This window comes from Pseudoliparis swirei, chromosome 6, assembly GCF_029220125.1.
Source record: "Pseudoliparis swirei isolate HS2019 ecotype Mariana Trench chromosome 6, NWPU_hadal_v1, whole genome shotgun sequence".
Classification (NCBI taxonomy): Eukaryota; Metazoa; Chordata; class Actinopteri; order Perciformes; family Liparidae; genus Pseudoliparis; species Pseudoliparis swirei.
In genome coordinates this window covers 21,118,826-21,182,136 of record NC_079393.1, presented here as the reverse complement: position 1 = coordinate 21,182,136, position 63,311 = coordinate 21,118,826, and the positions used below count along the sequence as shown (strand labels likewise).

The 63,311-nt window shown below is 44.1% G+C and overlaps 1 protein-coding gene across 1 annotated transcript; it reads left to right on the top strand.

Annotated features, from left to right (window-relative positions):
• The first annotated feature begins 33,086 nt into the window (after positions 1–33,086).
• On the top strand, positions 33,087–54,351 carry kcng4a (potassium voltage-gated channel, subfamily G, member 4a). Its single transcript, XM_056417618.1, is given in 5 exon segments — positions 33,087–33,317; positions 35,800–36,560; positions 36,655–36,788; positions 36,790–37,294; positions 52,696–54,351. Coding segments are annotated over 4 exon segments (1,623 nt in total). The 5' UTR covers positions 33,087–33,317; positions 35,800–36,452; the 3' UTR covers positions 53,572–54,351.
• Positions 54,352–63,311: the final 8,960 nt, after the last annotated feature.

Here is a 63,311-nt window from a genome sequence, read left to right as displayed (position 1 = left end):
CCCTGCCTTCGCCCAATGTCAGCTGGGGTCGGCTACAGCGCCCCGTGACCCTAATGAGGATAAGCGGTATAGAATAGAATATTAAATTTCCAATTTTTATTTTGAGTTGGAAAAATACAAATTAATTTAATTTAATGAATATCGTAAATTTATTTTAGATGTATTTGATACAAATGTGTTGGACTAACTTAATTACATTTTATTGCACTGATGTGCTAAATTTGAGTTGGAGTTGCATATAATTATTGGATGGAAAACCTGCCAACACTTTAATTGAGTTCATCCAATGAGTCATTTCTTTGAGTGTAGCTGAAAGGATTTAGGGAGGAATAGAGGTATTGAGTTAGAGTTGTTTAAAGGCCATGATTACCTTTTTCTCTCTATATATGCTTCCTTCTCTGAGTGCTACATTGACGCAAAATGTTTTGCCAAAAATTTAACAGGGTTATATAGTTGTTTTTGTCTGTGTTGATCTCACTGGTTTGGTTGAGGATTCAAATGGATTTGGGGCCATGTTGAAGTGTAAAACATCTTTTGGGGTGCATTGATAAATCACATATTAATTTAAACTTTTTCTTTTCTTATCTTAAAGCAGTTTACCAAAAGAAAGAAAACAAATATGTTGTATATTTTTTATCACTGATTAATATCTTTAAAATATCTTTAAAATGCAGTTTCCCACAGCAGTGCAGTTGAGCATCTTGTAGTGTAAAAGAAACTTTAAAAAATGTTTTAAAAAAAGAAAAGAATAGTCATTTGAAAAGAAGAAAAAAAAGTAGTCGAAGTATAGTAAATGGACTGTCCTCACTCAGACCACTTTAACACAACTTGTCATCATTCAGCCATTATCACACTTTCAGACGCTGATGGGCAGGTGGCAGCATGCAAGCTGCCACCTGCCCATCACGACTTCTTACATAGGAACAGCCGGCCGAAGCAACTTTGGCTTAAATCGTCAAAACGTAATTGTGTCGGATGTTAAAAGTCAATTGTCAAAAGTCATACTACATTTAAATATAGTTATACAATATAGTTATACAAAAGAGATATATATAAGGTGATCATAAAAAAATATATAATATTATTATGTCAAATGTATTCAAAGATTTGTTGAAAAAAAGCCACGAAAAAGTATTTATTGCCTAGAATGCCCTAAAAAAGTCATATAAAAGCGTGTTGGAAAATAAATTCAGGAAAAAGTATACTAACTAACTCGGGATAAGTAAACATTCTTATCAGATTTTTTTCTTACATATTTCATAACCAATTTCTTTGAAAAAAGTCATGGTATGGTTTTGTCGTATACATATAAAAATATTTTTTCCAATAAAAGTCTGATTACTGTATGTCAAAAAAATTGTGAATAATGTAAAATATATTGTAAATATGTCATAAACATTATTAAAAGTCTTGAAAGTATTATAGAAAGGTCATAGTATTGTATGGAAGCAGCCGAACCACCTCATGTGGAGTCGTCCCTCGGAGATGACCACATGGTGGTGGACATCGTGCATAGCAGGAAGCGCTGTGCCAACGGCTGCTTGTTTCAGTAGTGGCGTTTTGCTTTTATTTTATTGTCTTTTTTTGCACTTTTCCTCTCTTTTTCTTTTTCTTTTCTTTCACGTTTGTCTTAGTTACGGTCGGACACTGGACCATAACTACTTTTTTCGATAATTCTACTGTGGCTTTTGTTCACTTTGTCGTGAGTATCGGTGAGCCACAGCAAAACAATGACGGGGACCGTCGTCTACTCGCGTGCTCAGTTGATCGCGCTGTGCAGGCCGAAGCTTCTGCCTGGAGACAGACCTGTGATCCCGCTGGAGCTACGGAGAAGGGCTCATGGTTGCAGATCGGGTGTCAGCGGAGGGCTAAAACGAGGAGATACAAACCCTCGGTACCGTCGATCATAACGGGGAACGTGAGGTCTTTGGCGAATAAGACGGATGAGCTCGGCGCTGGTAATGACCGAGAGGATCTTCCGTGAGAGCAGTCTCTTGTGCTTCACTGAGACGTGGCTGCACGCGGACTATCCGGATCACAGCGTCTTTGCCCGGCTTCAGGACTGTTCGGCTGACAGAGACGCTACACAGTGCGGTAAGATGTGGGGCGGATCGCTGTTTATGTGAATGAGCGGTGGTGCCATCCGGACCATGTGTGCGTGAAGGAGCGCTTCTGTAGCCCGAACATTGAACTGTTGGCCGTGGGGATGCGCCCGTACTATTTGCCGAGAGAGTTCACGTCCGCCATTGTGGTTGTCGTGTACGTGCCGCCATCAGCTGACGCTGAGGAAGCTGTGGACACCATCCACTCCACTGTGTCTGCTCTGCTGAATCATCAGCCTGGAGCATTCATGGCTATCACTGGTGACTTTAACCACACCACATTGGAAAAAGCTCTGCCAACCTTCCATCAATACATAGACTGCCCAACCACCCAGGTATGTTCCTCTGGTGAAGAGGCTGCCGGTGACCACCAGGACTGTGAGGAGGTGGTCTCTGGAGGCTAACGACGCTCTACAGGACTGCTTCGAGTCAACGGACTGGGATGTGTTGTGTGGACCAGACGGGAGGACATCAACAGTATGACCGACTGCATCACGGAATACATCAAGTTCTGTGAACACACCACCATCCCATCACGGACTGTGCGCTGCTTCCCCAACAACAAGCCCTGGATCACCAGGGACCTGAAGGCGCTTCTTAACATGAAGAAAGCTGCTTTCAGGTCTGGAGACAGGGTTGAGCTGAGGAAAGCCCAGCGCAACCTAAAGGTGAAGCTCAGGGAGGCAAGGACTCCTACAGGAGGAAGCTGGAGGCCAAACTCCAGCTGAACAACACAAGGGAGGTGTGGTCTGGCATGAAGCAGATAACTGGCTTCAAGGTGGGAGGAGACAGCCAGGGGCTCCTGGAGAGGGCCAACGAGCTGAACTGTTTTTCAATAGGTTCAGTTCACAGCCTCCCCGTCTCCTCCACACATCACACCTCCCAAACACCTCCTCCCCTCTGTCCCCTGCTGAGCTGCACATCCACCGAGCCCTCAATAACAATGGGCTCCTCCACCTCCCCTCTCTCTGTGACGACTGACCAGGTGAGAAGACAGCTGGGCTACACCAGCGCAGAGCTGAAGGTCCTGATGGCATCAGCCCCAGGGTCCTAAAGACCTCGCCACCCAGCTGTCTGGTGTCCTGCAGCGCCTCTTCAACCTCAGCCTGAGGCTGGGGAAGTCCCGTGCTGTGGAAGGCGTCGTGCCTGGTCCCTGTCCCAAAGAAGTCAGCACCATCTGGCCTCAACGACTACCGACCAGTGCCTCACCTCCCAGATCTAATCAACTGGTCCCCGGATAATAACCAATCATCCCACCAAATTGCATGCGATTCAAGCAGATGTTGACCTTTTCATGACCTTGACCTTTGACCCGATCGATCCCAAAATCTAATCAAATGGTCCCGGATAACAACCAATCATCCCAACAAATTTCATGCGATTCGGTTTAAAACTTTTTTGTTATCGAGGAACAATACAAATAAATAAATAAATACACGGCGATCAAAACATAACCTTCCGCATTGTCAATGCGAAGGTAATGAAGCTCTGTGTCGTATGCACCGACCTCTATAGGAGTTATTGGTCAGGGATGATGCCTGATTGTCTTTTTGCAATAGAAAGTGTGTGTTTGAGGTTCCTGCAGCCATTTTAACTGACAAGCTGAGTTGCCCTCATTTCACCAACTGTTCCCCAGTGGAGTACATATTGTACTTTGCTTCTGCTGACATCTTACATCTAAAGTCCACAGATGGCCAAATAGCTTTTCACATAATCTTCTCCCTCAGGTTTATTTTGGAATGATCAGTTCTGTGAAGGGGGGCCGCTTCTGTTATCTGTGAAGTGTTGCCAGTTTTTATTTTTGTTTGGAGTTTGTGCAACTGTGAGCCACCGATTGTGTGTTTGTGTTTGTGTGTGTGTGTGTGTGTACATGCCGTCTATCATGACGGAGAATGCAGCACGGTTACGTGGCAAGACGACATGAGTTGCTGTTGTTACAGTGGAGCAAGACAACATGCCAGTAAAGGATGAGCAGCAAGAGAGACTCAACTGCAGGAAAGGGAAGATGAAAGGAACATCAGCTCAGTGGGGTTTACTGCTTTAAAGCAATGCAGATAACAACATTGTCCTTCACAGAGAAAGTGACTTAAATATACTTTTCCTCCAAGTGCTCTTTTGTTTTACTGGACTTTACTTTATAAAGCCCTCAAAACAGAGATTCAGCCTCCAACAAATGTGTAATGTGGCTTCTTCTTAGTACTTGAACCTGTATGGTACTATTGCACAGGTGCATGCTGGGTCTAGCTAACATTGCTTTCCTGCTTTCTTTAACGATAAGCGAATGCTCGGGTGGTATGCTGCAAGGATCTTCCGTGTAGATTATCTGTGATTCACTGAGACGTGGCTGCCGCTGGTACTAGGCTTACTTTTTGTCCCGGCTTCAGGACTGTTCGGTGAGCCACGCTACACAGGCGGTAAGAAGAGCGGATCGCTGTTTATGTGAATGAACGGTGGTGCCATCCGGACCATGTGTCGTGAAGGGCGCTTCTTAGCCCGAACATTGAACTGTTGGCCGTGGGGATGCGCCCTAATATTTGCCGAGAGAGTTCACGTCCGCCATTGTGGTTGTCTAACGTGCGCCATCAGCTGACGCTGAGGAAGCTGTGGACACCATCCACTCCACTGTGTCTGCTCTGCTGAATCATCAGCCTGGAGCATTCATGGCTATCACTGGTGACTTTAACCACACCACATTGGAAGCACTCTGCACTTCTCATACGACTCCCACAGGACATAAACCTGGACTTCTTATGCTATTAAGGCGTACAGGCATGCCTCCCCATGGCAGGTCTGATCATGACCTGTCCGCTGACACCAGGTATGTTCCTCTGGTGAAGAGGCTGCGGTGACCACCAGGACTGTGAGGAGGTGGTCTCTGGAGGCTAGACGCCTACAGGACTGCTTGAGTCAACGGACTGGGATGTGTTTGTGGACCTGCATTGGAGGACATCAACAGTATGACCGACTGCATCACGGAATACATCAAGTTCTGTGAACACACCACCATCCCATCACGGACTGTCGCTGCTTCCCCAACAACAAGCCCTGGGTCACCAGGGACCTGAAGGCGCTTAACATGAAAAAGCTGCTTTCAGGTCTGGAGACAGGATGAGCTAGGAAAGCCCAGCGCAACCTAAAGGTGAAGCTCAGGAGGCAAGGACTCTAGGAGGAAGCTGGAGGCCAAACTCCAGCTGAACAACACAAGGAGGTGTGGTCTGGCATGAAGCAGATAACTGGCTTCAAGGTGGAGGAGACAGCCAGGGGCTCCCTGGAGAGGGCCAACGAGCTGAACTGTTTTTCAATAGGTTCAGTTCACAGCCCTCCCTCCTCTCCTCCCCACATCACACCTCCCAAACACCTCCTCCCCTCTGTCCCCCTGCTGAGCTGCACATCCACCGAGCCCTCAATAACAATGGGCTCCTCCACCTCCCCTCTCTCTGTGACGACTGACCAGGTGAGAAGACAGCTGGAGAAACTACACCAGCGCAGAGCTGAAGGTCCTGATGGCATCAGCCCCAGGGTCCTAAAGACCTGCGCCACCCAGCTGTCTGGTGTCCTGCAGCGCCTCTTCAACCTCAGCCTGAGGCTGGGGAAGTCCCGTGCTGTGGAAGACGTCGTGCCTGGTCCCTGTCCCAAAGAAGTCAGCACCATCTGGCCTCAACGACTACCGACCGTCGCCTCACCTCCCATGTGATGAAGGTGCTGGAGAGGCTGGTCTTGGCCCACCTCCGCCGCAGGTGAAATCATCGTTGGACCCTCTGCAATTTGCTTACCAGCCTCATGTGGGAGTGGACGACGCCATCATCTACCTGCTGCAACGAGCTCAGTCGCACCTGGATGGAACCGGGGTCTCTGTGAGAGTCACTTTCTTTGACTTCTCCAGTGCATTTAACACCATCCAGCCACTGCTGCTGAGTGAGAAGCCGTAATCTCAGGTGCTGCCTGGCTAATGTTTTATTCTGATGTTGATTATCTGAGAAGTGGCAGGAGATGCACCTGCCGCTGTGTACGTAGTCTTTTTTTTAATTATTGTCAGACATTTTTGTTCCATCTGGTGAGGCTCCACTGAGGAAGTCGTGTATCGCATACGACTGCAAAGTTCTTTCTATTGAAATTAATTTTTTTGTTGACTTGGACATAAGTGCTCATGTTGCTGATGTTGTTACACCTGTGTGACCTTCCCTCTTAACTTACCTATTTTTTAACTTAAATTAAAGTGCTTTTACTTTTACTCGAGTCAGATTTCCTTACTTCAACAACACTTTTTCTTGAGCACACTATTCTAATAACCTGCACTTATAATATAATCGTTGGTTGTAGCTGTCGTTCTAAATGACTTGATTCCTCATATGGCCTCTAAATGGTCAGTCACCCAACACATTATTACTGCCTCTTGTTTCACTTCTTTTCCCCGACGCCTTTCCTCTCTCGCTGCCTTTTCCCCCTGCAGACCCACCTTAAATGACTCCTTAAGGTCGTTTAATAGAAAGTGAGACCGCATGTCCCTGTGTCACAGCTGGCCCCAATTTGAAGCAGAATTGCCTCTGGCTCAAGAGGAACATAAACTTGTGTTGTGTTGTGATGTGGTGTGTTTGGCTGCTGTGCCTGGTGTGTGTGTGTGCAAGTGGTTTTCAGTCCTCTTGCCTTTCAGCATTCTGCTGCTTTCTACATTCACTAGTTATCATGGTCACGCGTAAGCACTCGAAACTCATCGACCACACACACACACACACACGACGACCAGCTGTTTTGTCTGCACGAAAAACAAAGTGCCTCAGCAAAAGCAGAAGACAGGGACAGCTTCACTGAAAACCTCATGGGCAAATTTAACATGAATGCCTCTACCCTTGCACAGCCATCCTCTAGTCAGGTGTTAGATCAAGACTGACAACATATATTTTGTTCAACAATCCTTCTCTTGCCCAATTCTTCCATTCCCTCAGCAATTAATTCAGGATGAAATTGAGGTCATATACCCTTAACGCAAGTGTTTCCATATTTTAAAATCGGCTGATTCCTTTACCTCTAAACAAATTTATGTATCACCTTCCTGCTTCAATTTAAAACAAACCCCGTGGCAGTAACTGAACAACTGGGCTCGGTATGAATCTTATGGAAAGGCTGCTCTCAGGGGCCATTATGAATCTTTGTGGAATGAAGTATGTGCATTCAGTGCGCGCGTGTACCACGAAACCATCCCAATCCCAGCTATCTCTGAGTGATGAAAGCAGGTGGGGCTAATTGATGAGGAGGAGGATCACAAAAACACAACCTGATGAGATGAAGGTGAGGATAAGGTTGAACCTTATTGTCGGCGACAAACCGATTTCCTCCCACTTACCTCACAAGAGTCAGTCCACAAGTTCAGGCCTATGGCTACACTGGTTGAACCAGGGTCATTTCATGTTTGGTGTGCTTAGCTTGATTTCGGGCTAGCACACATCTTGAGCTGTGCGATGGGGATGAATCAACGTCCTCTATAAGGTGCTGGCAGCTCATGACTCCAAAGCTCTGTAATTCAAAGTTAACTTCAGTTTAACGCTCTTGTAAGTTGACTCCAAATGATAGCTGTTAAAGTATCGGTGCACTTTGAAAATGTAAATGTGGAGCTTCTAACGGTTAATCAATGATTTAACATCCGCAAGATGCAGTGGAAAGCCTTTATCCTGGGAGGTCAATCGTATTCTTCCTTTCCCACCTCGACCTCTTTGGAAAGACAACTATAAACATGTTTGATGTGTAGTAATGTGACCACAGAAAAAAAGTATCGTACATCTTCCTGTACATAATGACAATCTCAGACAAATCACTCATTTGCAGAAGTACACAAATCAGTGGTGGTCCGTCCCATTAAGCTGACTTGCCCTGAAGGCAACACCTCGTAACATGAAAGTGGCGAAAGAACCCCGGCTAACGTGGCAAGACCCGTTTTCAAGTGAAATCAGAGAAGTAAACTCACAATAGTCTCTGAGTGGATTGACAGGTGAGATGGATAGTATGGGGCTCAGAGCATTAAATAAATCTTCCATTTATTGACTGTAAAAGAAGGGATTAGTCAGCTATACCTAAAAACCTCTACCTATGTTAGATGCAGGAGATGGGAGTATTACAGCGTTGCCATTCACCTTTGCCTTGTTGGAGAAATAGCGTACACCAGCCGCTTAACAAACTGGTTAGGAAGGCTGGCTCCATCATCGGCTGCCAGCTGGAGCACCTGGAACAGGTGGTGGAGAGGAGGCGTTGAAGAAACTGGTGTCCATATTGGACAACCCGGACCACTCTCCACCACCTCCTACAGGGACGAGGAGTACTTTCTCCAGCGTCTCCTCAGCGTCCGTGCCACAAGGAGAGATACAGGAGAACATTCCTGCCGACGGCTATGAGGCTCTACAACAGTTCACCTCTTGCCAGATCACCCTAACCCTTCTTATACTTTGTGTTTTGTTTTTTAATTCTTGTGTGTTGCTGCTACAGACTCGACAAATTTCCCCTTGGGGATTAATAAAGTATATATCTATCTATGCAATAACTCAAAGTGGGAATGAACTGTTGCATTTTCTAACTGAGGGGGAAAGTGGTATGAAAAGGGAACCTTTATGTTTCTGCTGTCCACCTGGAACCTCATGCGTTATTCCATCACTGCCACTGAAGCCTGGTAGGACCAGCCCGCGCTATTACTGCCCCTGAGTGGCACGCTGTGCGACGGCGAGTGAAGTGAGCTTAAAGCTGCTCCCGAGGAGATGGCGATGTGGCTTTACATCTGCTGAAGTGGCCTTCAGGGGCAGGAGGGAGGCCAGGCTTTGTTCTATCAGCAGAACGTTTTGGAAACCCTCTTTCAGTTTTCTTTTGGACTTTGGTGAAAGTCGCGCTGCGAGGTATCCGCGTTTGTTGTTTTCTGGGGTTTGTATAAGCCGACACCCACGAAGGGCCGGAGCTCTGGTGACCGAGTGCATTGTGTATAATAGATAAGATCTGAACAAAACAGAAAAGCCATATCGTATATGCTTCTTCACTTATTAATAACAAATCTGCTGACAGAATTCACTATATTAAGATGCCGCTCAACTAAAGCAGTGTGTTGTCTCCGTCCCCATTAATGCTCTGTTTGCCCTTGAAGGCAACACCTCAGCAACCACAATCGAATGGTGAAAAAGACTTATTAGAGGTATAAGTTGCACACGGTCTTTCCAAAGAGAAAAACATTAACAATCTTTAAAAATATGACATGAAATTCGCCTCTGTACAGTGAGATATTTCACAGTGAAATGGAATAGTTGATGGGGCTACAAGAGGGATTTAAATCAAATCCTTCCCATTTGATTGGACTGCTCAAAAGGGGGCGGGCTTAGGATTCAGCAAAACACAACAAACACCTCCCTTACCTGTTGTTTAGATGCAGGTGGATGAGGGAGAGATAAAAAGGAGGCGTTGCCAATTTTCAACCGGCTGTGTTGAAAAAATTAAATATGCATAATAAGCATAATCAATGTATTAAAACAGCTCAACTTGTATCCGTCGATCAGAAGCACGGTAAAAATCATAGTATGGTAATGCATGATCTTTTCACATTGCAGGCAGTTTGCTGTGTGTGTGTGTGTGTGTGTGTGTGTGTGTGTGTGTGTGTGTGTGTGTGTGTGTGTGTGTGTGTGTGTGTGTGTGTGTGTGTGTGTGTGTGTGTGTGTGTGTGTGTGTAACTGTCCTCTACAGGAAAATAAAAACCCAGATTCAGATGTTGAGAGTGCTCTTGAGATCCAAGGTCAGCGGTGCCCTCCCCGGCTTCACCCTGAGGGAGATCACCGATGGCTGGAGGGTGAAAGGACAGAAGAGTAGATGAGTAGAGAGGAGAAGGAGGAGGAGGAGAGGCGAGGTGATGATAAGTGAATCTGACTGTGAACACTTGCAACGTGAGGCTATGTGACAGGCATGGGAGGACATATAAGATGGAAAAGGTGATGAAAAGAAAGAGGGTTTAAAGGCTGCAGAAAGGAGTGTGAGGATATTTAATATGCACGCTTCAGCTGCCTCCTCCACCTGCAGTTATGCCTCCTCATCATTCCTCAGAGTGTGCTCGGATGTAAAAGAAAATAGAAATAGGTGATGAAAATCTGTAGGTGATAATAGCTTTGCATCACAGTAAATGTTTCTTTCTAATAATATATGATAGAATAAGGCTGTGAAGCCTTTGATAGTGAAGTTCAAGTCCCAGTCACACCGCTCTCTCCTAGCTGACTGTACATGAGCGTGTGAGCGGCTGCACTGTCTAAGCAGATGTGTCCCACTGTCACGGAAACATTTATGTTGGATTTACAGTATTTTAAATGAAGCGCATGTGGAAATGGTTTCTCTATTTTCACTTTCTATATTCATGCCGATTCATTTACGATTGCTGCATTATTTCTCCATCAGTGCTCTGTGTCAGGTTTGCTGAGAGCGGTTTTGTGTGATCCACGGACGACCCCGATGCTCGCTGACTGACCTTGAGAGTGCTGCAGAGGAGCAGATACACTCAAAAAACCCGATTCAAGGCATTCTTAGAGGGGACACATTTAAATATTGTTTGATACATTTAAATAAATAAATTACAAAAATAGATATTTATATTTAATGGGTGTAACACAAAATGTAGGAATACTTTCATTTATTAGATTTATTTAGGTTAGATGGTGTGCATATCAACTCAAAATAAATGTGTTTAATTGGGGACTACCCTTTGCGCATGCGCCAGCTGAAAATCAGTTGTTTACATGAGGTGAACACGCTTTCAGAGCTGCACGGTGGTGTAGTGGCTAGCACTGTCGCCTCACAGCAAGAGGGCCGTGGGTTCAATTCCCAGTTGGGGCGGTCCTTCTGTGTGGAGTTTGCATGTTCTCCCCGTGGCAGCGTGGGTTCCCTCTGGCTTCCTCCCACAGTCCAAAGACATGCAGTCAGGTTAATTGATGTCTAAATTGTCCATAGGTGTGAATGTGAGAGTGAATGGTTGTCTGTCTCTATGTGTGCCCTGGATGGACTGGTGGCCTGTCCAGGTGACCCCGCCTTCGCCCAATGTCAGCTGGGGTCGGCTACAGTGCCCCGTGACCCTAATGAGGATAAGCGGTATAGAATAGAATATTAAATTTCCAATTTTTATTTTGAGTTGGAAAAATACAAATTAATTTAATTTAATGAATATCGTTATTTTATTTTAGATGTATTTGATACAAATGTGTTGGACTAACTTAATTACATTTTATTGCACTGATGGGCTAAATTTGAGTTTGGAGTTGCATATAATTATTGGATGGAAAACCTGCCAACACTTTAATTGAGTTCATCCAATGAGTCATTTCTTTGAGTGTAGCTGAAAGGATTTAGGGAGGAATAGAGGTATTGAGTTAGAGTTGTTTAAAGGCCATGATTACCTTTTTCTCTCTATATATGCTTCCTTCTGAGCTACATTGACGCAAAATGTTTTGCCAAAATTTATTAACGAGGTTACAGGGTTATATAGTTGTTTTTGTCTGTGTTGATCTCACTGGTTTGGTTGAGGATTCAAATGGATTTGGGGGCATGTTGAAGTGTAAAACATCTTTCGGGGTGCATTGATAAATCACATATTAATTTAAACTTTTTCTTTTCTTATCTTAAAGCAGTTTACCAAAAGAAAGAAAACAAATATGTTGTATATTTTTTATCACTGATTAATATCTTTAAAATATCTTTAAAATGCAGTTTCCCACAGCAGTGCAGGTGAGCATCTTGTAGTGTAAAAGAAACTTTAAAAAATGTTTTAAAGAAAGAAAAGAATAGTCATGTGAAAAGAAGAAAAAAAAGTAGTCGAAGTATAGTAAATGGACTGTCCTCACTCAGACCACTTTAACACAACTTGTCATCATTCAGTAATTATCACACTTTCAGACGCTGATGGGCAGGTGGCAGCATGCAAGCTGCCACCTGCCCATCACGACTTCTTACAAAGGAACAGCCGGCCGAAGCAACTTTGGCTTAAATCGTCAAAACGTAATTGTGTCGGATGTTAAAAGTCAATTGTCAAAAGTCATACTACATTTAAATATAGTTATACAATATAGTTATACAAAAGAGATATATATAAGGTGATCATAAAAAAATATATAATATTATTATGTCAAATGTATTCAAAGATTTGTTGAAAAAAAGCCACGAAAAAGTATTTATTGCCTAGAATGCCCTAAAAAAGTCATATAAAAGCGTGTTGGAAAATAAATTCAGGAAAAAGTATACTAACTAACTCGGGATAAGTAAACATTCTTATCAGATTTTTTTCTTACATATTTCATAACCAATTTCTTTGAAAAAAGTCATGGTATGGTTTTGTCGTATACATATAAAAATATTTTTTCCAATAAAAGTCTGATTACTGTATGTCAAAAAAATTGTGAATAATGTAAAATATATTGTAAATATGTCATAAACATTATTAAAAGTCTTGAAAGTATTATAGAAAGGTCATAGTATTGTATGGAAGCAGCCGAACCACCTCATGTGGAGTCGTCCCTGGGAGATGACCACATGGTGGTGGACATCGTGCATAGCAGACGATAAGAAAACTCTTTTTTAGAGGAAAGTGGGGGGTCATGAAAAGGGCCTTTATGTTTCTGCTGTCCACCTGGAACCTCATGCGTTATTCCATCACTGCCACTGAAGCCTGGTAGGACCAGCCCGCCGGCTATTACTGCCCCCTGAGTGGCACGCTGGTGCGAACGGCGAGTGAAGTGAGCTTAAAGCTGCTCCCGAGGAGATGGCGATGTGGCTTTACATCTGCTGAAGTGGCCTTCAGGGGCAGGAGGGAGGCCAGGCTTTGTTCTATCAGCAGAACGTTTTGGAAACCCTCTTTCCGTTTTCTTTTGGACTTTGGTGAAAGTCGCGCTGCGAAGTATCCGCGTTTGTTGTTTTCTGGGGTTTGTATAAGCCGACACCCACGAAGGGCCGGAGCTCTGGTGACCGAGGCAACAACGGGGGGAAATCTTCCAGTCTTAGAGTCAACTCTGTGTCAGCAGGCAGGTAGCTGTCAGAAAGGTCCTCAACCGCGGTGTACGGGATGAGGCATGTGGAGATGTCCATGCAGGTCATTCCTCTGCAAAGTATCCTGAGAGTCTGCCCGGATGCCGTCCAGCCGCCTGCAACACCAAACGCTTGTTACTTAGGAAGTGCCGATGTCGGGGATCCCATACAGAACACAAGAGGGGGAAAAAACAACCTGAACACACGGCATCACACGGTGACGCTCACTGCTTCTCCTCTCTGCTGGTCAACAACTCCTTGACCTTTTCCCATACTCTCATCCTCTGGGTGATTCGTCTGCCCACATGGAAGAGCGGAGATGGTTGCATCACATGCTCACAAACACACACGTACACACACACAAATAAAAATACACTGTGCCTTTGTCATCTCTCACTCACTGTCTCATTGCTCACGGATACGTGGAACAGAGAGAGAGAAAGAGCCGGAGAGAGAAGACTTTTTTCCTCCCACACACCTCGCTTTCTAAAACAGGCGCATGTCCTCTACTTCGCTGTGTCACGGCGATCCTTTATAGACCTCTTGTTCCCACTGGGAATTATTAGCTTTCGCCCTGACAGGCTGGCGTAGAGAGAGAGAGAGAGAGAGAGAGCATCTCTCAAACACTCAGCTTGAAAGAAGAGAACTTTACTTTGGCCCTCTCACTCTCATCTGCAGTGTGTCCTTCCGCTCCATTACTGTCTATCTACGGGGTTAACATGTGCAGGACCACGTGTCATGCAGCTTCCTCTGCTTCGGGTGTTGCTAAAGAATGTTGTGGAATAAGAAACCTAATGCCAGTTCATAGAAGAGACATAAATATGTTAGAATTACACCAGCGTGTGCACTCGTGCATATGTGTGCACAGTAGGGATGATCCTGTTACTGGTGCATCGCATTAGAGTCTGATTTCATTAAGCTTCTCTCAGCATGTGCATAAGTGGATTGCATGAGTTTGTGATCTCCTTTTCTGCTTCCGTCATGTTGCTTTAGCTCCGACTTCCCAGCGCTAGATCGCAGCTCATTCCTCAATGTGACCACAGCAAATGGTGTGCGCCCCAAAGTGTCTTAAACATTACTCAGAATCCAGTTTCAGGCAAAGGAAAGGCAGCGGAACACGGGAATCTTCCTATACGTACTTATTTTACATATTTAATTACATCCTTGGAATGCAACACTGAGTCTGTCAGTCGAGCATTTGTAAGACAGGATTCGTTATGTCTGGTACAAACGTGGACCCAAAAGCAGAGCTCTCAGGACGGTTTCATTAAGAATCAAGAAAGGTTTATTTATTCCAAGCATAATCAGAGTCTGGCAACAGAACGATCTGTCAACACACGGCAGGAAGACCAGGGTTTAAATAGACAGGGAAGGTGCAGGTGATTGGACACAGGTGGAAGCAATCAGGGACAGGGCAGGTGGAAGTAATCAGGGACAGGGCAGACAATCACAGAGGCAGGAAGTGCAGGGAAACAGAGGACACGAGAGACATGGACTTCAAAATAAGAGACAAAACCTCCTCTGCCATGACAGGATTAGAGGACATGTACAGCTCCACCAGTCTCGATGTTGAACCACGTCAAGAGCCACCACCAGGGCCACAAAGTGCTGACGCTGCATTGTCTGCGGGCCTTTATGTCATGGAGAGGCTCTGATTCCTAGGGCGGAAATCATTTGATCATCAGATTATTATGGATTCCCAGCTCCTTTCTGCGTATCATTTCAAGTGTGTGATATAGGGCTCTGTGCCTGGTCAATGATAGCCCTGCATAATAAAAGAGAGGCCTGGATGTGGACATGACTAACGGAGATGAAGGGCTAAGTTGGCTCGTTCTGCTCATGAATTGTCACTTTAGTTTATTTGCCAAGGTGTAAAGTGAATTTCAAAATAGAAGAAACAGTCCCTCAGTATGGTGTGTGGATTATCCAGATAAACAGTTACATTGTTTCTGGAAACAGATGCTTCTAAATTTGTTTAATTGAATATTTTTAACATTTTTGAGTGCAATCATTTAAATAAATTAATCTAAATTAGTTTTGGTATACCAGCCGAAATCTCACGAAAACCTGGGCATGTAAAATCAAAAACGATCCAGACAGCTCTAATCTGTTTTCTGTTTCGGACAGCGCAAAATAAATACAAATTCTTCTTATTTTTTGTAATGCATTTTAAAATGTCAATGCAATTAAAATTCATTACAGATCAACTTCTGGATTGTTAGCCTTCAACTGAAATAGATTGACTGATTATTCTTTTAATATTGCTGAAACTAAAATATCAATATCCTAAAACTAAAATATATATCATGAATAAGTAATAAGTAGGGTATTAAACAAATCACTTGAATTGTCTAATTAACAAATTGTGGCTTTAAGGGTTCCCACAAACAGGTTCACAGCTTGTAATTTATAAATCTTTTTTATAGCTGAGGAAATTAAAATTTTTGGGAAATATTAAAATTTAGCTTTTTAGTATTTTACAGTTTTCTTGGCTTAAGATAAAATAATATAAAAGAATAAAGGCTTTTGATTTGTCGGTTGATTGTATGCATGACATTTTTTTTGACTTAATCATTTTCAATAAAAAACGAAAATAAAGAACCTCTGTAATTTTCTGAGACAGTCCTGTATATGAGCATGTTTCCTTTGTTTTGAAATAATATGAAAATAATGAAAACATATTAAATAATAAAAACTAACCAAGAAAGTAATCAATACAGGTAAATATAAGTATTATGAAAATGATTTCAGGCTCTGTGTCCCTTCCGATAACACTGCCACACTGCCATGGCTCACTGGGACACTTGAATAAAACAAAGACATTATTTATTTTATTAAACACTTGTTAAGGCAAAATGTCTGCTGCAGAAAAGACTGAAAACAAAAACTATATTGAGCTCCTAAGCACTCTGTACTCGGGTGGTACGCGAAGCATTTATTTTTCAAGTTGCAATATGACATTACAATAAACAGAAAATATAACGTATTAAAATATACAATACATATTTACGCTTTTCTATGCCTGCTTAAATCTTGTCTGACTGAAATTGTTTCTGTCATGATAATTGTGATGAATTTCATTTTATGTAGCCGCGGTTAAAGACAAGACCAGCTCAAAACTGCAATTACTCATTCCCTGTGTGTGTGTGTATGTGTGTGTGTGTGTGTGTTCATTTCATCTGTTGTTCTCGATGGATGCTGGTTACTTTGGCCTGAGGCGAGATGCTTATTCAAGGTAGACAGCTCATCATGATGAGTGACAAACGTGGGCGCAGGAACAGGACCATCTGAGGGGGAGGAGGGGCAGGACTAAATATACTTCCTCCCTCCAAAGGGAAAAGTTGCGAATCACACATCGATGGGAACTCCACTGGTTCCACAACACGGCATCTAGCCAGCTTGTGCATCATTTATGTAATACCCTCAAAACAGCTGAGAACACATGAAAACAGGAAGTCCATATACATTAAATCAGTGCATTCATCTTCATTCTCATCTTTTGATTGGCTCTGTGATTCCAGAGGGGGTGGCACGCCACACAAGCACAACGCACTGCAGATGGAAACCAGAGAGTCGCAAATGAGCCAATTACCGCGATGTGCAGGTTGTCCTCTGAGACGCTGCTGACCGCGTCTGTTTCGTGGAGGACCGAGTGATCATTTGTTTTGCGAGTAAGAATGACGGGATTTAAAATGAGAGAAAATGGATGACCAGAAAGCTGGTGAAATTCGATGACACGAGAAAAAAAACATTCTTTCTGGTCTTTCTCTCTCAACTCTTACAGTAAGTCTTCTCCCGCCTGCAGCCCCGTGCTCCCTTGTTCCAAGTCCTGCGTGACAATTAGAGAGAACAGTTGGCCTTTCCCTCTCAGAAGTGCTCTGCCCGCCCAGACAGATGTTAATGCTCTGTGCCGCTCAACAGTGAACAATGATTGTAGGTTAATGGCTCTCTAATACGCCCCTTGTCATTGTTGTGCGCACTATCATTTCAGTAAATGACAGCGAGAGGGGAGTGAGTGAAAGGTCGTTCAAGAGAGGAGAGATAACCTAGAAAGACAACTTGAATGAAGCTTAACTGATGTTAGTGATTATGATATGACAAGAGAGACGTGAGAAAAAGAATGACGAAAGGGTTGAGTGTGATCTAAGCTCTGTGAATTATTATGTAGACTTGCCGATGGCAACCTAAGGAATTCAAATCATGTGTCATCTCCTTCGCTCCCTCTTTCCTTCACACCGTTGTTTTCTGTCAAACAGCTCCGGCGAGCTTTGAACAGCTTCCAGTGCCTGAGGTCAAAAGAGCACACTTCAAGACAGTGCATGTCATGTAATGTGATGTTTTTCAATGTTGGTGACACACAGGGTGTCAGTGCAAATGACAATAAATTACACAAATGACAGCAGCAATACTATGTTACACATAGTGTGTGTGTGTGTGTGTGTGTGTGTGTGTGTGTGTGTGTGTGTGTGTGTGGTGTGTGTGTGGGTGTGTGTCCTGTTGTGGTGGCTGTTCACAGTCCTGATGGCCTGTGGAAAGAAAGTGCAGAGGTGTCTCTCTGTTCTCCCAGAAAACTCTGGAAGCTTCCTCTGCCCCAGTCTGAAACTTGCAGCGCCTGGGCGGAGGCGGATCCCTGAATGCAGCTTGTGCTCCTGTTCTACTGATCCTTGGTGCCGCAAGTGGTTCTGCCTGCCGGGTCTGGCTCTGCACCAGGGTGTACAAGTCCTGCAGAACGAACGCCAGCCTGGCGGAGCAGTTGCCCAACCAGGCTGTGTTCCTGTCCTGCTCCTGAGTTGAGCACGCCAGTTGCCAGAGGAGACTGAAGGATCCCCCTCAGCTCCAGAACGAGCCTACTGCTCCAGAGTAGATTTCTGGAAGGATCCTCTGGCGCCAGTGCCTTCCTCAGCCAGAGTGATGTGGTATCCCAGTCATGAGTTTCACCAGTGTGTCTGCATGCTGCCCCATGTCTCACCATCTCCCAGGTATTCCCCAGTGGCCATCTCCCAGAGTCCACAGTAACTCTGTAAGTGGTGAGTACGCCCTTCCAGTTGGTTGTCCCCTCCTGAAGTCACTGTCAGCCTGAGTTTTTGTGACATCATTCATGAGATCACCTTGCCCTGGCTCCTCCAGGACAGCATCAGGCCTCTGTCAGAGATCACCCTTCTGTCGTTGTCGAGATCAGAACCAACCTCACCACTCATCCATCAAACTTGATGATGGTGTTGGCTGAGGCCGCAAGCCACAGATGTGTACAGGAGTACAGTAGGGGCTGAGAGTGAACCCTGGGGGGGATCCCCCTGACCTGGCCAGACCTGAGGCTGCCCCCAGGGGAACCCTGTGACCTGGCTGGGGTCAGGAAGCAGTCCATCAGCACAGGGGTCAGGGGGGTTCAGTCCCAAGCTGCTCGGCCAGTCTGAGGGAAACAGGTGTTGAAAATAGACATACCCCCCAGAACAGTGTCAGTGTGGTGGTGTGCAGTGGAACAGCAGAGATCGTGTGTGTGTGCCTGGGAGACAGCATCATTGCTGAGGGGCCATGAGGAAGGGAGGGAGGCGCAGGCATAGGATCCTTTATCAGCCTCATATCAGCCTCTCAGCATTTCATGACCACCGAGGTGAGGGCCACATCACCGTCATTCATACATACTGGCATAGACATTATGAGAATCATGGACACAGCAGGGATCTTGGACTGCGGCAGCCAGGGGAGAGGTTGAATATTGTGGTGAACACTGAAGCTAGCTGTGGCTTTGGGTCTTCAGTACAGATAGCAGTTTGATGCAGCCTCTGGACCTGCAGCTTTCCTCGTTATTGTCCTCAACAGAGCCCTCCTCACACTGGTGTGCACCGTCACAGAGAGTCATCCAGCGGTGGGAACTCACCTCGGCTACGGCGCGCGGTGTGTGTGTTGTTAGGTCAGCTGAGCTGTTGTTGCTAGCCTCAAACCGTGCATAAAATGAGTTCAGGTCGTCCGCTAGGGATGCGTCGGCATCAAGCAGAAAGAGTAGATCGTGCCCTTCACTTAGACGAGCTGCCGTGATGCATCCAAAACACACAACATGGATACACGCTGAGGAAACCCCACAAGGCAACTGATCAATTCAGGACAACAAATGTCAAGACATTAAAAGGTGTTAGACTTTGCAAAATAGGTTTATGGAGATTGATACCACTCTTATGTACGTTGGATGTGATGCTACCGCCGGCAGCCAGTTAGCTTAGCACAAAGAGAGAGAACAAGGGAACACAACACTCACTTCACAGCCTCCTTTCCTGTTTCCTTGTTTGCAGTCTTTATTCTAAGGTAAGCGAAGCGGGTGGTAGCTTTGCATTCATAGTAATGCTGATATTTTGATCGGATGATGCTTCGGCAATGAAGCAAATCAACATCATTTCCAATATGTCAAAATAGTAGTCGTAGTAGTAGTAGCTTTATTGTCAATTTCTTCACATGTTCAGACATACAAAGGAATCGATAGGACGTTTCCCACTCTCCCACGGTGAAACATATAAAAGTGCACAGGCACAACAGATAAGACAAGACATTTCCTAATACTAAGTAAACATAAAGATTCACGTACAGTTGTTATAAATACTATATATATATATAAATACTATAAATTCTCTATATATATAAATACTATAAATACGAAATACAATTTTAAACAAGTGAATACAAGTGATTAAAGTGCAAAGTTTTAAGTGATTTTTTTAGGGGGGCGGGGGGATTTTCAGCTTCCTGTCAGACTGGAGGATATGGCTGGGGGGAGTGAGGGGAGAGAATTTAGCTTCCTGACAGCTTGGTGTATGAAGCCATTACTGAGAATACGACAGCCAGTCAATATTTTTAAATCCACACACAATAACACATACGTGTACCACAGTGAGCCATGCGGTGCAGGCGGTGAGGACCGTACCCGCTCCGGCTCAGGAAGTATCTACCGGGATCAAATGTTTCCGCTCCTCCCTCTCTGCTCACGGTTTTCTGTTGGCTCCATTAATGTGAATCAGTTGAGAAACATATGGATGCAAGGTATTCTACTTTACTGATAGCTTGTTCATGGAAGACTCCATAACATGCAGCTGTTTCCAAATGAAGCCGGCTGAATGAACGTCGCCTGTATCGCCGCCATCTCACGAAATTTCAATCAGGATTTAGAAAACACCGTTAATCACGGAGTTCCACAAGGTTCTGTGCTTGGACCAATTTGAAACACTCCATAAACTTTCATTGTTATGCAGATGACACTCAACTATATTTATTTCAAGCATGTCTTAAAGACATAAAAACATGGATGACCTGCAACTAGAGATCAATTATCTGGTGATGTGGATTCTGGCATCCAACACCACTGTAAAGAATCTTGGCGTTATCTTTGATCGACTTGTCCTTTAACTCGGACTGCATTCTTTCATCTACGTAATATTTCAAAATCAGGCACATCTTGTCTCAAAAGATGCAGAAAGAGACTGGATTACTGCAACTCCAGTTGATCCAGAATGCTGCAGCTCGTGTTCTCACTAAAACTAAGAAAAGAGATCACATCACTCCTGCACTAGCTGCTCTGCACTGGCTCCCAGTAAAATCAAGAATCACTTTTAAAATTCTTCTCTTAACCTACAAAGCCTTGATTGGTGATGCTCCATCATATCTTAAGACTACTTGTAGTTCCTAGAGTCTTAAAAGTAGAATGAGTAGACTTAAGACCTTCCTCTTTGACAGAGCTTATAGTTAGGGCTGAATCAGGTTTGCCTCTTTTTCTCTCCATAAGGATGAATTTTCATCTCACTCTGCTTTCTCCTGCCTGATGGATAATATGCCTACTATGAACTATTCATACACTCTGTCATATTCATTGAATGTATTTTAACTCTAAATCTGTCCTTCTGTACACATTACATCTATTGCATCTGTCCATCCTAGGAGAGGGATCCTCCTCTGTTGCTCTCCTCCAGGTTTCTTCCTTTTTTCCCCTGAAGGGTTATTTGGGAGTTTTCCTGGTCCGATGTGAGGTTTTGGGGCAGGGATGTCTAATAAACTGAATTGAAATTGAATTGAATGCTTCACTCAACTTCACCGCGTTGCTGTCGAAGCTGCGGCGGATCCAACTGACGACGGGATTTGTGTGAGAGGCGACAAAGAAAGGGCAGGAACGGTGGAGAGAAAGAGAGACTTTGACCTTCCTCTGTTTCTTTCTTCTCTTATTATTCTGCTTGACGCTGACTCGGCTCCTCACGTTGTGTTCTGAGGAGGGAAGTAATGCTGCTGCTGGAGCTCAGGAGAGAGGGAGCTGGGGACGCTAAGAGGGATTTGATGAGAATGTATGGATGTGTGTGTGTGTGTGTGTGTCAGTGTCCTTTTGCGGGCCAACACATTCCTGTGCCATACAAGCTCTGAGTCCTTAAAGCTGTCAAAGACTCAATATTTTGGTTATATCTTCCTGCTTTACATTCATTTTAAAGAATTATTTCTGTAGTTGGAAGTCATCTTGCCGAGGGTTCGATTAGAACCACGGTGCCACTCTCACGTTGTATGGTAAATATAAAGCAGGATCTGTTAGTTTAGCTAAAATGAAACCTTAGGAAAAACCCACTTTGAATTTCAACTGATTTTCTTTTTACAAAACGCTTTTGTCTAAATCAAACTAATAAGATTCAACATGTTAATTATTGCATGGCTTTAAAAAAACATTTTGACCTTTCCATGACCTTGACCTTGACCTTTGACCTGATTGATCCCAAAATCTAATCAAATGGTCCCCGGATAATAACCAATCATCCCACCAAATTTCATGCGATTCAAGAACATTTTGACCTGTTCATGACCTTTGACCTTTGACCCGATCGATCCCAAAATCTAGTCAACTGGTCCCCGGATAATAAACAATCATCCCACCAAATTTCATGCGATTCGTTCAATAATTTTGAGTTCTGCAAATGAAGATTTTGACCTGTTCATGACCTTGACCTTTGACCCGATCGATCCCAAAGTCTAATCAAATGGTCCCCGGATAATAACCAATCATCCCACCAAATTTCATGCGATTCAAGAAGATGTTGACCTTTTCATGACCTTGACCTTGACCTTTGACCCGATCAATCCCAAAATCTAATCAAATGGTCCCCGGATAATAAACAATCATCCCACCAAATTTCATGCGATTCGGTTTACAACTTTTTTTGTTACGCGAATAACACGCATACAAATAAATAAATAAATAAATACACGGCGATCAAAACATAACCTTCCGCATTTTCAATGCGAAGGTAAAGATGCTCCTCTACACTCCAGAATTTTGTTTTGGGATGCAAGTATTTGAAATATATAAATTTCTTAAGTTATCCAGGTTTGTTTTGCAAATAGAAAGTTGCTTTTGCATTAAAGAGCTGATTTTCCAAACAGTATTGACAAAATGATGTACAAACAGTTGCTAACAGTCGATGAGAGGTGAAGGGGGGAAGCCACAGTGTCCGACTTTTTAAATAGCAGAGCTCCAAATATTCAGGGCAGCAGCTCATGCAGTAATAAGACATAATTGTGACACTCGTGACATCGTCCTCTCTCCCTGGGTCCTCGAGGTGTTTTGTATTCACTGTTTTCCCTTGTTTGAGGGAGAGAGCTGTGTGTGCCCTCTAAATCATCTTTGTAGATGTAATTTAAGCCTAATATAACATAATGTAAAACTTTAATACACCCTATGTATATATGTTGTGGAAACACATAATTTGAAACATTTTACCCACCACAGCACACACTGGCTTGTTAGCCCAACCGCGTCCTTTTTAAAGCAGCCGGTCTGATAACCACAGCCAACACTGAGAGGCTGTGACACTCCACGAGGTTCAATCGGCAAATTTTGTATTTTTGCTGTTTCGAAAAAAAAGTGATTTATTTATTACAGTTATTTTGCCTTTCATTACCTTTGAAACCTCTCACTCGCTGGGCTGTGAGTCAACCTGCTCAGGCTCTAGTTGTTCCTGTCAGCCGAGCACCTGAGCCCCAATTTATCAAGACTAATAAGCAGCGAGCAGTCCATTTGAGTCCAAATGAGCAATGTGGGGACAATCTACAACACCGCCGAGCCCAAAACAAATTACTTGTGTGGAAACATTTTCTCTTCTTCTTCTTTTCCCTTTGAAGACGTTTTAGACAACACTGAAAAACCTCTTATGGATGTTAAATATGGCGGCAGTGACTGTAACTGAGCAGCATCAGCTTCATAATATAACAGTATATTTAATGATAATGATGGTAATAACGATGATGCTGGTGGCGTTTCTGACGGACAGGTGGATAAGGTAGGCGGAGTCATTGTCGTCGCAGTGAGGCAGACGAGCCAGCTAATGCATTTCAATTGTGAAACGTCAAATGAGGGAGAACTAACGAGCCGGTGTGTGTGTGTGTGTGTGTGTGTGATCAGTGTCACACTAACCAGCTGTGGGCATGCGCTCCTCTGAAGGCCGCTTTGTGGTGATGGAGTGATTCAATAAGGCCTACCGGTATCCGTCCTCACCTCAACACATTGGAGGAGCCCTCCCTCTTTCCTCTGCGTGTGTCCCACTGTCCTCCAGACTGATTGCCTGCGTGACTCTGACATTGATAGCACGTATCGCTCAGTTCCCTCACCACCCACAAACCCCGGGGCAGTCGGGGTGAGAAATGACCGCTCCACATGCGTTATACAGCATCCTGCCATGGCTATGGGACGCTCTGATTAACAACGAGGGCAGCTGACTCGAACGCACCAGCCCGGATTAAGAAAGTGAAAACACCGCACTGACCACCTCGCTGGACCATTACCGTTACACAACACGCTCCACTGTCCACTGGCTGCAGCAGCAACACAGAGAACTTAACAGAAAAACAGCAAGCGGGCCGTCCATCACTGATATGTCCAATACTCTCTGTCTGCCTGTATGTCTCTCTCTCTGTCTCTCTGTCTGTCTCTCTGTCTGCCTGTATGTCTCTCTGTCTGTCTGTCTCTATGTCTTTCTCTCTCTGTCGGTCTCTTTGTCTCTCTATATGTCTGTATGTCTCTCTCTCTCTGTCTGTCTGTCTGTCTCTCTCTCTGTCTGTCTCTCTCTCTCTCTGTGTCTGTATGTCTCCCTCTCTGTCTCTCTATCTGTCTGTATGTCTCTCTCTCTCCATCTGTCTGTATGTCTCTCTGTCTCTCTCTCTCTCTGTCTATCACTGTCTTTTCTCCCATATAACATGTGTTTTTGCCGTATCATTTTGCCGTAGATGGATGGGTCGACACAGGACTTTCACCCAGGAGACGGCTGGTATTATTCTGTGTGAAAGCGACAGTTCTGTCGTGATACAGTTTATTGTCCAGGGCAAATGTCACAGACTCTGCCGGCCGCTGAACTGAAGCTACATTCTAGTGAAGAAGGGCACTGAGGTGTGTGGAAGATTTAAAATGCCGCGATGAAAACAAATCAAACATGAAATAAAGTGAAATATAATAAACGTTGTTATGTGTATTTGCTTTTCACGAGTGCATTTATAATGAAAAACAACTGATTCTGTTATTCATGACCGAAAGCTAAAAAGGTTGTCCTTTAAATGTGAATTTTTCATTTAATCATAAATAGAAGAACAACGATGTCATATCTTTGTTCATCTGGGCATTTTAAATCTAGAGGCGGAGTCTGTGATGGTAATTGTTGAATTGAAATGCTGGTTTTGCTCTCTGCAGATATTTTATCTTTTGTGAGCTCAGTAAAATGCTCTGCTGAATAAATGCTCCTCACAACTGGAAGAGGAAAGTCGATGTATAACCGTAATCTAATGATACTTCCAAGCTGCCTCGACTCCTCTAACTTACTGATGCCGTGCACGGTTTTATCTACAGGGAAGTATGTTCAGACACTTTCATTGACTTAGCAAAATTCAGAAGGATGACGTGACAAGCGTCTGCTAAATGACATGTAATGTAATGTAACATAGCATCGGAGGTAAACAATATATAGTCAACTGCATCTCAGTGAAAAGTTTGCCCTTTTTACAGACTGGCAAAAAGGTTATTAAATGTCTAACTGCCCATGTTAAGTATTGTTTATGTGGCAGCAGAAATCATGGAAACACGCATGGGAATGTTAAGTAAGAGGCTCAACATGCTGCACTGCAGAGTCCGGAAACCAACTCAAGGCAGCCAGCTCCCTCAAGAGGATCAATAACCATCCAATGAATGTAACGTTGATGAATAGGCGGCGACTGCTGATCTCCTGGATAGATAAGGTCCTTCTTCTTACTATCGCTCCATCGAGAGCTCTATTTCGATCCAACAGCCCGATACGGTGTGATCTGTTACTTGTAATCAGATAGAGAGACACACAAGCGTCCCTGAATGAGCCCTCGACGGTGTTATGAGAGTCAGCTATGGGTCGTGTTTCCAGCTGTCGGGCTACTGTCTCCTTTGTCTCCTTGTGGAAATTAAACTTTCAGGATCGAGTGAGGGCAGTGGGGAGAAAAAACAGCAGATTGTCTTTGAGCTGAGAACTCTCTCCTGAATGAGATCGTTCATCTCTCACGGGAAAGTACAGAAACGTCCTCACATTTGTGTACCTCCTCTGTCGGGCGATGGCAGCTCTCTTCATTCCTTCCCTCATAGGAGCGGCTCACTTCCTCAGGGCTTGAATAAAATGCTGCAGCAAAGCTTTCAGACAAAGGCTGAGACACAAATTGAGTGTTGAGTGTTTTTCCAAGTGTTGCCTGATAGTTTTGGAGGTCTTCTTAAAGATACCTGACTCCAGAGAGCGAAAGAGAGGGGAGTGGAGGCGTGTGATGGGTTGCTTATTATGTTTCCATTTATTTCTGTCAGTGGATTTGAATTAAACAGCAATCTAATTCCTTCCATTAACAAACATATTTCAATACATGTTAATAAATAAGTGATGTGAAATGAGGCGGGAAAAAGAGGCACATATGCATGTAGAACATGAATCTTAAAAGAAGAAATTCTAACTAATTACCCGAATGGACAAACTGAGAGGACTGGGGCCGGTCATAGCTTCCCACCTGGCAGCCTGCAGCCTGCTATATGATTCCCTTTATGCTGAGAGAGATTTTGAAGTCAGCAGGGAGCATGTTGATAGGCTGTGAACCTGCTTTGAATATGAATTATTTCACCCTGAGCAGCGTTTACAGCGCCGGCTCATTTGGATTGATTCGGCCCATTGAAGGATGCGCCGTTTTGAATATTCTAACCAACGGTACCAATTTGGATTCTGTACATCAGTCATAGCTCATCATTATAAAGAGGTGACATAGAAGCAGTGGCGGCTGGTGAATTTGGGGGGGGGGGGGGCGCAGTTGGGCGACGCGGTTTAAATAGCACTCAACAATGAGAAGAAAAGAGGTTTTGAGTAGAATATTGTAAAAAACAACGCTTTATTTCAAGAAAACACCGTGCTCAACACTATCCAATAACAACTATCAACACACTGTAACTTTGGGCATGAGAGGTTCAGAGCAGCTTTAAGGAACATGGGGTTGGGTTTCAGAGGTTTGCAAAATAAAAGAGTTTCACCCTCACATGAAAGAGGTTCAGAGCAGAATAGAGTCAGAAAGAGATCACATGTTACATTGGGTGTTTGACAGAGTAGACCCACTACTGGAAAGAAAAGTAGCCTCCTCTCTTTAAAGTTGGCAAACTTCTCAATAACTCTCTGGTTAAAGTCAATCATGTCTGTAACCAGCCTGTTTCCATTATTCTTGAGGGAATGTGTCTGTTTTTCAGAACTTCTTCGTTGTGTTTTCGATGCCAGTTCGGTCTCCTTCTGCTGCTCTGCTCTGCAAACAGGGTTAGCTTCATGCTGTTAGCGAGTTAGCTTCATGCTGTTAGCTAGATAACTGCGGCAAGATTCGTGCTTTACACTTGTCTGAAGCTCTTTAGATCCCTCACCCCGTTGTAGTCCAGAGAGTTTCAGTCCCAGGACTTTGGAACAACAGACAGGAGAAACTAAACAGCTCATTACTCACTGAGCCTCCAGCTAACCAGCTCCGTTAGCTACCTGCTCGCGTAGCTCCGTGGAGCTCTCTGGCTGAGGGAATGATACCGGTCTCTGATCTGCCGAATAGTCCAATCACGTGAAATAAGAAACGATGTCATTGGCCAGAGAGCACATTTTTGCGCCCCAAGATTCACGTTTCATCCGCCAATGAGAAGTCGTCCTTGCCGAAACGACTGTGAAATGTTTGCTCGCTGCCGCACACACACGTTTGGCCGGTGCCCCGAAAATGGGGCGGGGCTTCTCTCAGTGATAATGAGTGGCGATATATTAGATTTTTTCACATTAACTTAAGTGGTTGTTGACAGGCTGACGGTCTCCCACACACATTTAGCGCGTCAACATGGTATATTTACTATTTAATTGATTTGGTATATAATGTTTTTTGACAGGATGTATTTTTTTTTCTTCTTCTTTTTTTTTTCATCTCAAAATGTTAAGAGGGGCGGCGCCCTAGCGCCCTCTATGGATGCACCGCCACTGCTTAGAAGGATGTATCGAATGCTGCTGCATCCGCGCCAGCACTTTTTATCCAAAAGTCAACCCACTCTCCAGATTAAAAACATAAATATTGGATAATTCATCGAACCCAGGATTTATATTCAATTATAATATGATATATAAAACATAATTCTTAAAGGAAAGCCTGATAAAGTTAAACTTTTTCTATGATGTGTTCAGTCTGGTTCTGGTTTGCCCGCCCCCATTTATTAATACGCAATCCAGTCTTGCTCTCCTTCCTTCAATAAGCAATATGCATGAATCTCTGGCGGTACTGAAGCCGAGCACATTGAAACCGGAGTTACGCTCTAATAACCCTCACTGGCCATCAACACATGTCCTTTACACTTCAAATGTACAAAAACAGTATGATTTTTTTTTACCTAATAAAAACCTTCAGCTGTCTGAGTTACCGAATTAATCTTAACAAGAAAAACATGAAGTTACAGACCAAAGTTTAGAACGGTAGCAACATTTTGTTTATTGAAACTCAAAGCTATCTCAAGAGGTTCTGAAGAGCACATTAGCACAGTATTTGTAATGTGTGGTGTTTTCCTGCAGATGAATAAGGAAATCATTGCATCAGCAGGTTTAAGAACATATTTTGTAAAGTAAATCTGTAAACACTGAAACATTTATGGATATCTTAGCAAGATGTTCATTTTACTGAGTTACCGATTTAGTGTTGCAGTCGAGTGGTAGACCTGAATGTTTTTATTAAGAGTCACTGTCCACCTGAAAAACATTCACATTGCTGAATATTACATTTTATTATATTTCTGTCCAGCGCTTCATGTCTTCCAATGACCTCAGGAACTTACCTCGGGATCTACCATTTGATATCAAGCATCTACAAAGTGTTGAAGGGGCCTGCATCTAGGATGAGATCTATGGACCATCATGCTTTGAGCAGTATTGCTTTAACTTTTGAGCCCGACAGGGCCGACAAATACTTACAATAACAACGTTTCATCCTTGAAGCTCCCGAAACCCTGGAAGGAAAAAAAGCACAAACAAAGCCTTTGGATGAGATTTGACAATATAAACTCCAAAGTCTCTAAACACGATGAAACACAAAGACAGATGAGACAAAATAGTTCAGTCAGAGAAATGCAGAAAGAATATGAACCCATCCCTCTAGTGAGTCATGTGAATATACTCGGCCACCTGACATGCAGCAACAACTTAAGAGTGCAAAGGAAATAAGACTCAGTAACATGTTGCGTGTGGGAGGCTCTCTGTCAGCTGACACAGCTGAGCAACATAACGCGGCTTTGCACATCTCAATACGAGGCTGAAAACCATTTAGATTCAACATATTGCCGTTATATATTCTAAGTGGTGAATGGCAGCTTTATTTTTGTTACTTGTCGTGCTAGCCATTTTTATTTCATTTTAAATTTATTTAACCAGGAAATACCTCATTGAGATAAAAAAATCTTGTTTACCCGAGTGTCCTGGCTAAGACAGCAGCAGCAGCAGTAACACATTACACAAAGTTTCAGACAATACAACATAAAACAGTGACAGACAATATAAAAATAAAAATAAATAAAAAAATGTTTAGATCACAGCATGAATAAAACCATGAAAATGAGTCCACCTCTTTGGTCCAGACTGACATAGACAAGCACGTTACCCATTTTCACTTATGGTTTGACATTATCTCATCTACTCCATGGATCGGCACACAATATGTCACTGATATCTGCCCAGAATATGAAGCTATTTATTTTGGTGATACCCTGACTTCTCCTCTCACACCCCCTTGAGCTTGATTTTTTTTTCTTTTCAGTAAAATGTCTCAACAGTTATTAAATCAATTGCTGGGAAATTAACTGCACACATTCATGAATTGAATTAATTAAAATCTCTTTAATAGCCCAACATTTCATCTAGTACCATCATGCGTTCACTATTTCAATTCACACGTTGCATTAAATACTAATGTGTCAATGTAAGCATGCTAACACACCAAGATAAGGTGGTGAACATGGTAAACATTATACCTGTTAAACATCAGCATGTTGCATTATCATGGTTGAATACTGATGTTAGCATGTAGCTCAGGTACAGCCTCACAGGACGTCTGTCCACCTGTCAAAGTCAGTGTGGCTTCACTTGGTTAAAAGGCATGTCGCTGGTACTGTGAATGCTCATCTCTCCAGCCTCATATCGTATGTATGTGTGTGTGTGTGTGTGTGTGTGTACACCAGATGAGTTTCATGTCCAACAAAGGATTTGTTTTTACTCTTACGTGTTTGGTCTACAGAGGCAGCTTCAGGCTAAACACAACCCATCAGTCAGCATTCGGATATTTAATTTATTCGAAAAGGAAAACAATAATATTATCTTCCGTTGACTTGAAGCTTGTTGTCCGAGACACTAATTGGAACAGACCAGGTGGAGACGCTGTCTTTGTGTATGAGCCTGGTGTTTCATCATCCCGTCCTCTCCTTTTAATTCCACCACTGTGGACCCATCTCGCCATCTCTTCTCCTGCCCTCGACAAGACGTTTCCCTGCTGTCAAACTTTTTCCTCATGAAATGCCTTCCCGCATCTTATCCCAAACACCCCCCACACACACACACACCCTTCCCTCTTCCCCCCTTTCCACGATGCCAATTCGGTCCATTTTCTGTTCCGGCTCATTTACACCTTCCTGGGCGCTGGATGGTAATCTGTCTCTCCACACCATCCTCTGAGAGAGCAATTAACCTGGTCAAAACTTGTGCGGGTGCTAAAGTCGAAACACATGTTTAACAGGCGAGGGCGGTATGAGAGGAGGGACGAGGGAATCAGAGGAGAGGCAGAAGAGAGACTTTTGAGGTGAGAGGAGAGAAAAGTTGTGTTTTAATAGCTGAGTAGTAACTCATAGCTCTTCTCCTGCATGGACCTTACACCACTACTCACTCTGCCGCACAGCATACGATCTCATCCCAGCCCCTCTTGCCTGTGAGGGATTAAACTCTTCATCCGGCAGGCTGAGGCTTGCTATTAGTACCGACAGGGCTGCGCATATCTTTGTGTTTTCTGCTGCATGCGTGTGCTGGATTCTCTCGCATTGCATGGTAGCAACATTAGGCAGGCACACAGAGACGGTGCTGGGAGTGATGCAACACATGACACCGTTAGCCGGTTCAATGTTGGACAACCAGGGTGTTCCTTATCTGCCCCCTGTGCACACTCCGGTCTGTAAAACGTGTTTGTGTGTGTGTGTGTGTGTGTGTGTGTGTGTGTGTGTGTGTGTGTGTGTGTGTGAGTGAAAGAAAATGACGGACAGAATTTAAAAGGAATATTGCATTACTGGTTTACTGGGGCAGATTGCAGAGCACCGAATCCATTCAACTGCGACTGGAACGATGTCTCTTTTGTCAGAAAAAAAAGGCTGAATGAGAACTAATAGCCCGGCGTGTGTGATCAGTCTTGTGTTGCATACACCAACCAGCCCCGGGCTTATGCTGCTGTGGGTTAATGAATAGTGATGGAGGGATTCAATAAGCCGAATGTCGCTGTTCTCAGCACACACACACACACACATATATACATAAATACACACACACACACACACAGACCCCCACCTCTTCAGTTTCCATTTCTACCCTCACTAATGTGTTGTCTGCTCCGTTAGCAGCCGTAAGGGCCTGGACAAAGTGTTTGCTTGTTCTAGCAGTTGCCCGAGGTGCATGCCACCTAATGAGCTGCCTCCCAAGGACAAAGTGTGTGTGTGAGGCCAGTGACGCAGACAAATCTGCAAGCATATTGTTATTTTTTTCCTGAACTTTCACCTCGTCCAAATTCTGTCCCAGCATTGCAGAGGTTGATACAGCAGGTGCTGCTCTGGGCCAGTCAGTGTGTTCAAAGTCAGTCGGGAACACTGAGCTATATTCACTTAATCACTTATATACCAGCCAAAAGTTTGGCCAGTGTGACTTCCATATGTCACTGCCCTTCCTGTCTGTGTGGGACAGAGACCTGTGACTATGCCATTTAGAAATGAGGTATGATTAGATGAGAAAATCCAGGTGTTGCAGGAGGAAGTACAGAAATAACAAAACATTTAGAAAAGTAACAACAATTCTAATTGGAAGGGTTTAGCATAAAAATAAGATAGTAACCAGTGCAATCACACCAGTCACAATGCCCAATCAGACCAGGGCTGTGAGGTGGGAGGGCCAGTGACCCCTTCCCCAATTCCTACCCTTCTACTTCTGGCTACTGTGGCCAGACCACGCCTTCAAACCCGATCCTACACACCTCAATAGGTGACATTAAATTACATTATGTACAAAAGTGACATCATTGCCATTAGTGATATCAGTAAGGTATTCTGCTTAGTTTACATACTTATATTCAGCCCAACCAGGATTTCCTAAACCAGTAGTTTTGTTACCTAAACAAAACAACAAATTGTTTATGTGATGGTGTCACGAGATGAGCTGTTTAAAGAACAATGTGTAGCATTTAGGGGGATCTATTGGCAGAAAGTTAATTTCTTATAAAGAAAACAATGTATTTAGTGTACAGTCAACTGGAATCAAGAATGACGTGTTTTCCTTACCTTAGAATGAGTCCTTCATATCCTCTTCACTGAGCCGCCATGTTGCTACAGTAGCCTAGAAGGGACAAACCACACACTCTCCAGAGGGTCATTAGCCTTTTCCGGTTTTCGAGTCAGCCGCCCATGTCATATGCAAACCGCCAATACTTTGTGCATCATCCATATTATGAAAAGAAATCTGTTTGTATCCTTGTTCCCAAAGAACAATAGAAAACACAATGTTCTTTTTCTATTTTGTATCATTCAGAAAGCTCATTCAACAAATCTGTGTTCTTCCTAACGTGCACTCAACTTCAGCATAAGAGCTGCAGCTGGGCACATCGAGGTTTAAAGACCAATGAGATATTTATTTATATTATATATATATATATGACATGATGACATGATGTCTCTACACTGTTCTGCCTCTTTGTCGTTGCATATAGTTTTAGTGGTAATAATGTGTGTTTAGTGCTGTGTTGGCAACATTTGGACTCTGAGTCGGTAGGCTACTTCCCTGGACGTTCACAAGTCCTTTTGCAGTCCTAATGGGAGGTAGCCGCGCGCCCTGTGGTGCGTGAATGATGAGGGCATGACATGGTTGAGAGCATCTCCTCAGTGTCCTTGAATTCCATATCATCGGAAAGGGAAGAGAGCAATAGAGGGAGCGTGAGACACACACTCCCTCTTCAGTTCTGGTCGAATGTAATTCTCTAATCAGGAGCTTACACACATTATTGTTCCCTTTGTCACCTTTACGCAAACTTGAACTTGGGTATTCGGTGTCTCCTCTGTAACGCACCGCGGCTCACACACCCCCATCCACTCCCGCCCCCCACCCGACCCCTTCCCTGCTCCTCCTACTCCTCCTCTTCATCCTTTGCAGCAGCACTATCCGAGCTGTAACGGGACACTTTCAGCGCACCCAACCCGCTGCTTCCATCCCTGGTATGTTCAGACTCTCCGCGCGCCCTCCACCGGCTTGAATGACGCGGACGCCGGAGAGCTGTTCCTGTTACCGTAACATGTGGCGCTGTGGAACGGTCGCTGACAGCCGGAGCTAGTGTGGAACGACCGCAGGGACTGCACAGCGGCAACGGGATCTCACACCGAGTCGCCTGGAGATGAGTCCGGGGCTCACGATGGTAAGATGCACTTGACAAGTTACACTGATGCTGACGGGGCTGGTGCGTGCGTGTGTGCGTGTGTGTGTGTGTGTACGTGTGTGTTTGATCTGATATAGACGGTGTAGCCTATTCGATTTAGTAGGTTTGAACTCAAATACGAAAGCAAAGTTGTTCCCCATGCGCGTACAATTAATTGTAATATAAAAAGGGGTGCTATAAACGTACTTGTTTTTCTCTCCGCAAAATAACAACCAAAATAACCAAGATCAATTAATGGTCTTGAAATAGTTATGGTCCTCTGTGTGTGTGTGTGTGTGTGTGTGTGTGTGTGTGTGTGTGTGTGTGTGTGTGTGTGTGCGTGCGTGTGTGTATCCGTGCGTGCGTGCGTGCGCGCGCGCGTTTTTGCAAGTAGAGAGAGAGAGAGTGTTAGTCACATTGAGGCAATCTAATCCATAGGAGACTTTCGGACACTGTCCCATCAATATAATATAAGCTCTCTGACTTAATTCTAAACAGATGGCAAGTTGACCAGTGTAGATGTTTAATTTCGAAGTTAGTTCAAAAGTGCTTTTAATGTTACAGTACACAAAAAACAAATTCCCATGTAATTAAATTCCAAATAAAAAGAAAACAAGTTTACTTTCCACTTCCTCTGATATCCTCCCCTTCCCGTCTGTTGTGTCCATTTGAGAAGCGAAGGAAGTCGAGCGAAGCTGATAACACGATGTGCTGTACTGAAAACACCTTCTTCAATTAACTTTCCAACAGGAAAAAAAAACATCTACAGGGAATACAAATCGATTAATAAATACTTTATCATGCTCTCCTCCCCCTTTTGAGGTGGAAATGAAACACCAGCATCGAAACAGAAATTATATATTGGTTCCAAACAGTAGGAGATCCTATCTTCCCGGATCTGAATTCGTCCTGCATGTCGGTGCGGCCCCTTTGCTTCAGGCTGTCGGTGATGTCCAGTCACACAGTCAATACGCTGGTTGTGGGTCCGGTCAATAGGCACTGAGCAGAATAATCTCAGGACTGACGAAACTATGCGGTCTCGGCTGCAATGAGCAACACATGTAGCGCTGCTGTGATTCTAACAAGACTGCCTGAGTCTTACAGGACACCGCACAGTGCTCCCCATCAGGGCTGTGAGCCAGGTGCGACAGAGAGGTGTGTGTGTGTGTGTGTGTGTGTGTGTGTGTGTGTGTGTGTGTGTGTGTGTGTGTGTGTGTGTGTGTGTGTGTGTGTGTGTGTGTGTGTGTGTGTGTGTGTGTGTGTGTGTGTGTGCATGTGTTGTATGTTGCCCCTACATGTGTGTCTGGAATTGACCCCCAGAGATTCCAGTTTATTAAAATGCAGTGGCATGTGTGGAAATATCTATGATAGCTTTATATTCACATCACAAGCTGGCAGGGAAGAAGTGCAGGGCAGCCACCCAAATGTAAGTCAGCTTTATTGTTAGCAGCTGGATACAAGAAGAGGAGCAACGAGTCTCGAAGGATGATTCCAGCTGTTTCAAACTTTACGTTATTCTCTCATAATTTGCCACCATAGCCCTCAATCCTAAATCTATTCTTAGACGTGGCTCTTATCCTGAGAGGTGGTGGAGCTGGTCGAATGTTATCCAATCTGTCACTTAAAATCAACATATCAAAACACACTTTCAAAGATTTAAAGTCATTATGAACAGTTATTATTGAGTCAAGTGTGTAATAGACCTTTTTCTTGTCATAGTAGTGTAATCGACGGCATTAACGTTGGCTAACTGGATTGCAGCCTCAGATTTGAATGCTATGACCTTCAAAAAAGTCAAAATGTCAGCCGTTAATTCAATGAACTGACTATCTTTCTTGCTGCCAGTCTTCCAAACGTTTCTATCTTCGGGTTTTCATGCATGTGATGAAGTAACTCTGCAGTAGGAAAATAGACACAATGTAAGTTAGTCACAGTGATAAATAATTTGAGAATAACACCCAGTTTAAAATGAATCACAACTATTTAATGCTTTGATACACAGCGAGCCATTCTGGGCAACTGTAATGCCGTACTGTGCCAATAGGTTTCAGGGAAAACATTTTGGACCCTGCGCTTCAGTGTCTGTTGATAGGAGCGCTGCCCAACAGACAGCAACTCACTCAGTGTGAATAACACCACGGACCTGAATGTTCTTTTCTACTTGCCCATTGAATCTTCTCACACACGTACTCGTGTGAACCAGCCAGGCCGGTCCTTACTGGATGTTGATGTAAGTGTAAATTGCTCTCTGACCACATAATGGAGCATTTATAGCAGCAGAGCGGGTGTGTCGGTCTTGTTTCTCATTGAAAGGAAATGAAAGGGGCGGATAGAGCCTAACGCACTGCGGTCTCATTGAGGTGTGCTTCCGGTCTCGTCTTCCTCACCTTTTGTCTTCTCGTGCATCTCTTCACTAGTCTTTGCCCATTATTTCTCTGTTATGTGTTTCCCATAAGGCCTGTTTGCTCTCTTTCTCTCTCAGTGCCTGCATGAAGCCATCTCGGCTCTCAGCCCTCCCTAATACTGTTGCGGCGACACCGAAGACCCCCCTCAGTCCCAGGACACCTCCGGGACTCATCCAGTTCATCCTCTGCAGATATCAGCCGCTGATCAATCCGAAGCCGCTCTCTCTATTGGGCTTTTCCTTTTACAGACTCTCGCTTCAGACACAGATTACTCTCTGATCTGATGCTGAATCCCGATACGCCAACTAAGACCATCATGGACCTCTGACGGAAACGTCAGAACTCATCCACATTAAAATGTGTCAACAGAAATCGTGACACTCCTTATTTGTCTCCTTTCTGGGATTTCCCTCTGTTGGTTGGAAACCGAAGCCATAGCGTGTCTGTCATTGAGAAAGAACTCCTTGTTATGAGGGGATCTGAGGCCAAAAAGACTGAGAGCTACCGCAATTTTTATGCTCAGCTTGTCTACAATAGACCTGGGCTGTGGCAGGAAAGATTTTCAAGTTTGCAAGATTTAACATAAGTTGTTGGAGGTTGAGATAGAGAAAAAAACAGTTTGGCCCCTGAGATTAAAAAGTTGAGCCTGGTGCAATCTTCAGGTTTCTTCTGCCTTCATTCCCTGATCTGAGCTGCCCAGTGCGGAGCAGCGTGCTTTCCAGATGCTGCCATGCCCATCATCAGCAACGCCAACCATGACTTCAGCAATCTGTCCATCAGCGACGACAGTAGCCTCGACCGCATCTTCACAGAGATCCCTGAGACGGAGACCATCAAGGTATGAGTGATATTGCCTCAAATATGAGCAAGATGAATGAATATTTAAGATGCAGCTGCGCATCCCTTAAAGCTTTTCCTTGTTCCCTCTCCAGGGCGTGTACTACAAGAGGGCTCAGTTCATCCGTCGGCCAGAGGACCTGGTGTCCATCGACCACGCCCTACTGGCGGTGATCAACGTTGGGGGAAACCGCTACACCTTCCCCTGGACCACCCTGGAGCAGTTCCCTTTCGCGACTCGGCCGCCTCCGCGGCTGCCGATCACCGGAGGACATCGCCAGGGTCTGCGACGACTATGACGAAGCCCGCAAGGAGTTCTTCTTCGACCGCTCGCCATCCGCCTTCAGGATCATACTTAACTTCCTGGCTGCAGGGAAACTGCGCCTGCTGCGGGAGATGTGCGTCCTCTCCCTGCACGACGAGCTGACCTACTGGGGGGTGGAGATAACGTACATGGAGCGCTGCTGTAAGAGGAAGATGTACACGCGCATCGAGGAGATGAACGAGCTGGAGCGTTACGAGGAGGAGTGCAGGCAGAGGAACGCCATGCAGCGGGTGCCGGTGGAGGAGACGAGGTCCAAGAAGGTGATGAACTGGCTGAGAGACATGGTGGAGAATCCGCAGTCCGGCTTACCGGGGAAGATCTTTGCCTGCCTGTCTGTGATCATGGTTGCGGTGACTGTCATCAGCTTGTGTATCAGCACCATGCCCGACCTCAGAGAGGAAGAGGACCGGGTGAGTGAACCAGTATTCTTGCATGTTGTGAATCTAACAGTGAGGGCCCTGAACCAAAGTCAAACTGGTAGGCTACTAAATAATAAATGATAATGCTTGAAACTTGAACAGGACTCATAAATTCAAGTTGTGTAGTGCCAACAGGGCCTGTCAGTGAGATGAGTTGTGTGAGTGATTACCGCCGTCTCTCCTCACAGTTCTTCCCTGCGCAAAGACACGGCCACCATGAAGTAGCAGAGCTGCTCATAGCCTAACGTGACAAAGTGGATGCTCATTATCTCCAACACTAACTTTGTATCCTGGAAACTAAACGCATCGCCCTTGTGCGCCAACTGTTTGTCAGGGTTTCCAAGTGAGAATACACACACAATGTGTGAGAGTCTTATCTCATTCATTTCAGATTGAGGCGGACATTTTCTGTGATGCTGCAAAAAGTCGTGCTTCAAAATGCTCCAAAAATGTCCCCATCGTCACACCCTCTTAAATATACTTGTGGGATGCTGTTGTGTGTGTGTGTGTGTGTGTTGTGCATGTCCTGTGATCTTGTCTACCCGTAACAGCGTGGGATAATGAAGCCGGCGCAGTTCACTGAGGCCTGTCCTGTGTCTCTCAGTAAACACTGGGGAATAATGCAACGCATTTACTTTATCTCACACAATAGTGGATATCAGTAGACACACTCACAGTCGCACACATTTGTACACACACATACATGCACTGGAAGTCACATTCACTTACAATGTAGCTGAACTCATCCACCGAAACCGATACGGCTGAGTCAGAATCTTTGCATTCAGTCTTAAGTCTTATAACGACATTAAGATCTTACTGCAGCATATCCTTGTTCATTGCATATACGTTTTCACCTGCAGGCAGGTATTCTATCCTGAAGGTTACCCATCTTATTCCAAGAGGCCTTTAAATAAGAAATAGTATATGTAAATGCATCTTATGCAAAGACTGGTTGCTGCAAGAAAACTCAACAGCTGTTGAGAAGTCTTCAACAGCACCGCCGCTGTATTGATTTTCATATGAGCCGCCAAGGGATCAAGTGCAGGAGGGTACGATACTGGAGAGTTGAGGGAGGAGGAAGAGAGCGTCGGTTACAGAATGCCTGATGAGTTGAGAAGAGTCACTGCCAGGTGGAGTCCAATAGTCGGTGACAGCCATAGGAACACAGATGGACAGGATTGGATAGATGGGTGGTGCCATAAATAGTCAAATAAATATAATGAGTATAAAGTGAAACATATTTTTTTTTTTTAAACATTACAACTTTTGCCTTTTGATTTTTACCTTTAATTTGGAAATTCAGCTGCAAAAAGAAGAAGCAATCTCAAACCCCTTAAAGAGATGTTTGAGAAGAGCTGGAGACATATGAGAGGACACATCTATAGACTGAGTCTACAGGTGAAACGGACAGGGCTGTCACATGCTACCGGAGTTTAATTTTCTATACACTGACAGCAGTGACCAGGTTCACCTCAAAAAACAAACAGATATACAGTAGAATACATTCAGAAGCAGGGACCAGGACAGGTTTTGCTGAATGCACAGATTGTATTTCCTGATCTGAAGTATCACACTAACATTTGAGATATTGAGATGAAAAACAGTGAATCCGCGAGGTGAACAGAGTATAGTGATGGAGCTGACCTCGGGGGCCAGTGCACTCGCACAAACTCCTCGCAAACCTTTACACACATACACATACCATTGTTATCCGGTATTGATTCCGCCTGACAAGAGTGTTTCAGGAACAAGCAGCAGTTACACTGCCGTGTGTGTGTGTGTGTGTGTGTGTACGGCCTGTGTTAGACATCGTCATGCCTTGTGAGGACTTTGTGGGTTGTAAGGAGGACGTTTGTGCACGTCCATCATCTTAGAATTACGCAGATGGACAGAGAAAAAGAAGGAAAAGAATTTAGAGTTTTGAGGAGCTAAGAGGATGTCGAATGTCATTTTGTCACAGGGAGAAACCGGACACAGAGTGTAACGTTTCCCTGAAACATTTCCCTGTCAGCTCGCTTGCGGAAAGTAAAACCAAGACCCTAGGTGTTTGTGTTTGCGTTTGTATGGTTCTGTTGGACATCTCTGTCCCCTGTGAGGACATTGTGGTTTGTGTGATTCTTGTATGAAGGAGGGCAGATCCATCTGCTTTTCTCTCTGCGTGCTCCTGAGTTTCAAACAAGTCTTGTGTGTTTGGCGACTGATCTCTATACACACTGTCCAGCTCGCCTGGCCGGGCCAGAGCAGCACGGCCCTGCTGAGGGGGCTCTGTCTCTGGTCTGCTTTGTGCGGGCCGACATTCCTTCGTCCACTCGTCATCCATCCTGCTCTGCTGCCTGCCTCGGATTGGGTCAGCAGCGTCAGAATAAGTGGTAGATGAAGGATGACAAAAACAAATGTCCATGTCTAAGAGAGAGAAAAGAGTTAAATAACATGCTTTGGAGAGAGACTTAAAAACCGAGAGCAGATTAGCGTTGGCCGGGTAAAAAGCAAGAGATAAACAGTGCTTTATTTCCCCCTCCTCCATCTCTCTTCCGTCTATATATAATGTGTTTCCGCCTGTCCTCATTTGATCCCCTCTATCAAACTGTATATCACCAAGCAGTAACTGCTTTGGGAAGGGCGTTTATCTCACAGCTCAGTTTCAATACCCCGGACGATAAGCAATCCGTCAACTCTCCATCTCCTGCTGAGGGTGTGTCTCTCTAAGTGCTCTGTATATGATCGTGGAGCCACTGTTGTTCTACCAGGCAGTGGACGGCTTCAACGCTTTGACAGGAAGCACAACCACTCCTGATGTGTTTCAGAAATGCTAATAGATGAATGAAATATTGATATCCAAACAGGTAGTGTTCCAACAGCTTTTCAGACGCAGCTGATAGAAAGGTCCAACAGCCCCAAGGTTTGAAGGGCTGTTGGACCTTTAAATGTAGTCTTTTATCATGTTGGACATATGTCAACATGGTGAGAAAGCAGATCAGAGTAACAAGTCAAAATGTGAACATCACATTCTTCCGACACAGATTAGAAATGCGCCAACCGCAAGATTTGGACGTTTTGTTTTCACTGTTTGTCCGGTGGCTGAAAGTGAAGAGTACAGAAGTAAAAGACAGCGTGGACTTGTTCACAGAGGACTGATGCTGTGTTCATCGACAGCTGTTTCACCAAGTGGAAGCAATGTTTGACCAAACAGAGTTTTGTTGGTGGGACTATGTATGGGGGACGTCTCTGTCCTGCAGAGCTCGTTAGCTGCCTGGCTAGACAGCAACAGAAACACAGCGACGAGGATGGATGAGATTGACACAGGAGGTCAGCTTGTTGTAAATACACATACAAAAAGTAGCATTGTTCCATAGTTTTTATTCAGTGTAAAGAAAAATAACACTGCTCTTAAAAGCCATGAAAATAAGTTTGCCATTCACTGCTTTTATTCAGGGTAAAACAAAACCATCAACATCACACATATGTCCTCTACTGTCCGACTCCAATGTTTAGATGGGAAAGAACAGGGTGTGTGCAGCTTGTAAATGTCCCTGCAGCAGCAGGTCTCAGCACACACTGATAACCTGAGTTTACGTCTCTTTGCTGTTCAAATGTCAAACAATCCACCAAAGGCACTGCCTTTCTTTCTCCGAGTGAAATTTTTCCGCAAAGCAGCAACTTTCTTGTCATTCAATTTTTCTGCATTTTTTCACAGATACATCAAAGTGTTTTCTACTCTCAGCGAGTGTCGCTCAGATACTTACCTTTTAATATTCTCACGAATGACGCAGTATTGTGAGACAGCCCCATCCGAGTTGCTCTCCTTTTCCTAATTCAGTTGTATTCTGGCCAGGGGAGTACTTGAAGTGGCTGTTTTATGCCCTTAATGACATAAATTGGAGAGGGATTTGATGTTCAATAACTACTTGCCAGCGCATCAATCACAAGTATCTGGAGAGAGAGAGTGATGGAGTGAGAGACAGCCGAGTAGCAGCCTGCATGATTTAAGCTTCATATTGAGGGTTTGAAACGTTTTCTGATGGACTATCCTCTCGTTCTCAAGCCGAGATGTGTCAATAGTCTTATTCAACCATTGACACCGTCTGGATAAGTGACTATAGAGAGGACAGGAGGCTGTGTGTTTTCTTATTCTATTGGGACACAACAAAGACAAAGAAAGAGAGACAGAGTGGGACGGAGATCGTCTGTCTTTGTGGAGAATGACTCGAGAACACAGTAAGAGGGCAGGATGTAAACACGAGACCCAACGTGAAGCCTCTTTTCTCTCCTTCCTGTCCTCATCTTTCCTCCCAGAGGAGCTGCATCACCTGGAAACACGAGAGAGCACACACACTCCCAGGAAATGCACATATTGGCTTATAGAACATAGTCATATTTGTTAATATTTAAGAGCGCAGTCAACAAATGGTATCATTGTTGAATGACTATACAAAGAACTTGATGTACCAATATAAAATCTCTTCAACACATGCTGCAGCTTCCTGTTATGTGGAAATGAGGACAAATAGATGAATAACATGAATCTCTAGTAAAGAGCACAACAAAAAATACAACAAAGCAATTTTAGAAAAGGCCAGAGAGATCATCAGTAAAGAAGACTTTTATTTAAAGAATATTGTTTTCTCAAAGCTGAACTAATGAATAAGATGCTCAGCAAAGTGTTTCTCTTCATCACGAGGACAAAGGTTTAATTCTGTCATCTTAACAACCTGCAAAAACAGCCAAAACAGGTTGTTTTGGTTACATATTTTCATAATCTCCACAGCACACTAGCTGCAGAGGCTTATGAGTAGAGAAGGAGATAAATGGCCCGTAGCGCAGCATAAAGCGTTGTACATTACAAATGCTAATGTCATTGAGATAGTCAGCTTGTGTAACAGTGTGTAATCACACTGAGGCTGTTGACCGTACATTCTCGCCGTGTTAAACCGCGTAGATGCAGTGATGGAATATGAATGTTACAGCCTGTAGCGGCTAAAACTCCCTTCGTGTCATCAGTAGATGTTTCTTGACAAATCCATTTGTTTAGCCACTCTTAGACGGAAAGAACGAGTCTACGCGTGTAATGTGTTTCAACAACGGTAGAAAACAGTGAGTTCGCTCCGTTCCTTTTACTGAATTCTGGTGCAACCGTGAAACAAGTCCGCCCGTTGATATATCAATGCGCCAGCTCAATATGTCACAACTCACCTCTGATTATTCTAAACAATGCAAACTAACATACAATTATGCAATCACTATAACAAACAAAATCTAAATATGAATCTAAACAATATAGTATCTAAATCTGAGTCTAAATTACAATTACAATTACAATATGGAAAATGGCATTAACACAGCCTTTAGCAACACTAAAGGTTAGTCATTCAAAATATGGTCCCAGAGCTTCACTTAGGAATGGTAACTACAATGTTTCGAGGGCGTCTGACTCATAAGGAAGATCATTGTGTGTGGTAGGATGTGATCTACCCTTGTTGGGCCCCAAAGGTCACACACTGTGTGTTTAATGAGAAGGGTAACACAGGGAGTTCCCTCATCTGCAGACAATATGTGATGAAGCGAAGTACAAATGAAAAAGGAAGGACATTTTTTGCCATGATAGCTCTGCTATTCATATACCTCCAAAAGCCAGAAACAGACTGTTTGTTCTTTTATGTGTCATTTTGCACCAGTGTCCAGCTCCACTGAGAATCATTTTGAAAAGATCAAAGTGTTGGCTGTGATAAAATCTCAGAAGAATGTCCTCCTATGGCCGCCTCCTGCTTCTGAACTGCAGATTGCAATATGTAAAATCAACAAAGCCAGTTTCCAAACTGTTGTCTCTAAAGGGGGGTGTTGTGATTCGGTTTCCAACATTTGTGACTTTGTGGACATGAAAGCATGAATGAATTTGCCCTCCAGCTCAAAGCAACACAGCCAACAATCTGATGTGTGAAAAAAAGAGAAGAAATTATTGTGAACTCTGTTTTAATGTCATACTATTGTATAACAATAGATGGATTATTTTCTTCACAACTTAGAAATCTATTCTCGGTCATTCAATTGTGAACCACACACTGAAACAGGGAATGCAAATAACTAACAGAAAGGCTGAAAGTGACTCATCCTCTGTGTGTACTCTCTTTGTCTTTCTACACACAGTCCGCTTGTTACACCTGCTGAGCCCAAAAGACAAAAGGCTGTCATCAATCATGAGCCTTGTTCGAGTGTGTAACAACAGGGGCACCACATTAAGAATTCATTACGAGCCCATTCTTCATGTGCCACATTTTCTACCTCCCCCTCATAATTTAAACCTCGATTAAATAAACACAAACGAAGCATAAATAGATGTCCGAGTGTGTAAACTTTGTTGGCTCAGCGCGGTGGGACTGGTGCTGGCAGTCGGTCGGAGCGGCTATAAGTCAACGAGAGTAAATATGACTTTAGGCGTACTGGAGAGAGAGTATAAAGAGAGAGAAAAGAGAAGGCGTAACAGAAGTGAATCAGATGCAGAAAAGAGGAGAGGGGTGATGAACCAATTGGATGCAATTTGGGTATTCATCATTTCTCAGACACACACACAGTCAGAGGGAGGTGACCTAGCTGCAGATTGCCTTTTCATCAGAACTGAAATAATGTGAAGTAGAAGATTCAAGGTCGATAAAGAACAAATAAACGCAGTGGCCTACAACTTTCAAATTCTGCTCAGGTTTCAAACCCCTCCAAACCATTAGAGGATGTGTGTATATTTGTATGATTGAACTATGCTAATAAGGAAACTCCATTAGAGCACTTACGTACGTGTGTGAATGTGCATTTCTTCTGTATTTGTGTCTGCGGGCTGTTGGACCGTATCAGCGTGGAGCAGATTCCATTGCGGTGGCAGCCTATCTGGTTATGTGCTGCGTTCCCGCCGTCTGATGTGTTGTATGGCTGCCAAGTGGGATTATGGGAGAGAACAGCAAAGTACGAGGTGTTTATCCTCTTTGTACCAGGCGGCAGCACACAGCACAGGGCAGTACAGCACACTATGGAGAAGGCTGTCTTACATCTGGATGTGTCAGTGCTGGAGATTGTTGAATACAATGGAAAAGTGATTTCACAGTTGACAATTTGCTGCTTCAGTTGCATGACAATTTGATTATATGGCTTTTTAAACAAAATTCACTGATTCAGATTATCCTTTTTTTTAAAGTTACTTTGTTCTCTCTCATAATCTTTTAAAAAACAGATATTTCTCAAGGACACAGGGTCATAGATGTCATGCACCCTTCACAAGTATGCAGTACTGTCAATAAAGAGAGTAAAATGGTTTTCAAAAAGCATGCCCTACGAAGGACTGAAGGCTGAATGGTGCTGGAGACCTAAACTACAGTAACGTAAACATGCATCTTAGAAACATAACCAGGTTTCCAGAATAACCAGAGGAAGTCAAACACCTGAATGCAGCATAACACAGTTGGACTGGGGCACAGGTGGGGCACAGGACACATGGTTGGTGTCCTCCAAATGTTCAGCAAAGGAAGGCTGCAGAGTTATTGGCCTCTTTGTCAAGCTTGTTGAAACATTATTTTCTCTTGAAATGCAAACATTGAGGAACAGTCGTCATCTGAACAGAGACACGTACCTCGTCCCTTATGTCCATATAAGTTCACACACTTCATTCAGGATAAATGTCTCTTCCACGTACCGTCTCATAACTTTCTGCAAGCTATTTCTCTTTCGTGAAGCAGTGTCACCCAAAGTTTGTGCAGATTTATTACGTCCCGACTAATTGCAGCAATTCCTTTGAAATGTGATTAATATCGTCGAGTAGAAAGGAATGTTGCACAACAGCACCGAACAACAAAATAACTCAGACACTACTAGGCGATACGGAGCAGCTGAGGAAGCAGAGACAGATCAGGGCTGATGGACAGTACAGGAGACTACACTGAGGACACCTATTGGACAGGTGGAGAATGACAGGCAGGGACATCAGAAACATCACGGAAAGAGAAGAACGGGGGGGGGGGGGGGGGCAGAGGAGCGAGAGGAAACACAGCTGTGGCCCATGCAATAGACAAAATACACAGCAGCATCCCCCAAGGTGACGTAGGGAGCAGCAGGTGTCCACCCCTGCCCAGTTGTCCTCACTGATCACCGCCACACATCAGTCTTATTCTGCCCGGAGCTACCGCGAAATCAAACTCACCCTTCACACCGTAGCTCCGCCCTGTTGTCGCAACGTGCCTCCGCATTCCTACGTGCATCCTGCAGAGCCAGCAGCAGCAGATGCGTGTGTATGTGTGTGTGTTATTTTCAATAACATTTTCCGATATGCCTACTGATGCGACACATTGATGGGACACTATCCCTGTTGTAATAGAGAACAAATAAACAAAACATGTCGTTGTTCTTTGTTTTCACAGATAATAAAAGGATGATGCTTTTTTGCTCTGTGCGTTTGTGTGTGTGTGTGTGTGTGTGTGTGTGTGTGTGTGTGTGTGTGTGTGTGTGTGTGTGTGTGTGTGTGTGTACTCAAGTCTCTTTTGCGAGCACATTGCTGATGCACCTCTTATATCTTGAATTTAATGAGAAGCGGAATGTTTAAGAATACTGCAGGAGAAAATAACATCACAAAAATTTATTTTTGTTTGTGTAGTCTATAACACATTTAGTTCAATTCCATTTTGGGTTTTTTAACAATGTTGTTTCATCCTATTTAGAATGAATCAATCCCGGAAGAGAGACCCTAACAAATGAAGTGCCCACGTGTGTGTTGTGTGCGTGTGCGCGCTTGCGTGTGTGCGTGTGTGTGTGTGTGTGAGTGTGTGTGTTCAGCATCCTGACAGACAGCAAATAGAGACGTATGGGGTGTGAAGGGAACACGATGCTTCAGATATCAGCTCATCTTTTCCTCATCAACCGATCTTGTACTCCCTTCCTCCTGTACCCTCCTACACTGCTGAGCCACCTACACTTCCTCCTCCTATTGTCCTCTTTCCTCTATTATATCTATCCAACCTCCAAGCCATTCGTTTGTCATTTGTGTCCATGAGAGTGTGTGTGCGTGAACAAGCTGTTTGTCTTCGTCAGTGGGAGGACACACTCATATGGAGAGGAAGTATGTGGCGTGTCACTGGAGTCACTGTACGGTCTGTCTTGGGAGACTGGCCAGCTGGCCAGCTGAAATGTTAGCGTACATGTACATTTAGGTAATGGAAATAACATTCCTTTGACAAGAAAATAGATCTGTCAGCGTGATAGTAAAATGTGAAGTTTAACTCCTTTGTTCCCCGTTGACAGCGGCCGATGTGTTCTTCAAATACAGTTACATTCAGGTGCATTAAAAAACTCTGAATTTTATAGTGACCCTCAATACCAATTATGATAATATTCAGATTCAACTTTATTGTCATTTTTCACGAGTACTAGGACAACGAAATGCTGTTTTAGCATCTAAACAGCAGTGCAATGTGCTAGATATCAGTGTAAATTGTAGCCTAATGATACCATTTTCCTGTATTTGTTATCGTAACTTTGTTATATTTACTGAATATATAGTTAAAATACTTGATAATAAGACAGTTTTGAGAACGTGCTGTTGGTTTACGAATTCTGTCAGCGGAAAACCTCAGAACAGCATAAAATGTGAACGGTAATTAAATAGATTATGAAATAGTGTAATATATCATATTATATTTGCTAATGGTTTGCTACCGGGGATGCTCGGTCTCTTAACGTGCACTCTGTGTGCATTTGTGCGTACATGCAGCGATCAGGTTACAGCCTGATGATGGATTGAGGTGTCACATGACACAGCCCCTTTAATAACCCATGACGAGTGAACAGAACACAGTGCTTGATGTGCAGCATTTCAGTGAAGGCCAGTGGTGGGGCGTTCAACCACACTCCCCAATGCTTTCTGCGTGTCTTTGCCATCCGTCCCTTCCCTCCTTCCTTCTCCTCTTCTTTCTAGAAGTTTTAAAGTCAGAGCAAGGTCAGTACTGCAGTTATGAGAGATTGTGTTCAGTGGTGCAAAGTGTGTTCCAGGTCTGCTGCTAGGGAGAGCTGATTGATGGGCAGAGTCTTTTTCTTTTGTTCCCTTTTCTGCCCAAACCCGTGGATTGGGTCGGATCATCATGGGGTCTTTTTCTCCCTGATTGCGAGAGAAGAAAGAGCTGTGGAGTTAGAGACATGCTGTGAAAAAGGCAGAGCACGAAATGAAAAGTTAGAATGAAACACCAGGGAGCACAAGGACAATAACCACATTTTAATTATATTGCAGTTTATAGTCACACAGTGGCTAGAAAAGCACACATCTGCATGTCTCCATATCCTTTATGGAAAAGTATGACAGCTGCATGAGTTGAAGAAAGACAGTGAAATGTGGAGCTTTATGTGGTCGAGAAGTAGAAACAAATATTCATAATTCAGTGCTATAGAAGCTTTCTGTTGTCTCACAACAAAGCAACACATTTACACTTCAAACCCACGGTACACAGATCTCTGTTAGTGCACAGTGCTGGGTCGCTAGCAGAGGGTAGACACTAAAGTGTCAAACTCAATTCAGCCTTCACTAAGCCCCTCCCCCCTCTGCTACTTACTGAAGTCAAATACGTGATTTCCGATGGGAAGCTGATGGAGGGGCTACGATGTGTGATTGAAGGATATAAACAGGATGTCAAAAGTATTCATCAGCAAAAACTGTTTAAAAAGATACAGATAGAAGCTCATATAAGCCTGAAAATGAATAAAGGCTGAAACGATTACCTGAGAATCTGTAGAGTTTAAATACGTAACTCCTAATGCATCCACCAGGGCATGCATTCACACACACACGCGCACACACACACACACACACACTTGACCTCTATGGCAACATGAAACAGAAACAGCTGAGAATAATAAGCCTCCCGCCCCTTTCATAACTCATAAACCGTCAAACTATGAAATCGCGTACTGTCATTAATGAAAGAGAAACGCTATCATGCTTCTGATAAGAGTCTGATGAGTTTAGAGGTTAATGGCCAGTGCCACACCCCCTTTTTGGCAATTGGCACGAATACAAACCTTCGCACCAACACACTTGAACTGGATGCCACGTTTCAGCCTCCGATGACAGAAATCAACATTGTTGTGGAGCCCCTAGGGTGTGCTCGATGTGCTGGTCGCAGCTGAAAAGCCCCCTGCTTCATTTAAGTAGTCATGGCCATTTGCTAACCATTGGGAAAAGTTGCTCAAGCTTTGCAAGATCAACTTTTCATTTTTCACGTCTCCCTTGGTTACCTTATAATATTTTGCGTGGCCTTGATGTCTCCTCGGCAGAAAGGCATGCGCTTCAATTGATTGCCGACCGACCGCCTTCCTCTCTGCAGGATTCTGTCGCAGTGGTTTTTCGGCATGTGGTCACTTGGAACGTCCCCGTCCCCAGAACGCCCTGTGCGTTCATTCCCCCCCCTCGCCACGCTCTTTATCCTAATTTGACTTTGAGATGCGTTAATACGGACAGGAATGTGAAACACTAGACAGCTGCTGGGGTCGAACAGTGTCTGTTTTCAAATGAGCTGTCACAGACTTCCAGTGAGAGTCGCACTGTGGAGATAAGGTCAGGGGGATATAGGGAATTGTGGCAAGTGTTGTGTGTTCGAGTGTGTGCGTCTGTGTATAGAAGGGGGAAGCTGTAAAAGTGTGTCAAGCAGAGGCTGAGAACGGTGTCACAAAGCCCTGATGGGCCAAATGTGAGCCCGAGAGACCGAAAGAGCAGTGGGGCAGGGCGTAAACGAGAGGTGGGGTGTGCACTGGTTGATGCAGGTCAGACAGGGGGGCCACCAGAGATCTCGGCAGGACTGGAAACCAGACAGGGGAAATATGGGGAAAGCAGGCAAGATTACGGCTGTATTTAGTTAGCAATATATTGAAGTGGTAATTCTCAAGCAGAGACCCTTTAAATATCAAATGTGTATTTTCCTTTTGTAAATGTCCTCAACTTGAGGAACACACATCCCCTGCAGTCGGCCCCTCAGATTCTCTGGAGAAATCATGGACTGTTCAGCTGGAGCCGTGGTGGATCCCAGTTTCTACCCACTTCACACTGACACATGCAATGAAGAGTAAAGGATGAATTCAGTAATGTGGATATTTAATCTTTTTTTAATATTTGGAACTGAATGGGAAATCTTTAGAAATTGAGCTTTAGTTGGTTAAAGCTGAAATAAAATGACATGTTGTCATGTGACCATTCCCCACAGAATTATCAGCTGACTTTGGGCGCTCAGTGTTGAGCAGGATCGTCCTTCAATCAGAGGATCAGTTCCATGAGTGTGTGTGGATGTTAGTTAGTCCTGATGGGCCGGTGGCTCCTCCCATCTGTGTGTGAAAGGGTGAATGATGGCCTGCAGTGTTAAAGTGCTTGGAGTGGTGCATTTGACCCTTTACTCTGCAGTTACCCTCAGCTTTACCTTTTGCCATTCTTAGCTCATTTGTTCTGCATTTATGATCCTGTTTCCAGATACAGCCGGAGCTATTTTTAGATAAAAAGCCTTGATGGAAGAAGAAGAAGAAGAAGAATGCATTTTATTTGTAAAGCTTTTCATTCAACAATAATCTGTGTGTGCTGGAGAGCCAGTAGATAGTAAAAAACTAACGATAATAAAAAGAAAATAGCTGGCAGTGATTTAACCCCAAGTCAAACCGCCTTCCTCTATAAAAAGGTGTTCAGGTCGGTCTTAAAAGAGTCCAGTGTCTGTGTTGCCCTCCCGTGGTCAGGGAGGTGTTGGGGACATGGAGGTCAAGCTGTTTGTGGATCTGAGGATGGAGGTGGAGGTTTGGGGAGTGATGAGTTCTTGTGGTCAGATCCTCCCTCTCCTGTGTGACCGTGTGCTTGTCCAACCTGCAGTAACAGCTGTTCAGGCTCTCTGCAACCTCCACACATGCCTCTGGTCTTGTCGGATGGGTTGTGTGGGAGGCCAGCTATTGTTTTAGCACCTTTCTATCTCTGGCCTGCCCTCCTGGAACAGCCTCTCTGCCCTCATCTTGTCGACACCTTTGGCCCCTTTTATTTACTTCTTTAGCCTCGCTTGAGTGAGTTGAGCCTCAGTCCTGTTGCCAGAGGTGAATGCTATTTTATTGAGTTTGAGCGAGTCTTTTCAGATAGATTGTGGTCCAAGGTGTTTTCTTTTAAAAGACTTTAACCTTTTCAATTGTATTCGTGCAGAAAAGGATGCAGTCAGTGATGACGTCGGTCCAATCTTTAAGCGTTCTGCATTGCACTCATGGTCCACTTGCAAGGACTTTCCCCATTGTAATGTTGTACTGTATGTAGGTGGGGACTAGGCGGATGAAGTTGTGATCAGCTTTACTGAGAGAAGGTTTCTCGTACGCTCTGTTTTTCACGTAATGCCAAAGCCAAAGTGATGGTACAGTTTATTTACTGCTGCAATTTACCTTGATGAGTAAATCAGAATCAGAACAGAGGAGTCTGGGGACCAGAGGATGGGATGCAAATAAAATGACAATTGAGCAGGTCAAATTCATGGGGTCGATATTTAACTCAGTGTCAACACTTTGTAGCTTCAACACAGACTTGGGACACATGTAGCTCATAACTGTACTGATTTGGTTTACTTGCATTCATCACCCCTGTTTCCAGATGCAGCAGGCAGATGTTTTCAGCAAAAAAGCTCTGAAACATCTCCTGTACGCTACCTGCCCAGCAGCACCATGTGGTAGGCCTACACTGACAAAGTGAGCAAGCTGGTGACAGCATGCAGCATTTAGCATCTAAAAAACCGGAGATTTCCCTCAGGAGTTGATGGAAAGCAAAAACAGATCTCAAAGCTGGGTAAATATTGGAAATCAGATGTCAGAAACACAACTCCGAAAATGTCCATTTGTGTAAATACAGTGTGAAAAAAAAAGGTTTTAGAGTGAATGCAGATATTACTGCATATATTGTAAAACCTAAACAAATGAAACAGATACACGTCACTCTAGATATGAAGTCGGCTAAGAGTCACACTGGGAGGGAAATCAGTGCGAAAGGCAGGGAGGACACGGATGTGAGGAATGGGACACGTGTGTGAAGGAAGCATCATGCAGAGAGGAAGAGAGGAGATGTGTTTCACTTCGACCGACTCTGAAGGAATCTGGGATCTGAAAGTTGGTGTGTGAGGTGAACAGAGAATGAAGAACGGAGGGTGATGGACGAGGAAACAGAATGAGTGATGAGAAGGCAGAGATAGAGGCCGGAAGAGAAAAGGAAAGGTGCCAGAGAGATAATAGATGGGTAAGAAAGTAGATGAGACACACAGGGGCGGAGAGATAAATGATCGGGAGAGTGAACGATGAGAAAAGTGGAGAAAATGGGATAGGTTAATAGGGGAGCACACAAATAATGTCTATTTCATTAATATAAATCAAGTCCTTTGGTTTCATATTCTCTCTGAGTAACATGAAATGAGTAGTGTCGACAAGAACCTTCATGAACTCTCTTTTTAATCTCCACAGGGACTTCTGTCATTTTTAGTATTTACAAAAGAGTTCAAGACCGTGAATATCTTTGTCACATATCTTTGGCCCAGCTTCCAGTGATCTGTTTTTAAAAATCTATAAGCGCGTTTGCCTTCAGACACTGTCGGACGTCTTTGAGAGATCAGTATACTTTCAAACTTTCACCAACTTTCACTCTTCTGATGTTTAGTGTTCTTCAATGGAATGCAAATTAAATATGGACGACAATGCGCACATTAAAGAGATTTAATTAGCCGACTCAGAAATTCATTAATTTGTGGTGAAAGATATTTCCTCAGTTAATACATAATACTCATTCATAAGGAAATTCTTCGTGGAAATGCATCTTAAACATTTAATATTCTTCATTGTAGTTGCTGAGACAAGTGAAATTAGATCTTCATATATTATGAACAAATACATCAAGTGATTGCAGATATCGTCTGCAGAGGGAAGGTGAGGAGGTGTAATATAGAGGCTAGTTTAACAAAAGGAAAAGTAAAGTGACAGCGATAACTGTTAATGCTGCCTAATCTCTTCTGCACCGTCACTCAGTGTTCTCTGATATCATTGATCCTGTAGTTAGAGGGCATAAAACATTGTTTCTGTCTGCGCTCCCACTGAGTGTCACATTAATCCTTGAAACCTGCCCTGATAAATTAATTGATTGATTGTGTCACCGTATTATCTATCAATGCTGCTGCGGTGGCGTTAGCATACTGAGTGACTGGAGCTCATGATGTACGAATAATTACCGAGGGTGGTAATCTGACCTCAGGATTTTTGTCTTCTCTCCATCTCACCCCATCTGTCTTGCTCCCTGTCAAACTCCTGCTCCTCTCATTCTCGTTCTCTCTGTAACTCTCTCTCTCTCTCGCTCCCCCCAACCCTTCGCCTTCTCCTCTCTACCTCAGGGTGAGTGTTCATCTAAGTGCTACAACATGTTCATCATAGAGACAGTGTGTGTGGCCTGGTTCACCCTGGAGTTCCTCCTGCGGTTCATTCAGGCCCGCCGCAAGCTGGAATTCCTCCGCGGGCCGCTCAACATCATCGACGCCATGGCCATCCTTCCCTACTACGTCTCCCTGGTGGTGTCAGAGGACGACCCCTCCATGGATCACGAGAAGCCAGGAGGAGGTAAGGGCTACTTGGACAAGCTGAGCCTGGTGCTGAGGACTCTGCGGGCGCTGAGGATCCTCTACGTGATGCGTCTGGCTCGCCACTCCCTCGGCCTGCAGACGCTGGGGCTGACGGTCAGGCGCAGCACCCGGGAGTTTGGCCTCCTCTTGCTTTTTCTCTGCGTGGCCGTCACCCTCTTCTCCCCGCTGGTCCACTTGGCTGAGAGCGAGCTCACGGGCACCCATGACTTCAGCAGCATCCCGGCCTCCTACTGGTGGGCCATCATCTCAATGACGACCGTGGGCTACGGCGACATGGTGCCCAGGTCCATTCCAGGTCAGGTAGTGGCGCTGAGCAGCATCCTCAGCGGGATCCTCATCATGGCCTTCCCCGCGACCTCCATCTTCCACATGTTCTCCCGCTCCTACCAGGAGCTCAAGACGGAGCACGACCGCTTGTTCAAAGAGGAGTGCGCGGCGGCGGCCGCGGCTGCCGCTGCCGCCTCCGAGGAGCTGCAGGAGGTGGGAGGTGGAGGAGGGGAGCAGAACTCATCGGGGCTGGGATTGCTTCTAGACAAGGGCAGTGGGCACTCGCTGGAGTCTCTTGCTCTGTTCGGGAAAGGTGGCGACGCTGCAGGAAATAACCACAGCTTGCCACCTGCAGCTTTCTGAACTGTACTGACTGACCCGAGAAGATACGAGTCCATTCTGCGTTGCATACAATAAGTACTGCAAATGACTCTTGCTCCAATGGCCTTGCCTCCTATGTGGTTATGATCTGTGTTGCACTGGATTTAAAGGAGATCCAACAGACGGCATTTATTTTGCTCTGCTGAGAACAAGTGTGCACACCGTGGCTGCACAGAAACAGAAAGACTTTAAACCCTTTAAATTGGACGGTCCAGTTTGTCTGACCAGAAAGCCTCCGCAGCAATATTAGTAACCAGCTGCTTCCATAAACATGCAATATTCAATCCAAAGTTGCTTTTCCTTGCACTGTGAAAATACTTAGAAGCCCAACTGCAACTTTGAGTTTTATTCTACTTTTAAATATATTGCCTATACAGTATGACCTGAAAATGTGTCTCATACTAAATACTCTTCTACTTTTCTGTCATCAATTCAAAGACGTGCTCCTCTTAGTTTTTCTTTTGAATAGCTTAAAGCCATGTTCTGAGAAGATAAACAAACTGATGGCCCATATGAACCATCTCTATATCTCTTATACGTTTGAATGCCTGGACTCAAAGACTCTGCCATAAACTCAAGGTGAACACTTGCAGAGGTGATGGTTCAGATTGTGTTTTTGTTAGTTTTTAATCAGACGACGAATGAAGTGAGAGATTGGAGAGAGAGAGAGAGAGAGAGAGGCTGTGCGAGTGAGAGAGGATGAGCACTAACAACCATGACGTGTACTTAGCAAAACTCCAAATAAAATCTCTTGTAGCTGCAGTTTCTTTGGCATGTTGTGGGTATGATGGTCTAATGCCTCGGCGAGCCAGGATGCTCAATCAGAGTCCTGCCGCTGAATGTTTCTGTGAAAAGAAGAAACAGAAACAGCTGTCCGAGCCAAACACACAGATAACAGATGACAATCCCCTCTTACATCACCTCCTTGTGTTCATGTTACGCCGCTCAGGCCGATCTCTGCGCACATCTTTGTAAGGAAAGCTGTGTTTATCCTCAGGTCTGGGATAAAAACAATCAATGCTGGGGTGGACTCCAAAAAATACTACTTTTTCTGAGAAGAGTGGTCAGAGAAGGATGTGGAAGCACGGAGGGGACATGCCAGATGTGAATTTAATCTAGATTACGGTTGGGATTAAAAAAGTCGCTGTCTGAAACTTTATCCAGTTGCTTTGAATTTCATTTTTTTCTTCCCAGGGATACCAGTGCAAACAGATTTGGCACACTGTGGCGTCTCTCTCCCATATGGCACCTCAATTCATAGCTTATACGTACAGTGGAATGTGTAATTGGAGCTGCCACAGTAACATATGGCCCACAGTGTCTGGCTGGATGAGGTAATCTAATTTTGCATGTTGAGATTTGATGGATTAGAGGAACGAAGGCTATTACCCATCTGCACACTCCCTGGTTTCAGCGACATCAATATCATAAGCAACAGTATATGCATAATATTTCACTGGGCTGATTATAACTCACATGGATCACAACTCTGAAAACAGTTATGTGGGTAACGCATCCTCCTGAGAGTATTAACGCTGCACATCAGGTGATAAATGGATGGTTGAATCGGACTCCGCATGGGGAAAGGGCCGGTCACACTAGTCATCGCTCATCATGCTGATCTAAAAGGAAGTGAACGCCACCCCAAGACTATTTTATTGTCATTCACTAAAGTGGTTCAAAAAATTACATATTATATATGAAATAAACTCCCTCAAGAAAATATTGCTTTTTAATGTAAAAATGTAGGCGGGACATCAGGGGGAAGCAGCTTGTGTCAAACATATCCCCACTAGCACCCCAAAAGTTCAGACATTTTGTTATATCTCAATTTACATCTAGTGTGGCAACCCGGGGGACTTGAAGGTGAGATTTTGAATAAAATCAGGAGACTCAGAGACGTAGCACAAAATTGTGTCTTAATAAAACATATAGGGAATGGGCATCTAACAGCACAAAAAGGATTCTTCCCAGTCAGGGTCTTTGGTCTCACACCTGCTGTGAGATGGTTCCAATCTCCTGTATGGGCAGAGGAGAGGTGAGTGTCCAGTTACCTCCGGTCTGTTGCGGCTCCTCTCCTGAGGTTCCAACGCTCCTTCTCCTGTCCTGTTCAGGCCGCTCTCCCCTGATGCCTTCCAGTGGAGGGTAGATATACTCTGTGTCTCTCATCAGCTGATGGGCTGCAGGTGTGACCACTCCCATGTGCCAATTGGCTGTAGCACCTGCACTGGGAAGTACGCCCCGTGGATCACTTCCCCCAACCTGAGCTTTGGGATCCGCCTCCTGTGCCCCGTCTGCTCTTCTTTTCCCCCTGGTCTGCCACACTAGATATCACAATAGACCATCATCAAAGACAAACCAACTATTTCTCTAGATGCAGAATGAGTCACTATACACATATTGTATATTTTGTAATGGAGGCAACAATAACTATATAGCTTTAACCTTCTGAAATGTTCTCAAAAGTGTAATAATCAAACAAATTCACACTCAAAATCCTGGTATATCTGACATGGATGTCACTTCAGACAGGGAGATTTAACACAAACCTCGGCACACAAAATGGAAATTCATTTCCAGGTTCTTACCAGACCTGAGACTCGACTCAATGATACTCAGAAACCTGTTTTCAGAATCTGAATCATTTATTGGCCAAGTATAATGCACATACAAGGAATTTGACTTGGTGAAAGGTGCCTTACAACATAATAAAATAATTTTAAAAATAAACAATATGGTAAACAACAACCAGATAGCATTACTTTAGAACATATATTTATTATAAAATAAAAGTGGCAAGTGTACTTAATAAGAAAAGACAAGATGTTCATGGCTGTTGAAGGACATTGTCCTGGGGACGTGAGAGTCACTCAGTGGGGGTCCCGGGCTTTGTCGATGAACCCGACTGCAGCTGGAAAGAACCGGTTCTTGTGTGTGAGGTCTTGGTCCTGATGGAGCGCAGCCTCCTGCCAGAGGGAAGGGACTCCACCACGGCGTGTCCAGGGCGAGAGCGGCCGGCTGCCGCTGCAGGGTCCTGGAGGCAAACAAGTCATGCAGCCAATGATGGGGGAGCAGAGGATGGACTCGATGGTGGAGGTGTAGAAGTGCACCATCATGGTCTTTGGCAGGTTGAACTTCTTTAGCTGCCTCCACAGCGTTGACGGAGAAGACACACAGGGTGATGGGGGCGGGTGGGGCTGCGCTCTTCCTGAAATCCACAACCATCTCCACTTTGAGCTCCAAGTTGTTCAGACCGCACCAGGTCACCAGACGGTCAGTCTCCCTCCTGCAGGACGACTCATCCCCTTCAGAGAGGAGTCCAATGAGGGTGGTGTCGTCCGCAAACTTCAGGAGCTTGACGGGTGGCGACTGGAGGTGCACCTGTTGGTGTACAGGGAGAAGAGCAGAGGGGAGAGAACGCGGTGCCACTTGTCATTCATTACAACGTAAGTCAAAGGGCGAATGACAACTTATACGACTTAATGGTTTCCCCACTAAACCTCTCATTATATAAAGACTTGCTAAATGACTCACATCACTCTGTTAATTGTCTGTCCTCAAACTGCAGCCGCTGCGATTAAATTGAGAGTTTTTAAGACACGTCAGTTCAGCTCAGCCTCCTGTCTCAACACGAATGGAGGTGACATCAGCGATGAGGCTATTTAGCCACATCAGCGGGTATAATTGGTAAGAATGATGTAACTGTCTCCCAGATTATAACGAAGCCCAAAGAGCACCTGGTAAATGTGTTCACATTTAAATGAAACTATTTGATGGCAGATGCATGATTACATACAGCGTGTGATAGACTGAGCTGTGACTCTCAGTGAGACGCACACACAGACGGAGGGACAGCAGAGGTTGTTTCTCGGGATCTTATTGGGATGGACCTCCTGTTCAGTGCCTTTACCAGCCTTCTCTTTGGATCTAGTCTGCAGGCTCATCACATACGACGTTGCTGCTGCCGAAGACATCTGCACTCCCAGTCCCAACACACAGCGGCACGGCTCCTCTCACAGAATCAATCGATGACCAGAATCGGGCTACCTTCTCTGTAGGGTGTAATCTCACTTTTTATTATTTTGATCTTCTTTCTGATTGTCTTTTTATCTCCTCTCTCAAATCAAACCCTCAACTAAATTGAGATGAATGCTCAGCTGAAATAGCATACCCGACTAATTATTCAGGAAGTCAATATCTAAAATATTGGAAAGGTTAACGTATGTAAACTAAACATTGAAGGTTTGCAATGGTATGTTATGTCTCTCTCTCTCTCTCTCTCTCACACACACCAACCTACTCACACGAGAGATGAGGTGTAAGTGGGAGTTCTTCTTGCTCATTGAGAGTCTAAAGTTTGAAGGGGTCACCACATGCATACATTGTTCTCTCAATGTGGGCGTTGGGAAGTCCTTTGAGACTGTAACTGGGATTAAGAAGGCTGTACAAAAAAACACTGCATTGTAAATATGTGTCCTTTGCTGCAGGTAAGTAAGGAAGGAGGCATGGAGGAGTGCAAAGGGTTTTGATGGAGTTAGGTGATGATGGAGACTCAGCGGACACGCGCCAGATGGATCGCCTGCCATGTGTGTTATGTGCCTCCTTCTTGGCACTGTGACGTTAAATAAATCCTGGCATGCACTCATTACACTTGGATTTAAAAAAAGGGAGCTGGATGGTATTCTCAAGTTATTATTCTCTCTCACACTCAATGTCTCTCTGATTCCACAGTCACCGATCCAGCTTGGGGTGGAGATTTTATAAGTCACTCAATTCTGTGGTCTCAATTTCTTTTAAATGAACCATCTTTGAGGATTCCCGTGGCTCCTGAAAGGGGCAGGATGTGAGTCAGAGACTGTAGCGCATGTATTAGAATCGGCGGCAACATTAGAAACAATATATCTGAGAAAAAAATTCTACATTGTAAGTGAATCTTTTACTTTTACTCTGGTGAGCCATGTTGGTGTGCTGTAGTTATTCAGTGGTCCAACACAAATGCAGAAAGGTGGACAAATAGTTTGGGAATTTCAAACTGTATGTTTTCTTGCAGAGAAGACAATAACTGTCTCATAGCTGTATGTGGTAATATGTAGCCAGTCACCAGCTGTTTAGTCTAGCTTCGCTTAACAACTGGAAACAGCTATGGCTCTATTCAAAGGTGGAAAAAAATATCTGCAAATTAAAACGTGTTTGTCCCTTTTGGACAGAGCGGATTTGTCTCTGGACCCCGAGCAGACATCCGAGCCCCCGAAAAGAAACGAGAAGCAGCTGGAAGGAAGGAATGAGGGATGCTATTTAAAATTCACAGTCAGCTTTACTTTCATCCTATATTTATATACCGACGACGGCACTGCAGCTACATTTAGTGCTGCGGGGTTGTCTCAGCTCAGGGCCGCTGCAAGAAGAAGTGGAGACACCACTCGACTATCAGTGTTCGGCAACCATTAATTTGACCAATTTTTAATGAAGAAGAGAGAAAAGGAGAGTGTGTGTGTTTGTTTGTTTGCGTGTGTGTGTGTGTGATGAAGACAACTTGTGAAAAACAAATGCCCCTCTACCAGAGGTTAAAACATCAGATTTGAGTTTTTTGTTTTTACAGGGTGATTCAAAATACAGCATCTTGTGTCTGTTTTATATACTTATTTATATATTTTCTTGAATTTGTTCTTATTATAAATTGATAGGTATTGTGCTGGAGGAATCAATTGGTCCTCATGTGCACAAGACGAATAGATAAAGTTGTTATCATGTTAAACACATTCTAGTGCAGACACATTCGTTGGCCTATAGGTTGACATAAGCAATCACACAACATCAACATGAAAGTGACTAGTTAAAAAGATTATTGGGTAACACTGAGATGTTTATATATAGATATATATATATATATAAGTATTTTACTTGTACTGTAATGATGTAGTTATGGTATATAATACATTCAGCTGAATGTTGCTTCCGTCTGATATCAAACCAAATGTCAAATATATTTTACTGTGTTTCTCTTCTTGTTTTCTTCTTGACAAATGTATTCCAAGTTAATTTATTTATTTGTCTTTTGAGAAAATAGAAGATGAAAATGAAAATGGTAAATATATACAGTATATATATAATATTTATATATATATCAAGTTTTTTCCCCTCCTTTGTTTTAAAAATGCCTCTTGAATTTCTTTTTTGTCATCAGATTTGGACGGTTTGTGTTTCCGCTTGATTCATAACCCTGAGATGCTTAACTCCGATAAGACGTGGATCCAATTAAACCACACAGACACAACATTTCAGGATATAAACCCCATTAGGGGCCATATCCCTCCATCTCGATCCAGAAACCATGGCTCAGACTGCAAATGTAGAATCTAATCAGCTGAGCGAGTCGTCAAGGGGTCCCGGAGTGTCTTCTCCCCCTGATTCACTGGAATGAAATGGAAAAGTGAAGAAAATGTGTGCTGCCAACACTCCTCACCGGAGGGACACAATAACCAATTTATTGAATAACATAAAACGGATGTGTCAATGAAAAGGGAAAGAACAGTCGTTTTCTTGGATTGCTTTCCAATATGAAATGTAAAGGAATGAAGAGAATGTGGGCGTTTGATATGAATGTAAAATAATGCCTTTTTGGGTGAGCGAAATTAGGAGAGACAGAAAGAGAGCAAGTGGTAAGATATCAAAGAGAGAAAGGGGGCTGAAGGAGAGAGAGAGAGAGAGAGAGAGAGTCTCTTTACCGGCCAAGCAAATTTTTCAGCTTCATTATGAGCTGAACTATGTGCTCGGACTTGGAATTATGCTTTTATTTAACGTCATCTTCACTCTGATGATCCACTCCTCCTCAAAAAAAACAAGGTATGTTTGCACATACTTGCACACAGAAAGTGAAGAAACCCTAAGAGACACACACATACACACACACACACACACACACACACACACACACACACACAACTACCTCCGGCTCAGCAGGAGTACAGCTCAAGCAACATCCATGTTGTAATGAATACAAAAGTCCTCCCCAGGAGGCTCTTCATACTAAATCACTATTCCAGAGCTTAATGCCTGATTTGTGCTCCTGCGGCTGTGCGCTCATGTGCGGCCTGGTGCAGGTGCCTCACACACACACACACCAATCATACAGAGGACTGCGGGGAATTGTGGGTAGCATGAAATTAGGATTCCTGGTTTTCAAAACCTTTGTCAGGTGATCTTTTATTTATGTTACAGGCATGAATAAATAGTTTTATACATCGTCCAAACAAACCTCCATGACTGAACAATTGTGGGAGAGTTGAATGATGGGGAGACGGTCCTGTGCTCAGAGTAAATGAGGTTGGAGTAACAGGATATGAGGTTGTCCGGATAACCCAGCTCCAAACTGTGTGCAGCGTCTGCAGGGCCTGGCGCATCGCAGCACGTCTCCGTGAGCGCCACACACCAAGTGGAAGCATTAATACGGCTTTACTCTAAAAGGTTTAATTCAGTTTTGAAAAAGGACACCCTCAAAAAGATGAGTGGGGGAAATGGCACACTAAGAAACAACGAAGATGCATTATATTGATGACATTTTATATTTTAAAATGTATGTGGCTAAATTTATATCTATGTTACATTCCATTATCCCAACCGCTTATCCTTTTTAGGGTCGTGGGGCTCTGAAGACGATCCCAGCTGACATTGGGCGAAGGCGGGGTACGCAGGGTTCACCCTGGACAGGTCGCCAGTCCATCTCAGGGCTTAGATCCCAGACAACCATTCACACATACGGGCGAGTTCAATTCACCAATAAATAAATAAATAAATATATATATATATATATACCATGGGTACAAATTCTGCAGGGACTCAGCCTTGGTACTCGGGGCATCTGCTCTCCCAGACGGGCCCCAGGAACACTCTTAATTTGATCTTTGTGTTTCTGTGCAGCAAATGAATCATCAGATGTCCTTCTGACTGTTACAATCATCTGATGAATTGGTTTTATTAATCTGTTTTTGATAGAATATAATATAATATTTTTACTGTACTAAATATCAGAGGCACATGTTGTACTTGTTACTGTACTACATCTCAGAGGTACATATTGCCCAGTTAGTGCCGCTCATGTACTGTAATCTACATTTGCACATATTGAAGAAAAAAAAAATCACGTTTTTTCTTGAATGAAAGTTAATCTGTCGCAGGTCACAACCTGTATTTGGGCTCAGGTGTAGTTGTCGAGAAGGCGTGCGGTTCACGTAGATTTCAGTCCTACCCTATCGACCTCTATTTCATTGGACAACATACAAGCGTGTCTGGAGCCCGTCAGCTCTGCTGAGTGGCTGATTGATTTATCGGCTTGTTTGGTCTGTCAGAAGGTCGCTCCAGAGAGCGTGAGGGATCAGCCTCGGGCGTCAAACACAGACACGCTGTGGCCTTCGGGAGGAATGGGAGGCGTTAAATGTTTTATGAGTGGTCAGTGTTTTATGTAACTGTAGAGAGCAACACACGTGGCTCAACATAACTTGAACTTGCAACTTAAAAACATGTTAGTTCTCAATATAACTTGTCATTAAAAGTATTTCTTAGAATGATAACTTGATATAGTTGAGTGAGAATATGATACAGTTTACACTTAAAACCATATACAGTGGGGCAAAAAAGTATTTAGTCAGCCACCAATTGTGCAAGTTCTCCCACTTAAAAAGATGAGAGAGGCCTGTAATTTTCATGATAGGTAAACCTCAACTATGAGACAAAATGAGGGGGGAAAATCCAGAAATCACATTGTAGGTTTTTTTATGAATTAATTGGTAAATTCCTCAGTAAAATAAGTATTTGGTCACCTACAAACAAGCAATATTTATGGCTCTCACAGACCTGTAACATCTACTTTAAGAGGCTCCTCTGTCCTCCACTCGTTACCTGTATTAATGGCACGTGTTTGAACTCGAGATCAGTATAAAAGACACCTGTCCACAACCTCAAACAGTCACACTCCAAACTCCACAAAGAGCTGTCAAAGGACACCAGAAACAAAATTGTAGACCTGCACCAGGCTGGGAAGACTGAATCTGCAACAGGTAAGCAGCTTGGTGTGAAGAAATCAACTGTGGGAGCAATTATTAGAAAATGGAAGACATACAAGACCACTTATAGTCTCCCTCGATCTGGTGCTCCACGCAAGATCTCCCCCCGTGGGGTCAAAATGATCACAAAAACGGTGAACACAAATCCCAGAACAACACGGGGGGATCTAGTGAATAACCTGCAGAGCTGGGACCAACGTAACCACGGCTACCATCAGTAACACACTACGCCGCCAGGGACTCAAATCCTGCAGTGCCAAACGTGTCCCCCTGCTTAAGCCAGTACATGTCAAGGCCCATCTGAAGTTTGCTAGAGAGCATTTGGATGATCCAGAAGAGGATTGGGAGAGTGTCTTATGGTCAGATGAAACCTAAATAGAACTTTTTGGTAAAAACTCAACTCGTCGTGTTTGGAGGAGAAAGAATGCTGAGTTGCATCCAAAGAACACCATACCTACAGTGAAGCATGGGGGTGGAAACATCATGCTTTGGGGCTGTTTTTCTGCAAGGGGACCAGGACGACTGATCCGTGAAAGGAAAGAATGAATGGGGCCGTGTATCGTGAGATTTTTAGTGAAAACCTCCTTCCATCAGCAAGGGCCTTGAAGATGACACGGCTGGGTCTTTCAGCATGACAGTGATCCCAAACACACCGCCCGGGCA